The 72,089-nt window shown below is 34.2% G+C and overlaps 3 protein-coding genes and 1 long non-coding RNA gene across 4 annotated transcripts in view; 1 reads left to right on the forward strand and 3 right to left on the reverse strand.

Moving 5' to 3' along the window:
- Positions 1 to 9,932: 9,932 nt before the first annotated feature.
- Positions 9,933 to 10,521, reverse strand: LOC133814448 (uncharacterized). Its single transcript, XM_062247429.1, has 2 exons — positions 10,355 to 10,521; positions 9,933 to 10,293 (listed from the first exon to the last, which is right to left on the reverse strand). Exons 1-2 carry the CDS (start codon positions 10,412 to 10,414, stop codon positions 10,048 to 10,050), a joined length of 306 nt encoding a protein of 101 aa, XP_062103413.1. The 5' UTR covers positions 10,415 to 10,521; the 3' UTR covers positions 9,933 to 10,047.
- Positions 10,522 to 14,379: 3,858 nt separating this feature from the next.
- Positions 14,380 to 15,015, reverse strand: LOC133814513 (uncharacterized). The gene is made up of 2 exons (XR_009884792.1): positions 14,855 to 15,015; positions 14,380 to 14,740 (listed from the first exon to the last, which is right to left on the reverse strand). It is a non-coding gene; the product is annotated as an uncharacterized LOC133814513 (long non-coding RNA).
- Positions 15,016 to 24,134: 9,119 nt separating this feature from the next.
- On the reverse strand, positions 24,135 to 38,348 carry LOC133779726 (uncharacterized). The gene is made up of 6 exons (XM_062219660.1): positions 38,281 to 38,348; positions 38,115 to 38,172; positions 36,694 to 37,588; positions 33,961 to 34,018; positions 24,447 to 24,800; positions 24,135 to 24,212 (listed from the first exon to the last, which is right to left on the reverse strand). Exons 3-6 carry the CDS (start codon positions 37,578 to 37,580, stop codon positions 24,135 to 24,137), a joined length of 1,377 nt encoding a protein of 458 aa, XP_062075644.1. The 5' UTR covers positions 37,581 to 37,588; positions 38,115 to 38,172; positions 38,281 to 38,348.
- A 32,722-nt stretch (positions 38,349 to 71,070) lies between these two features.
- LOC133779784 (uncharacterized) overlaps positions 71,071 to 72,089 on the forward strand; it is a 2,596-nt gene continuing 1,577 nt past the window's right edge. Inside the window, exons 1-3 of the mRNA XM_062219714.1 lie at positions 71,071 to 71,108; positions 71,174 to 71,291; positions 71,407 to 71,508. Coding sequence (XP_062075698.1) covers positions 71,071 to 71,108; positions 71,174 to 71,291; positions 71,407 to 71,508 — 258 coding nt within the window. The remainder of the gene's footprint in view (positions 71,109 to 71,173; positions 71,292 to 71,406; positions 71,509 to 72,089) is intronic.

The following is a 72,089-nucleotide window of genomic DNA, read 5'->3' on the forward strand; positions in this document are numbered from 1 at the left end:
TCGTTTTTTCTTACAGTGTATATAGCAGTAATTCATATTGAAGAAAGCACAATAGGTACCATTTCGGCTAAAAATAAATATTAAAGTTTCCAAACATTCATGAAGAAGCGGTACAACAAAAATTAGTCTTAAATTGAGTGACATTATTATCAAATCAAGTCAAGTAGTTACCTACCTACATCCACTAATTGGCATTTAAGTCTATAAAGCTTTCCTATTATATAAGCATGCACAAAATATTGCATCTTTACAACTTTTTTCAGCAATAATATCGATAAGATTGCAAGAACTAACTCATCATTACTCAATTAATTACTTATAAAGTTTTTTGGAGTTTAGTTTCTATATATTCTGCTTCCTTCTTTTATGGATCTCTTACATATGCCATGTGTGTGTGTTTGTTTACCAATTATTAATTTCATTAAAATTACTGCAATAATAATTACTATTTATATATATATATATTAATGGAATTACATGGTGGGCATGAGTCATAAGTCCAAAGAAGAAAAGGAGAAACTTAAAATATAGAACATCAAAGACCACACCAAGATTCATTTTCTTTTCTTAGTGAGGTAAATGTACACTACAAAAAACAAGGCTTATACCGAGAACAAAAGTTGTCGGTAGAAGCTCGAATGTTCTTGGTACAACTTCTACTGAGAACAAGTTCTCGGTATAAGGTTCTCGGTACATCCTCGTCGGTAGAGGAAAACTTCTACTGAGGACATTGAATATGTTCTCGGTATAGGTTGTACCGAGGATAATTGTTCTTGGTATAGAGTTGGCAATATCGTTGGTGAAGCCTGTCCAATTTTGTCATCTGGATGGGCTATACCGAGGACACTGTCCTCGATATAGACTGAACCAAGATTTTTTTAATATGTGCAATGTTTATGGGTATGTAAAGACGTGCTCCCAGCCAGCTTTATAGGTTGTTTCGTTATCATCAAGAGAAGTCAAAGAACCACTCAATTGCTCCCAGCCTTTTCTTATATTATAATGTACAAATTATGGGTATGTAAAGACGTGCTCATAATTGAATAATTTATGCTAAAATTATTTTGCTCACTAAAAATGCTTATTAATTAAAAGAAAAACCACTAACATGAAAAATGTAATTTATATATTTATTTATTTATGAAAAGAGTTTAACTTTTTCTATAGCAATACACTAAAACTACGAAATTTTTGAGATTAGTGATCAATACATTCACTTAAATATTATATTCAAATTTTAGCTATATCGATCGATATTATACTTTTTTTTTCGATAGATTATATTTAATTCAAGGAAAAATTCTACTAATTAAAATTATATAAATATGTATATATATGTATAAAATTTTGATGTATTTTTTCATGAAAATTAGTATAGGAACTAAGAAGATCAGTGCTGTTATTAATTTACTAAAATAGAAAGCAGGAACATATATATAACAACAGGCATATATATATATAGGAACTCAAGACGATTATCCTTTCTCTGTTTCTCTTGATTATTCCGAAGAGAAAATGGATATATATTTATCTACTTGGCCCTTTAGTGCAGCATTAATATAATTAAGACGTGTTTGTTTATGGGATTTGGAAATGAGAATAAGGATTAAATATTTTTTACTTAACTAATATAATTCACAGGAATGAAATATGTGGCAGGGTTCACATCAATTTGTGATTAAAGAAAAGGATAAGAATGCCATTTCCATTATTTTTCAAATTATATATATATATATATTGTCAATTTTACTCGCACTAAGTAATTTTAAAAATTAAAATTAAATAAAATTAAAAAATTAAACATATTTCTTCTATATCAAAAGTATATAGATAAATAAATTTTTTTGTTTTAACGGTTTGTTTGGCTGACTTTAACGGAATATACATTTAAAATTAATATATATTTATTAATTATATTAATATAAATTCAAATTCAAATGTTATAAAATATAATAATTATAATATAGAATACAAAATTAGATATTTAATACTTATATTAATATAAATTTAAATATTATAAAATATTTTTATAACAATAATATATAATACATAATTTTATTTTTTATTAAAAAAATGATCATTTATATATTTAAAAAAATTATTATATTATATATATATTTGTAAAAATCAGGGCCTATACCGAGAACAAATGTCCTCGGTATAAGCCGAAATGTCCTCGGTATATCTTATACCGAGACAATGTCGTCGGTATAAAGTTGTCGGTACAGCCGCGTCGGTAAAACAAAACGTCTACCGACGACATTCAAAATGTTCTCGGTATACGTTTTACCGAGGATAATGTCCTCGGTAGAAAGTGACAAATGTCCTCGGTACAACAAACCTCAATTTCTCATCGTACTGGTATATACCGACATCTTGGTGGTATATACCGAGGACAATGTCCTCGGTACAGACTTGTCCCCAATTTTTTTTATATTTGTTATTCCCTTATTTATTTATTTATTTTGAATTAAATATAAGAAAATAGAATAAAATTAAAACACTTATATTAAAGATATAAAAAAAAACATAAGAGTGTATTCGTTGAATTAAAATAAAGACTTGTCTTAAACATGATAATGTAATAGTCAATTGTAATAAAATTCATACATAAGTCCTACTGAGTCGGTGCTCCAACATCAGGATCATCGGGTGGTGGTGGTGGGGCAGATTGAGATCCCGGGGTGATACAATGAGTCCGGACATGCTCCTCTAACTGTCGAAGACGCTCTCTCATCTCAGACAACTCTTCATCTCTAGTTTGTGAAGGACGAAAATCAAATGGAGTTCGGTCCCTTATGTTAAGGATACGTCCATATCCTTTCTGGTGGCCCCGTCGTTTTCCGAAGACATTTTGTACCAAAGATATGTCTTCATCTTCAGGCGCACTCGAAACTGGTGTGGAACTCTCAGTATCAGTTGCCTGTGTCTGCTGTGTGTCGCGGTATGCACGCAATTCCTCCTGTGATACAATGTATAATGTAATTAAAATTTTGAAACAATTAAAAATTTGAAAAATGTTTAAAAAAACTTAACGTACCTAAGTATTTTTTGCTGTCTCTGTCAATCAATTTGTGTGTGTCCTAATTCAGAGAGAGGCAAATGTAAGAGTCTTCAATGACTCACCCTCTCTAAACGGGTCTAAGGCTTCTTGTGATGAACACTAAAAAAATATAATATTATCACTATGTGATAATAACACTATTATATCTTTGGTAATAATTTCTTATTACCAAAGAAAAAAGCAAATATAATTAAATATGTTTTTTTAATGTCTTATGCTTTTTGAATTTAATTATGTTGTTTTATGATATCTAACTATAATATATTTCAGTGTAAATATTATTAAACTTATTTAAATTTGACATATTAATTTAGTATTTATTAAATTACATATTTTACTTATGCTTTATTGAATAGTTTGATTAATTTAAACAAAATTTCTAAAATTTGTTTAAAATTTATTTAACTACTTTAGGATTAATTTTTATTTTTATTAAAATTTAGTTGCATAATGTTAATGTTAATTTTTTTTATTCTTAATTTTAAAATATATTATTTATATAAAAAACATAAATTATTCAAAAATTGAAAAAAAAATATTAAAAAAAATACAGAAAAATTAAAAACAACTAACAAATAATATTAAAAACATATTTTTTTAATTTTAATTTTAATAATGATTAAAACTAACAAATATTAAATTTAATTTTTTTAATTTTAATTTTAATTTTAATTTTAATTTTAATTTTAATAATGGTTTTCTAATAATATATTTGTTAATTTTATTTAATCAGAACTAACACATATTATTTTTTTACATATTAATTTAGTATTTATTAAATTACATATTTTACTTATGCTTTATTGAATAGTTTGATTAATTTAAAAAAAAATTCTAAGATTTGTTTAAAATTTATTTAACTACTTTAGGATTTAATTATTACTTAAATTATTTAATTAATGTTTATTTTTATTAAAATTTAGTTGCATAATGTTAATGTTAATTTTTTTAATCTTAATTTTAAAATAAATGATTTTACTTATCAATTCACTATTTATTAAATTAGAAATTTTATTGAGTACTTCTACTAATATTCACAATATCTCTAAATTTTACAATTCTATAAAAAATTCGGCAGCATAACGACTATATTTTCATCTATCCTAAAATTTAAAATCCTGCAAATAACACATAAAAAATATCCAGACCCAGATCATGCAGAGAGCATTACAAATTCATTTTAAATGACTATATAATTTATAATTATTAGTCTAAATTTTATTAATTATTCAATTTTCTAACCAAAATATTAAAATTCTACTAAAAAATAACAACAACAAATTAATCATCAATATTCATAAAATCTGAATTTTTACTACTAACATAAGCAAAAAAATTAAAATTGACAACAACAACATACTAACATTACCACCAAAATTTTCAAATTAACACTCAAATATTTAATATGTTTACTAATATGTTTAATACACATAAAATTCACCAAACACAACATAGAATTTATTTAAAAAAAATACTAATTAATCATTTAACAATTTTCTAATTCCTAATATCATTTTTACTAATACTTATTTTGAAAACCTAAAAATAAATACATTCTATCTAATATAATTATTTCAGATTTTTATTAAAATTAATATTATATTATTTATATAAAAAAACATAAATTATTCAAAAATTGAAAAAAAAATTAAAAAAATTAAAAAAAACTTACCAATGCCTTCAATATCTTGCTAGCAATCCCTATAGTCCAACAAAAACCGAATACCCAACCTTCAAACAAAAATTAGAAAATATCATTATACAATTTCATAAATATATATATATATATAAAATGAATAAATAAACCATACCTTCAACAAATACACAGAAATTCCTTCACCCTTGGCAATTTTGGGGCTTAAAACCGAGCTTGTATGGAGGAAAACGACTATAATCGGCGGAGGGAGGCGGAGGTTTCGGAGAAAACCCAGAGAAACCAGAGAGGAAGGAGAAGGGGCTTCGCGGCTGAGTGTGATATTTATAAACCCTATACCGAGAACATGTTCTCGGTATAGGTCCTCGGTATAGCAACTAAACCTATTCAGAACCGCGAAAATGTCCCGCGCATATGAAATGTCTATACCGAGGACATGTTGTCGGTATAATGTTCTCGGTATTGAACCTTTTTTTTGTAGTGGCGTTGCACGTTGTTGTATATATACATGTGATTTTGTAATTTATATATATATAATATATTATTTATTTATATACAATAACATATTTAAATTAAGAAACTAATGACTTAATCATTAAGTTGATCAATTGAAGATCAATAAGAATTGCTAGTCATTAATTCTAATCATATATATAGTTACTTGCACATTATCTCTTTATTAACTAGTGAAACATCAAGCATGCAATGCTAATTACCAATTTTAAATGATGTAGCATCATTTAAATATAAAAATAAAAAATTGGAAATTCAATTTAGTAATTACTAATTTTAAATTTGAAATGAAGTGCCATGTAATTATATAGTAGATATGAATTAGACACTAAAATTTAGACAGAATTAGGATTCTCTATATAGTTCATGCTACAACATCAATTATATAAATATATATAATATTGTGTGCATGTATTTTATTATCATTAAATAGTGTGGACAAAGATTAAAGAAAATTAATGACAAGGACTGATCTCAATGGCGGCGGCGGATCCATTTAAAAAAGTATATATAGAGATGAAGTAGAAGCCCCAACTAAGCAAAAGTAAACTAATCTTAATTAATTAATGATAAAAAAAATACTAAATTTGTAGACTGAACCTTCTTACTTTCAATCGGTATGTTGTACGTAGGAAAATAAATAAAATAGTGCATTGCCAAAAGCCCAAAATGAAGATAAAAGGATTTTTTTTTCTCCCAAACAAACTTTTTTTATCTTCTTTCCAATAAATAGTAATTAGCTAGGGATATATATTTGCGGCAAAACTCAAGTTATTTGTAGTACATAAGTAACCCTTTTTTTTTCAACGAAACTTTTTTCTGTTTATGTTTTGGTTAATATGTTTATTATGTCGTTAAATCTGCATAACATCAAATTTACTTATAATTTGGATATTTTTACTGCAAATATTTCTTAAATTGAGTATTTTCACCATAAATATTATTTTAATTTAGTACTTTCACATATATGTTGCAAACAGACTTAACAATATATGAATAAGCAGTTGTACCAAAACATGAAAAGAAGACACTTTCATTATCAAAAAAATAACTTTGGTATTTAAACTATAAACGTAATAATATGAGTAATTTGAGCGTATAAATCCCTAATAATTATAATGACAACAAATAAATAATGGGCATTACCAAAACCCAAAATGAATATAAAACCTTCTTCACCTTCTAAAATTAGATGCATGTTTTTTCCAATTAAATTATTTTTGGAATTTCTCAAAATCCAAAATAAGATAACAAGCTTTTTCTTCTTCTTCCAAAATGAATTTTCTAGTAATTATTTTCAAATAAATAATAATAAATTTGTGCATTGCCCAAACTTTCCAAAGTAATGTTTCTTCTTTATAATAAAAACAAAAGTTTAAAATAAAAAAATTAGTGACATAAATATCTAATGTTTGCATATTGTTGTGAATATATACTTAATCATTTTTTTTGCGATAAGTAACACCGAATGTTTTCATCAAAATTCGATACTGTATGCTCCATTGGTTTTGTTAAGTATTGACTCGGCAAACATGTGTCGAGCTTTTTATTGAATTATCCCATAATTTAAAAAAAAATCATTTAAATTGATTTAGCCCATATATCATGTACTTGACACATGCCTTTTCAACGATGTATTTAGCATAACTTAGTATTGAGAATGTGTTTGCAATAAAAACTAAAACGTTAGGGACTAATTTTCCACACAAAAAAACATGTTATAGATGAAGTTTCCAAACAAATAATTGTTAGAGACCATCAATTCAAATAAAATATGAGTAATGACAAATGTATTCTTAATTTGCAAACTTAAATTACATACCTTAATGTGCAAGTAATATATAATATATAATTGTATTGTTAAGATTAATTATATATATTGGTGTGTAATTTGAGTGTACAAATTAAGAGTACATCTATAACTACTCATAAAATATAATATAACTTATTAATGGTTGGACCTTTACTTGTTAAAATTTATAAAACACTAAAGCAACATATATAAATATTAATATTTTAATACATATTCTTACATCCTAATTATATTGCTAAAAGTAGTTCAATATAAAATCTTAAATCATATTTTTATATATCGTTTGCTAAATCAACAAAGATGATGACCATGAGAGCGGAAGCACTAAACTGAGGCTACTGATGGAGATTGCACATAGGATTTAGATCTCCTATATAATATGTATCTCTATGAGAGAATAATATCTTTTCTTCTCTCTTATTTAATAGGATTGGAGACAAAATAAAATGACACATATATATAGGAGACCACAACCCTAATTTATAATTAATGATTTCTAATTTTGCCAATTATAAAATTAAAAATTCACTTTCATGTTTCCACATATTAAATCCATGACAATTTAATATCATATAATATATAATTAGTCACTTAATTTTGTATCATTATACACTGTACATATGTGCTCATAAAATAATAGTATATATTTTAATCCAACATTATTTGTAAAGAGATGGTTGTTCATCTTGTTTAATATTAATTTGTCCTTTATTAACTACCACATCTCTAGGCTCTAGCTATAGCTCTAGCTAGTACCACACTTATAAAAAAAATCGCTGTTCATTAAGATTGAGCACTAATATTGCCCTGAACCTTTTTGTGTTATTGGAAATAATATAAAAAATGTGAGCACTAATAATTTATTGTCCACCATTGCTGGTCATTTATAGCAGCGAACTTTAGCTCCTATTTTTATTTATTCTTAATCAAAGGTGACACAGGGAACCCTTGTTAGGATGGGAAATTCCTATGGAATCTCATTATTTCAGATTTAATATAAAAGGGATAAATTACATAAAAATTAAAATATTACATAATTTAAAATTCTAAATATTTCCCTGAATAATTTTTTTTTAAATTACTTTTAAACTTCAAAAATATATATAACATATAAAATATATAAAAATCAAATATGTGAGGATCCATGAGAGTTAATATCTCCATCTTTATTCCGTTCAACATTTAGAATTTGTCACATAAGTGTATATAATATTTTAGTGGAAAATATGTGTGCACTTATTATTACTCGTACCAAAATATAATTAAGGCTCGGTAGAAAATTGGAGATTTTTTCAAGAGTATTGGAGATTTTTTTTTTTTGAAAGGTAAGTATTGGAGAGTTTCTTCCACATATTCTGGAATATATGTACATATTTAAAGAACTAACAAAAGTAGCCAAGCAGCCATGCATGTGACTGTGAGTCTATATGTATAATATATATATTTTAAAATATAAAAAAAAGTAAGGATTCGATGGATCCACGGATGGGGTAAGGAAGATAAAATATATATTTTAAAATATAATAAAATAAGGACTGAGTGTACGTAGCATTTAAGGATCTCTCCCCACTAGTTTCTGTCTATTTAAATTCTATTATTTGAAGCAGTTATATATGGTTTTCTACTCTATATATTATATACTTAATCGACCATTCACTTAATTATTTTCTCCGTCGTCTGAAGCTTTCCATGTCATAACCATTTTTTTTAATGTTTCTTTACTATACATAAACACACACACAGACAGATATATATATTTATATATATATATAAATAATATTGGAGTACTATATATTAGTGCTCAAATGATCATGACTATATCCTACTTTTTGTGTCAGTTGTGTCAAAATCGATCACATACACACACATGCATGTATATCATATTATTATAAATCAGAGTATAAGACGACAGAGTTAACAAAATCAACTTATAAATATCATTCCATGTATTTTGTTGGTTCTATAAATATATTAATTAATTTGGAAGTACTCTTTTGCCCGGAACATTAATATAATTGATGAAAAAGATAAGTTGTTGATCGATGTTGAATTACTATATGTACCAATATTCATAGCAAAAAATGATTTCTCAGCAATAGCAATAGCTGTACAACTGTCAAACTAATATTTGTTTTCCAATCATTCAAGTTTATTTCCAAACTATTAACTTATATATAAGTCTCAAGTTAGTATCCCAAGAGTTTTAGAAAGAAAGATCATCTTGACAACTCTTGTCAAAAGTAAAGAAAAAATCGATAGGAGACATACACACATATATATATAATTTATAATAAAAATAAAACTTAAGGGTGAAATTGAAATAATTTTATCATATATGTTTGTGATATTTGATGATGGACAAAACGTTTTCGGAGATTTAAAAAAAAAAAGATTTTGGGTAAATTCTACGAGAACTAGTTAGGGGTAAAAGAAGTTTAATTTTGTGAGTTAGGAGGTCTTTCAAAAAAATGTAAAAAGTGAAAGGACAAAAGAATACTACTATCAAAAATAAGGGGGAAAATGTCCTAATTATTCTTTGAAAATTTAAGTGGTGGGTATAATTGCAAATTGTAATTTTATATTATCAAAGTGCACTACAAAAAACAAGGCCTATACCGAGAACAAATGTCCTCGGTATAAGCCAAAATGTCCTCGGTACACCCTATACCGAGACAATGTCGTCGGTAGAAAGTTATCGGTACAGCCGCGTCGGTAAAACAAAACTTCTACCGACGACATTATTTATTTATTTAATTTGAATTAAATATAAAAAAATGGAATAAAATTAAAACACTTATATTAAACATATAAATAAAAACATAAGAGTATGTTCGTTAAATCAAAATAAAGAGTTGTGTTAAATATGATAATGTAATAGTCAATTGTAATAAAATTCATACATAAGTCCTACTGAGTCGGTGCTCCAACATCGGGATCATCGGGTGGTGGTGGGGCAGATTGAGATCCCGGGGTGATACAATGAGTCCGGACATGCTCCTCTAACTATCGAAGACGCTCTCTCATCTCAGACAACTCTTCATCTCTAGTTTGTGAAGGACGAAAATCAAATGGAGTTCGGTCCCTTATGTTAAGGATACGTCCATATCCTTTCTGGTGGCCCCGTCGTTTTCCGAAGACAGTTTGTACCAAAGATATGTCTTCATCTTCAGGCGCACTCGAAACTGGTGTGGAACTCTCAGTATCAGTTGCCTGTGTCTGCTGTGTGTCGCGGTATGCACGCAATTCCTCCTGTGATACAATGTATAATGTAATTAAAATTTTGAAAAATATTTAAAAAAACTTAACGTACCCAAGTATTTTTGGCTGTCTCTGTCACCCACCCTGTGCCTGATTTATGGTGAGTATCCATCCAGCTATCCGGGATGGACTCAAGTTGCCCAGTCTCTAAATTGCGCTGTCACGTACATATATTTTTATAAAATTAATAATTAAACGTAAATAAGAAAAATAAACTAAAAAATAATTAATTAACTAATTTTTTTATAGCGCAGGGCTGGGATTGACTGAGAACCTCCATAGCTAAGCTCTTTCAGTTTCTTTCTATTTTCCTTGTTGACCACAGAACGTTTCTGCAAAAAGTTATCGTTAGTAATATATTTAATTAAGATAGTTAAGTTTAGCAAGAAATTAATACCGTAATTTCTGGGCGTCGGAAAAATTCAATTGCTTTTTGCCACTGCGTATCCGTGCAACCACCATAACGATTTTGTGGCCCATTAATCGTTAAATGCTCTTTAATATCGTACTTCCAGTCAGAATACTTTTTAGCACACGAAGTATCAATGCCACTCAAGATCCCAGGCATATGCCCTTCTCCATATCTAGTACGCCCAATATCAAACAAATCATCCTAATTTACAAACATTTATTAGTAAATATGATATATAACATAAAATGAGAATTAACATAAAAATACATAAACTACTTACTTCCAAATGTGCAAGTATTCTTTCTTTCGAGGCATTTGGTACTTTTGACCATTGAGGACAGTCCGGATCTGTGTACTGTCGAACAAGTAATCCGAGCTCTCTTGAGAAATTTGAGCTGTACTCTCCGATCTCTTTATATGTTCTCCCCTGCACATCCCACTCGAGAGGGAGAGGACGCCCCAACTGTTCCCTCTTTTCCCGCGTGTTCAATCCTTTATGGCGTCCACGTTTATTTGGAGGCTATTGTATGCAAATTCAATATTTTAAAATTAATATGGATTAATTGTTAAATTTTAAGGAGTATATCAATGTGTAAAGTATCACCTCGTTCACAATCAGCTGGGATATCTGACGGTCCACGTGGAGGATCGCATCCTCCACCATCACCCCCGTGAGATTGAGCAATAACATCAGCCATATCTGTCAAATTAAATATGTTTTTTTAATGTCTTATGCTCTTTGAGGTTAATTATGTTGTTTTATGATATCTAACTATAATATATTTCAGTGTAAATATTATTAAAATTATTTAAATTTGACATATTAATTTAGTATTTATTAAATTACATATTTTACTTATGCTTTATTGAATAGTTTTATTAATTTAAACAAAATTTCTAAGATTTGTTTAAAATTTATTTAATTACTTTAGGATTTAATTATTACTTAAATTATTTAATTAATGTTTATTTTTATTAAAATTTAGTTGCATAATGTTAATGTTAATTTTTTTTAATCTTAATTTTAAAATATATTATTTATATAAAAAAAAACATAAATTATTCAAAAATTGAAGAAAAAAAATTAAAAAAATACAGAAAAATTAAAAACAACTAACAAATATTATTAAAAAAATATTTTTTTAATTTTAATTTTAATAATGATTAAAACTAACAAATATTAAATTTAATTTTTTAATTTTAATTTTAATTTTAATAATGGTTTTCTAATAATATATTTTTTAATTTTATTTAATCAGAACTAACAGATATTAATTTTTTACATATTAATTTAGTATTTATTAAATTACATATTTTACTTATGCTTTATTGAATAGTTTTATTAATTTAAACAAAATTTCTAAGATTTGTTTAAAATTTATTTAATTACTTTAGGATTTAATTATTACTTAAATTATTTAATTAATGTTTATTTTTATTAAAATTTAGTTGCATAATGTTAATGTTAATTTTTTTTAATCTTAATTTTAAAATATATTATTTATAAAAAAAAAACATAAATTATTCAAAAATTGAAAAAAAAAATTAAAAAAATACAGAAAAATTAAAAACAACTAACAAATATTATTAAATTTTTTTTTTAATTTTAATTTTAATAATGATTAAAACTAACAAATATTAAATTTAATTTTTTAATTTTAATTTTAATTTTAATAATGGTTTTCTAATAATATATTTGTTAATTTTATTTAATCAAAACTAACAGATATTATTTTTTTACATATTAATTTAGTATTTATTAAATTACATATTTTACTTATGCTTTATTGAATAGTTTTATTAATTTAAACAAAATTTCTAAGATTTGTTTAAAATTTATTTATCTACTTTAGGATTTAATTATTACTTAAATTATTTAATTAATGTTTATTTTTATTAAAATTTAGTTGCATAATGTTAATGTTAATTTTTTTTAATCTTAATTTAAAATATATTATTTTACTTATCAATTCACTATTTATTAATTTAGAAATTTTATTGAGTACTTCTACTAATATTCACAATATCTCTAAATTTTACAATTCTATAAAAAATTCGGCAGCATAACGACTATATTTTCATCTATCCCAAAATTTAAAATCCTGCAAATAACACATAAAAAATATCCAGACCCAGATCATGCAGAGAACATTACAAATACATTTTAAACGACTATATAATTTATAATTATTAGTCTAAATTTTATTAATTATTCAATTTTCTAACCAAAATATTAAAATTCTACTAAAAATTAACAACAACAAATTAATCATCAATATTCATAAAATCTTAATTTTTACTACTAACATAACCAAAAAAATTAAAATTGACAACAACAATATACTAACATTACCACCAAAATTTTCAAATTAACACTCAAATATTTAATATGTTTACTAATATGTTTAATACACATAAAATTCACCAAAACAACATAGAATTTATTTTAAAAAAAATACTAATTAATCATATAACAATTTTCTAATTCCTAATATCATTTTTACTAATACTTATTTTGAAAACCTAAAAATAAATACATTCTATCTAATATAATAATTTCAGATTTTTATTAAAATTAATATTATATTATTTATATAATAAAACATAAATTATTCAAAAATTTAAAAAAATTTAAAAAAATACAGAAAAATTAAAAAAAACTTACCAATGCCTTCAATATCTTGCTAGCAATCTCTGTAGTCCAACAAAAACCGAATACCCAACCTTCAAACAAAAATTACAAAATATCATTATACAATTTCATAAATATATATATATATATAAAATGAATAAATAAACCATACCTTCAACAAATACACAGAAATTCCTTCACCCTTGGCAATTTTGGGGCTAAAAACCGAGCTTTTTGGGAGGAAAATGGCGATATTTGGCGGAGGGTTCGGAGAAAACCGAGAGAAACCAGAGAGGAAGGAGAAGGGGCTTCGCGGCTGAGGGAGATATTTATAAACCCTATACCGAGAACATGTTCTCGGTATAACAACTAAACATATTCAGATTCGTGAAAATGGCCCGCGCATATGAAATGTCTATACCGAGGACATATTGTCGGTATAATGTTCTCGGTATTGAACCTTTTTTTTGTAGTGAGTAAAAAGCAATTTTTCATTTGCAGTTAAGACAATTACATTTACAATTACTAAATATTTTAATCAAGGAATTTTTACTCACGACATTGAAATGATGATTTTCGTTTAATTATCTTTTATGAGACTATTTCTTTTTCTTCGTTTTAATTTGCTCTTATATTACTACATTTCATTACTATATATATTTGCAAGTGATGATGGTACATGTCATTCCATCTTTTTTTATTTTTTTATTTAATTTTTTTTTTTTAAAAATCTTTACATTTTGCTGACTTTCTTCTTTTAAAAATATAAATTAATACCCATCCTTCTTTTTTCTTTCTTAATAACTATCTTTTTAATTTGTTTTATACTTTCAACTTCTCATTTTGTTGTTTTATTTTTGCAATCAATTATATTTGTCCTTGACCAAATGATTTATTTGATGGTCTTATCCATCACTACATACAAGTACATTTCAACGTACGATCTTGAAATTTTTTCAACATATATATCTGCAAGTCTAAATCTTCGAAGAATATATATAATTGGTACGTACGTAAGCCACGATTGCAACAATAATACTTAATTTATTGATGATAATAACATTAATTCAAGTAGTCGCAATTATTATTATTATAACACATCAACTTATTACATTATATATATATAAATAGATATTATTTTTCAAAGTAGCAGTGATCGGAGCTAGACAGCTCATAATGAAGTACAGCTGAGTAGCATAATTAGCCAATCGTAGGGACTTTAACGACGATGCCACAGTCATCAACCCAAACCCTAACCCTCCCACAATCAATCTCCTGAGTCACCATAGTCCCATCCAGAATCACTATGGCCTTCACATTCTTGTTCTCCTTCTCTATCGTTTCCTTCGCTTCCTTTCCTTTCTTTCCCTTCAGCTCCGGCCATGAGTTCTTACCTGCAATTGTTATATATATAATAAATAAATTAAACTCATAATTAACTTGATTATTTTTAATGATTAACTGCACTAACTGTAGCTATATAATAATAATTAGGATGAATATATTACCTGCTGCTGGACATTCATCCATTATTTCTTCTTCTTTTTTCTTTTCTTTCTCTGTATACGTATACGTATATGTATATGTATATGTATGTTTTTTTGCTGGTGATATAAATTTTTGAGTGAGTTTTGGTTTGGAGAAAGAAGGTGTTTATATAGATAATAGATTTCAGGGTTGTTGTATCTATAGTAGCTTTTAAGTTTCAACAATCTCATAATATATAAAAAGGAGTACAAAAGCCACATTCTTTGACTTTGAACAGGTCCCTTTTGTTTAATTTCAATTGTGTGTCATATATTGCCGCCATATCCGATTTCATGACACGCAATCTTTGTAAGGATAAATTAAGAAATAAGAGAAGTTGTAATATTAATTGTGTGTTTTCATGATAAAATTGACTAAGGGTATGGGTATATACTTTAGGAAGAGCATTATTATTCTTTATTTCAGTTGAAATTAACATATATAAAAATATATATATTTATTTAAAGAAAATGTGACTTCTATAACCCCGGATGGATCAATCCCCTTAGATTGATTCACTTCTCTAGTCTACTTAACCACTTCCCACCAAATTTTAGCATCATTTTTCGGTGTATGTACAGCACAAGAAACCTTTTTCCTATCACTTGTTTCATAAACTCAAAAATGCCTTCTAAGGAACTCTCACTACAAAAAAGGAGAATTTTTCCGGCGCAAATTTGCGCCGGCAAAAACCATGGAGTTTTTGCCGACGCAATTTTGCGCCGGCAAAGAATCGCGTCGTATCTCCGTCGCTAATTTCACTTTTTTCGACGCAAATATAATGCGCCGGCAATGATCTTTTTTGGCGACGAAAAAATACGCCGGTAAAAAAATCTGTCACGATATTGTGGAAAACACTTTTAGCGGCGCAATAATGCGCCGGCAATAGTTTAATTTTTTAGTGGCGCATTTTTGCGCCGGTAAAGGTGTATATGTGAAGTTAAGATTGAAACTTTTTGCCGACGTAATTTTGCGCCGGTAAAAGTATTTTTAAAATAATAATTTTTATTAAATTACTAATATTATTTTCAATATATTAATATTAATTAATAATTTTCAATTTTAATATATTAATAATTATTTAATTTTTTAGTAATATTATTTAATTAGAAATAAAATTAAAATTAAAATTTTATAAATAAATAAATAAAAAATTACAACTATTAATATTTATTGTCTCTACCAAACATGAAAATATAAAAGTAATTTAGTAAAATAAATGTCTCATAAATTAAATTTTAAATAAATAGAAAAAAAGTTCTACAAATGAGTACTGGCCGCCTCATCATTCCCGCCCCTGTCAGCATCATCGTCCTCGTCTGAATCCTGGTCTGGTAAGTCAACAGTAAAACCAGGAGCCAATTGACCAACCTGCTTCAACAAAGCACTGAGCAGGAGATCTTGACGTCGTTGACGACTCTCAAGTTTAGTCGTATGCTTCTTTAGGTTCTGATTTTCTAGCATAATGTCCTGAATTTGCTGCAAAATGGTGTCCACTTCAGGTGGCAATTGCCCGGACATTTGAGAAGTTGACGAAGATGCTGCCCTCTTTGCGCCAATTGCCTTCAACCTAGGCAACCCCCCAAACCCTTTCTTATAACGCGAGCGGGGTCAAAGGACATCCGTGACAATATCCATATCAGGCGGGAAATGACCGTCGACATTATCGCCGACACAAGAAGCAGCAGATGATGCAGGGGCCGTACTCTGCGATGCTCGACGTTCAGTCATCTCATTCTGCACAATAAAAAGCACGTATTTCGAATTCCAATATAACATTATTTGAAAACCTAACTTATAAATTTTTAATATAACAACATATAAAATATAACTTTATTATCTATCTGCCAACATCCTATCATTAATGACTGCAGACCAGTGATTGAAAAAGAATGTAATTAATTTTGTTCCCGTATCAGGGAGCAAGTGGGCTAAAGTAAATTTGGTCATGAAAATCCATATCTGAATGAAAATCATGAAGATATTATTGATATATACGGTAGGTGCAGTTAGTTCTATTAATGGGGAATTTACGTCTCCAAACATATACATCAACTACATTTGCATGTTTTTCATTCAGATATGGATTTTCATGACCAAATTTACTTTAGCCCGCAAGCTCCCTGATACGGGGACAACATTAGTTACATTCTTTTTTTTATCTTAGTCCACAATCATTAATCATAAAAATATTGGCACATAGATTATAAAGATTTCATTGTTAAAAATTTAATTAATAATTAATAAATAATTACTAATTGACAACAACCAATTAATAATTAATATTTATTAATTATTTACTAAACTTTTTTAAAGTTAAATGATCATAAATTAGTTAAGGATATGCAACTTACATGTTTTGTCGCCGCTGCATCACTAATCCACTTATCATTCTTCTTGTGCAGGTGCTCGAATGTGTCGATCATGCTCAGGAGCTGGCCAGTAGATGGGTCCATCTAAAAAAGCAAATTATTTAAACATTGTGACATTTATAATATTTTCGTAAATGTAAGGATATAAGTTATTATAATTTACGTGATCATAAACATGGACAACGATGGATTTGGAACCGTGTCCTCCTGGTATGGTCATTTTAGCTCGAGCTTCTTTATTTTTCTTCGATATACGCTTCAAAAAGAAAACAGTACTCATTAATCTAAATTGTAATTTTATAACTAAAAATTAATGTAAAATCTACGGCATACCTGGTGAGAATCAGAAGCCCAAAAATCACACAAAATTGCCCAATTAGAAGAAGTAATCGACACAAAAGGTTTTGACTTCACTCTCTCATTGTCCACCTCTCCTCCAACATCTACCCAGTGTTTCTTCATCGTGTGGCACCAATCAGTCAGATGTTTTTGCATTTGTCTTACCATGGCATCGTTGATTACTGGATTGTCTTCTGGATAAATAAATTTTTCCTAAAATCACAATTAAAATTGGAATTTGTTAAAATATTATGAAGATAGACAAAATATTTAATAATGAGTTATTAAAGGTTTAAAGAATGCTTACAGATAGTCTCTTTCGAATAACTTCAATATCAGCTGGTTTTACTTGTTCCTAAGCTAGTGTAGTTGGGGGTACGGTGCTACGCAAATAACGAGCCATGGAATTGTTGAACCACTTGCCGTACTTTTGAATAGCTTTTCCAGTTTCTTTATCAAACTCTACTTTCAAATGACTAACTTTTTTTATGGCCAGCTCCTTCTCGATATTGGCACCGTAATAAGCTCCCCTGCCTCTCTTGGAGCCACCACCTGTGTCATTACTTGTTTCGGCCATTCTACATTAAAATATTCATTAATTAACTAATTCAAATTATGTATGTCTGTTGTTTTTTGTTATAAAATTAACATTTATTCATTATGGTATTTCCAAACCTACCCTATTCCGACCTAGTGGATCCCTTGGAGATAGTAAGGAGTCATGTACTTCTCCTCAGTTTTTTAAAATGTTTCTCAAACATTTTAAAAAAATGAGGAGCAGTACATGAATACATTATCTATCCCCAAGGCATCCACTAGGTGCATCACTATTGTTTTTTGTTATTGAATTAACATTTTATTACTTATTGTCTTTCCCAACCTACCCTATTCCGACCTAATAGATCCCTTGGAGATAGTAAGCAGACATGTGCGACTACCCATTTTTTCAATATATTTAATCAAATATATTCAAAAAATGAGTACCAGTACATGAATACATTGACTATCCCCAAGGCATCCACTAGGTGCATCACTATTGTTTTTTGTTATTGAATTAACATTTTATTACTCATTGTCTTTCCCAACCTACCCTATTCCGACCTAATAGATCCCTTGGAGATAGTAAGCAGACATGTGCGACTACCCATTTTTTCAACATATTTCATCAAATATATTGAAAAAATGAGTACCAATACATGAATACATTGACTATCCCCAAAGCATCCAATAGGTGTGTGTGTACCTATATCTGATACTATCATTAATTAATGATAATAAATAAAGTTTTCATTGAATTAAATAAAAAGTTACATACACTTGTTTAAATTACATATCACTGTCCTCATCATCACTAACTACAACATCATTACGAACATCACTATCACTATCACTATCAACTAGAACATTATCGTCATCCTCATCGTCTTCATACTCGGCCAACGTGTCGTCTTCAAATTCAACTTCATCATCGACAACAAATTCATCTGAACCTTCGCCAACCAAATCATCAACGTTGTGCACTTCAGTGGCATTGACATCAACCCGATCATACTGAAGATTATCAAAAATTGGAAGTTCTACCCACAACTGAAATGAAGAAGAATTAACTTCTTGCAATATTGGTATATCATTTGTGGTCTCAGTATCATCAACATCGGAATTTGAGAAATCCCATACATTCCTCGGAATGTATTCATTAACGAGCCTCCAATCATCCCCATTTTTCACATCTCGAAGATAATACACCAACTTCGCTTGAGATGCGAGAACGAAATGATCATCTTTATAACATTCTTTTTTCACATATACGCTCGTAAAATTGGATTCCACTTTAATTCTACTTGTATTGAACCATCTACACTTGAATAGGACAACACTGTAACCCATCAAGTAGGACAATTCAATTACTTCTTCCAAAACTCCATAGTAGTTCACTCCTTCCTCACTTGGCACCATTACACCGCAATTTTGTGTTTTAAGCTTCATATCACGACCACAAGTCACAAATTTCACACCATTCACTATCATCCCTGGATATGAATACACGGTGCCGCTTGATTTGTTTGTGAGAGCATACAATTCATTATTCACAGCAGTAGGTGTTGACTCATGCAAACCGTTCACCTATCAACATTAACATTGAAAGTTAGTTTTGGATTGACTAAGTGGGGTTTCAGAAAAGAATTGACTAATATACATACTCTTTCTTTGAACCACTGAGGAAAATCAGTTTCTTGTTGAACTTCAAGATTCAATCCCCCCCGTCTTCTTAATTCATCCATATGCTCACTACAAATGAACAAAAAAACTATGATTTTGGCATTTACTCGGTATATAAACCAAACATCATTATTGAAAAAATACTAGAAAACACTCCTAAGGTACTCCTTAATTTCGGCACAATTGTTCAAGATATACCACTCAGCCTTTTGCTTTAACTGCGGATTGAGGAGCATACTTGATTTCTTACCAAATGGACGACCAACAGTCTTATAAATAGAATATTCCCGATTTGGTTGGGATTCAACGCGATCGTCATTCCTCTCAGGTCGATTGAATCAAGTCTCAACCCCCCGCAGGTACATTGAGCAAAAGGTTAAAGCCTCGTTCACCACGTAAGCTTCTGCGATTGAACCTTCTGGACGTGCACGATTTCTTACATACTGTTTATAAACTCCCATCGAACGTTCAATGGGATACATCCACCTAAAGTGCACGGGACCGCCAAGAATTGCCTCTTTCGGAAGGTGCAAAACCAAATGCACCATAATGTCGAAAAATGCTGGAGGAAATATCATTTCCAACTTGCATAAAATGGTGATAATGTCTGTCTCCATCTTCTCAAGGTCTTTCACATTCACAGGATGTCTAATCAGCAAATTCTCTAATTGCTTCAACACATCATCACCGGAGTAATGTTTCGGTGGTGGCCTGAGTTCATTGTTACCATCGAATAGTGCTCGTTTGCTCCTCCATTCATGATCCATATCAAGAAATCTCCTATGGCCAATGTATGCAATTTTACTTCTAATCCCTACAGAGGGAGTTTCTTCATTGCATGTGGGACACGCCTTGTACCCTTTTGTGCTCCACCCAGACATCATAGCATAAGCTGGGTAGTTGTTAATGGTCCACAAGATTGCTGCACGCATATTGAACAAGGTACTATTGTATGCATCTCTTGTCTCGACACCATTCATCCATAACTCCTTCAACTCGTCAACCAAAGGTCTCATATAGACATCGATATCTTTTCCAGGTGAAGAAGGACCTGGAATAAGAATAGACAACATTAATGACTGTGGTTTCATGCACTTCCACGGCGGCAAGTTGTATGGGACAAGTATCACAGGCCACATGCTGTAAGAGTTGCTCATGTTTCCAAAAGGATTGAAACCATCTGTAGCCAACCCAAGCCTAACATTTCGAGGTTCGGCTGCGAAAGATGGGTACAGCTCATCAAGGTGCTTCCACGCCTTACTGTCAGCGGGGTGCCTCATCACACCATCATCCCTTGGCCTTTTAGAATAGTGCCATCTCATATCCTCTGCAGTATATCTGGAACTGTACAGCCTTTTCAATCTCGGTGTCAACGGAAAGTACCGCATGACCTTATGGGCCACTTTCTTCCCGTTCCCACGATTATCTTGCCAGCGACACTCACCACAAACCGGACAGAATTCCAAATTTGCATTCTCCTTCCAAAACAGTGCACAGTCATGCTTGCAAGCATCGATGGACTCATATCCCAATCCAATACTCCGCAACTTTGCCTTTGCCTCATAGTTAGACTTAGGTAAAATTGTTCCGTCAGGCATAGCGTCGACTAACAATTCCAGCAAACCATCAAAGTAATGATTGCTGCACTTGTTAATTACTTTGAGATGCATCAGCTTCACCAAGAAGTTCAACGCGGAATACTTTCGGCAACCCGGGTACAGTTCACTTGACATCTCCTTAAATAAATTGTCATACTTGTCGCGATGTTGAGGATCATCTTGGGGAGGATCATTGTAGTTTCCAGCGGGAACGTCATCTTCAGCGTAAACATCCTCCAGGATATCCGCTATCTCATTTCTATCATGATCTCGTACCACAGCTGGTGGCGACAGCAGCGCCTCTCCATGGTAATGCCACACTTTGTAGGACTGTACGATGCCATTGTTGAATAAATGCATCGAAATTGCATTTATAGGCTGGAACTTAACATTCCCACATTTCTTGCACGGACAGCGAACCAAACCCCGATCGTTCAACTGATTTTTGGCGATATCGAAGAACTCCTTAACACCATTTCTATACTCCAGAGACCAACGATTCCTCGCACTCATCCATTTCCTGTCGCTCACCATCTTTAAGCGAAATAATTAAGAAAATATTAATAATTGTCTTAAAATGAGGGAAATGATAGTCAAAGTATTTCATGACTGCTTGTCTCCCTAATTATCACTAACTGATAAAAATATCCTATCCCTGGCAAAAATAATTATTTATAGAGATATTTGCGGCTAAATTACTCAAACTTACAACTTACTAACACTTACATGACACGTGACACCACATGATTGGTACACATTATTATTATTATTTTAAATAATTTTTCATAAAAAAAATCATTTTATATTTTTATTTTTTTTTAAAAATCCAATTTATTGTTTTCCAATTTAAAGGTAACAAAAAATAATTTTTTTTTTCATTTTTTACAAAAAAAAAAAAAAATCAAATTTGCTGCTTTTAATCTATTATTTAGGATTAAGTAAAAAAAATATTTAATCTTAAATTATTGCTTAGATTTTAAACAAAATTACTTAATCTTTAATTGCAAACAAGTAGACAAAATGATAAATAGGAAGATTTTAATAATAATAATAATAAATTAAAAAATTTGATGATATTAACAATATAAAATTAAATTTAAAAAAACATGTATTTTTCATACTTAATCTTAAGTTGACAAAAATTTTGATTTTTTTTTAAAAAAATGTAAATTTTACTTTTTTGTTAAATTTAAAAATAAATTAAAAAATATTTTAAGAATAATAACAATGTAGATCAATCATGTACTGCCGCGTGTCCGTTGACTAGTCTACTTTAACATTTACTTATTTATTACTTTTAATTTAAAATTAATTTAATTATACATTAATCTCCATTTTGTAATTTTTTATTAAATTCTTCAATTTGTATTGGATTATTTACTTAATCAATAATAATTTTATTATATTTATATTTTATTAAATCATTTATATTTTTAACTTTTTCAATTACAAAACATCTAATATTAATGTTAAAATTAATTATTAATTATTATGATTGGTAATTTTATTTATTTAAATTATAGTTAAAAATTATTTTTCTGATGAATTTTTAATTATACTTAAATTTTTATTTAATTAATTATTAAACTTTTATTAATTTTACTAACTCCAACAAAATTTGGGCAGCATAACGACTATATTTCAAACTATCCCAAAAATTGAAAAACCTACAAATTAAACACATATATAACCAGAATATTCCCAGAGCAATATACAGAACATTCTCATAACATGCACAACATAAACCAAGATTAATAACATATATCAAATCTTTTTATATCAGTAATATCAAAACAATTTATTTAATAAATATTTATAAACAAATAATATTTAATATAAAAAATATAATATATATTTTTTTAATATACATAATCTAATCTATTTTTTAATATACATATTAAGCATTAAAATTAAAAAATATGCATACTCCAATCAAATTTTTTTAATAAATACTAAAATCGTATTTTATTTTTCATTATTAATCTCATTTTTATAAAACAACACATATTTATTTATTTTTTTAAAAGAAAAATATAACTATAATACCAAATATCACACACATACATTTATATTAATCAATTTTCTAAAAAAATTTAACATTAAATAAACATATATACACACACATTTACACATATACATAAACATATATATAAACACATTTACACATATACATAAACATATATCATATGCATATATATAAATATATATATATATTCAGATATATAAATATATACATATACTCGGATATAAAAACATATACATATACTGATATATATAAATATATAATATATATATAATCAGATATATATAAATATATATATATAACGAAATAAATATATATATAAACTAACATTTTTAGTCTTATTTTACCGAGAGGAGCTACACACCTGTTTATATTAGGGAGAGAATAACAAAAAAAAAAAAAAATACAATTACAAAACAAAATATAGAGAAAAAATCCAAAATTGTTAAAAATACCGAATACTAACCATGAGAGATAAGCTTCACTAACCTTGAAAGAGAAGCCACGGTGGGATTATGGCTCACGGTGGTCGGCGAGATTATCACAGAGGAGAGAGAGACAGAGAAGCTTTGTTTCGAAACTGTAAAACTGAAATGGGGAAGAAGGAGGCTCGGGCGGCTGGGTATATCGTTATAACTTTTGCCGGCGCGTTTCGTTGCGCCGGCAAAAGTGTTTAAGTAAACCCTAAAATAAAACGACGTCGTTTTAATTATCTCGACTTTTGCCGGCGCGTTTTTGCACTTTTTCCGGCGCAACTAAACGCGCCGGCAAAAGTATGCCCACCTACCTTATTTCAAACGTGTGAAAATTTACAAAAAACGTTGACTTTTGCCGGCGCGTTAGGTGAAATTCTCCGGCAAAAGTTTGTATGTTTTATTTTGAAAATCTGGCATTACTTTTGCCGGCGCAACCCCGAATTGCGCCGGGAAAAGTCACCTTTACCGCCATGAAATTGCGCCGGCAAAGGGTTTGATTTTTGCCGGCGCAATTCACGAATTGCGCCGGTGAAAGTGATTTTTGCCGGCGCAATTCCGGATTGCACCGGCAAAGAACTGGTTTCTTGTAGTGTCTTCCAGTCTTGTGCGTCAAGTGGGTCAGTGCTACCTTCAAATACTGGTGGGTGTTGTTTTCGAAAACGTCCATATAGTGGTTCCATGGGGTGCATTGCATGTGGGGCTTGTGGAGGTGGAGGTGGTGGTGTTGGAGTTGGAGTTTCAGGAGGTGGTGATGGTGCTTTTCTTTGTCGTTGTTCTGCTAACAATTTCTCAATTTTTTCATCTTGTCTATTCACTGCCGCTCGAAGTTCAGTCATTTCTTGTTCATATTTATTACTGCAAGAACCTTCAGTAGCCCCCATTGCATGTTCACGATCCATCTGTGTTATTATATATATCTTAAGAAAAATGCATATAACTTATGTCATTTAGCCAATAATGCACATGAGGTATGCAACCAGCACATAATAAACGCACACATAAAACTTATAGGTGAACTGAGCATTATCATTTCCTCATTGTGTACATATGAACGGTCTACAAGAACATTTTAACCGTAGCTCTGTTACCAACTTGTAATACCCTCACTTATTTTAGTTAAAACCATATCTGAGGTGTTACGTTTTAAAATTATATCATAATTACTTTCATCGGAGGTCTGGATTTTTTATTTTAAGAAAACTTATTTCACCTTATTTACATTATTGGTAGATGGGAGATCCACCACGACAAACTCCATCATCTTAGTTACAGAGACTGGATAGTTTCCCAAGGTCACAGGGAGTTCAATGGATCCCATACAGGCAATCCCTTCTCTTGAAAAACCATACAACGTGGTTGCACAGGCTTTTAGGTCGCGAAGCGCGAGTCCCATCTTTTCTAGAGTTGCTTTATAGAGGATATTCATCGAGTTTCCATTATCAATCAAGATTCGGTGTACCCTCTTGTTCGCGAGGTGGAGGGTTATGACCAAAGGGTCATTATGAGGAAATTGGACGTGTGATGCATCCTTTTCAGTAAAGGTTATAGGTTGAGTTTCAACCCTTTGTTGTTTTGGAGCTCTTAGTTCGGGTTCATAAGGGGAACCATCACCTATCTTAAGCTCATTTACATATCTCTTTTGGGCATTCTTGCCCGATCCTACGATACGGGGTCCCCCCGAGATGGTTATTACATCTTCTCCATCAATCGGAGGGAGTCACTCATCCTTCCGAGCTTGGGAGTTACTGTTTTTGGCAGGTGGTGCAGCCGCTGCCCTTTGGCTGGTGGAAGCCTAATTGGGGTTTCGATTTCTTACATATTGTTTGAAATAACCCCTCGAGATCAAACCTTCGATCTCGTCTTTTAACTGTCGACACCCATCAGTTGTATATCTGATATCTCGATGAAATCTACAGTATTTATTAGAATCTCTCTTTGTTTTTTGGTTCCTCATGGGGTTAGGTCGTCTGTATGGATCCTAGTTTTCATTAGCTAGGTAGATGTTCTCTCGAGACTTGTTGAGCTCGGTATACACTTTGTATACGGAGAAGTATCTTTTCCCTTTCTTCTTCTTTCCCCCATCTGCCTCGAGGTTATTCTTTTCGTTTTTTTCCTTTTAGAAGGGTTGTCCCCGAGGGGTTTCTGTAACGACCCAACTATTCTAAACTTGGACCATTAGAAACTACTATACTAATCTTAAGAAAACGTACATATGAAAACACCATCACTTTATTTAAAATTGTAAAGTAAAGGTTTTAATACATAAAAATCTCACTTAGGATATGGGATCCCATTGTTTTGAAAATAAAACAAAACATAGCTTAAATAAATTGGTTACATGATTAAGTGCGGAAAAATAATACATAGAAATCAGAACTAAAAGACTTAAAACTTCATCCTTGAATCGAACGCTCAATCCACCGTTTCCATCCTGCCTCAGTACACATCCCCAAGCTGCCAAGAACCTTTTCCACCGCCAAACTATTTTCCTGCACATATTAAACATAAAGGAATGAGCCTAATGCCCAACAAGGAAAATCTACTACAAGCATGAAACATGCACATACACATAGACTATAAACTATAAGCATTTATCTATAAAGACATACAACATACAAGACTATACTATTAATGGTCATTAAAACATGTAATAAACCATCTACGTCCCCTTTATAATATCTGAGGTAGGTTAGATCACATGGTAGATTTATGATAACCCATCTACGTCCCCTGTCTAATATCTGAGGTAGGGTAAATCATAACCTTGAAACATAAGAAAACATAACATAACATACTATAGCATAACATATCAACATAACATATAAGCATATAAAACTATCCTATTTTCCTTACCAATATATCGGGATGATGAGAACAAAGTCGGGATTTTGGAACTCCTAAATACCATAACGGAAAGGTGAGTATTTCTAAAAGAAGAAGATGAAGAGAATGAACTAAACCATTTGAGAAAGATACTTACCAACAAGAACCTCAAGTTCAAAGAACTTAGATGCCTAACCAAGAATAGAGAATACGAGTTAGGATTTGAGTAGAAAAACTAAGGAAACAATACAGAATGAACTAGAATTAGGAATACCTTGAATGCTTCTATGACCGAACTACACCTCGAACTGAAATATACTATAAACCTTACTTCCCAAGTGTTTATTAAGCTTATAATGATTAAGCTTATAACCCTAACCAAGTGTTTAACACTCTAAAGTACTCCTAGCAGCTTGTAGGCTCTGAACTCAGCTTGATGAATGAAGAAATGGCTGGGTACTAGGTCCTATTTATAGAGTTCAAGAATGAAAAGATCTTCATTTAACTTGAATAAAATAATGGCTTTTTAATTGAAAAATATTTGAATAATTGTTTAGCAGAGGCTGAAGACTCGGTCAGAAAGATACTAGACTTATCAAGAGGTTAAGGATTGAAATGAGCTCAGTTTCAAAATCATTCAAATTTTATGCCCTGGGGTCGATATATCGACCACTATAGGTGATATATCGCCTGGCTTCATATGCTTGAGGCTCGTCAAGGTCGTCGTGCGAAGCTACGTGTTTTTCGTATCCCCGTATGGCGATATATCTCCCCCTAAAGCTGCGATATATCGGCATACTCTGAAATATTATACACGTAATTACACTTTTTCAGCCTAATTTGAATTGAGTAAACAACTTTGACTAAGTCCTTTAACGATTTCAAAGGTGCTGGCAGACCCTAGGATGTTCAAATATTACTCTTAATAAACTTATTCCTCAAAAATACTTAATTCTCATTAAACATACACAAGACTAGTGTTAATATCTTATTGGGTCTATCTAAACCTTATAATATAATAAATATCACGTGTCATATTAATCAAACCTTAGGTTATAATTAATATTCTTAAACTATAGGTTAAACTTAGAAAATCTACAAGTGTTACTACAAGTGTCCAACTAAGTCCCGTTTTGAACCAAAATCCATAGTCATAAATATACTACAACTACTACTACTATCTAACTAGCTAAGTAAAGTTATTGGACTCTATAGTTTCGAAGTTGAGGGGTCTACCGAGGTCAAAGCAGAGTTTGGGTTCGACGTTGTAGTTATGGGCTGAGAGGTCATGTTAAGTGCTGACCTCGCCTCTTTAACATTGACAAATCTCTGGGCTCTTCGATTGAACTCGGTTAAAGACCTGACATGTTTCCTTTGTAAGTCTTCCCAGAGGGGACTTCTCGACATTACGCCCGCTCTAACTGCCATCAGGTGACCACTATTGTTGGCATCTCGAGCTCGAGGAATTTCTAAGTTAAACCTCACGAGGTAACTTTTTAGTGACTCGTTTTGTTGTTGTCGGACATTGGTCAAGGCTAAAGCTTCGGGCCTAATGCCAACCATAGCTTTAAATTATTTTCTAAAGTCCCTAGAAAATTGATCCCAAGACGCGATCAAATGCCTTTTGAACTTCTCAAACCAGTTTTTTGCTGGTCCTGTAAGTGTTGCTGGGAACAACATACATCTGAGCTCGTATCCCACATTGCTGCCTCGCATGATAGTGTTGAACATACTCAGATGGCTATATGGATCTGAGTTTTTGTCAAATGGCGGGACATGAGGTATTCTAAATTCCTGAGGAAACAGGGTGTTGGAGATATGCGGGGCAAATTGCTCGAGCTCCTCATCGAACTCTTCATCCTTCTCCCAGTTACGCTCGTTCTGTAAGAGCCTAAATGCTCTTTCCAATTGTTCAATCATGTCTTGGACTAAATCCACGGGAGATCTAGCCTGGACCTGAGGGGGCTGGTTATCGTTGATAAAAACTCCAGTTCCCTATCTCAGTGCAGGATTGTAAACCGACTATTTATGACCATTTAGATGGTCTCGTAGATCAGGGTTTGGGGGATTGTCACGTCCCCGATTGTGGTTTAAGTGTTCCCGCAGATTAGGGTGGTTTCCTCGATTCCCGGCATTCCTTGGTTCCGTGCTATAAATGCTCATGGACCTAGTGTAATCTTAGCTTTCACTTACATTACTCATCACTAAGTTGTTACGAGGTAGGTCCCCTGCTGGCCTCCTTGTCCCAGCAATTTTTTATTGTGACATTTTGCTTCTCGTAGATTGAGGAGCCTTGGGATCCTGGGCAGCCTCTCTTTCACTCCCCTGTCTGTGCCTAGCCCGTCGATTTCCATCTCGATGTGCAGGTCGTGGAACTTCCTGGACTAGCGAGGGGTGCCTTATTGGTGATGGTGGGTGTCTTATGGGAGACGGTGGCTGTCTCCCATTGTTGGGCCTAGATGGTCCTGAATTTTCCCGGTCAGGCTCCATGTAGCGTTCCGGAATTTTACTTAGTTAGCTGGATAGTAGTAGTTGTAGTATTTTAGATTTCGTGGATTTTGGTTCAAACCGAGACTTAGTTGGAAACTCCTAGCAATAGTCATGCATTTTATAAGTTTAACCTATAGTTTTAGAATATTAATTATAACATAATGTTTGATTAATATTGTTGGTCCTAAATATATTTCTTATTATAACCTAAGGTTTAGGTTGAGCCAATAGGAATATGACACTTTTCATAAGCATGATTATTAAGGAATTATTATTTTAATGATAAAATAAGGAAATATAAGACTTAGTCTTCACCATAAACTGTTAGGGTCATAGTTTGACTCAGTCAAAGTAGTTATCCAACCTTAATTATGCTGAAAAAGTGCAATTACGTGTTTAAAATAATCACGTATGCCGATATATCGCAGCATTAGAGCTGATATATCGCCTGACGATGAATACGGAAAACACGTTGACGTTGCACGATCATACGAACTGAGACTCGGGACTAGGGGGCAGCCGATATATCGCCACATAGGGGCGATATATCACCTAGTCTTCAGCCTCTGATTGACAAATATTCAAATATCTTCAATTAAATTCATAATTTTTATTCAAGCCAAAAATAAGATTTTTTATTCCTAGAACTCTATAAATATGACTTAGAACCCAGCCTGTAGAGTCCAAGAACTTTACTTAGCTAGTTAGATAGTAGTAGTAATAGTAATAGCTAGTAGTAGTTGTAGTTGTAGTATGTTTATGACTGTGGATTTTGGTTCAAGCCGATACTTAGTTGGAAACTCCTAACAATAGTTATGGATTTTATAAGTTTAACCTATAGTTTAAGAATATTAATTATAACATAAGGTTTGATTAATATTGCTGGTTATTAATATGATAATTATTATAACCTAAGGTTTAGATAGAGCCAATAGGATTATGACACTTGTCATATTACTACAACAAAATAGATGTTTTATGACTTTAATGGGGAGACATTGGAAGTCTACAATGTCTCCCACTTAGTGAGACGTTGTTGCTGGGGTCATTGTAGGTATATATCCCACGTCTCCCGTTGGGAGACGTGCCTCACTTCCCACGTCTCCCACTGGGAGAGGTGGAAAGTCAAATGTTGACTTTCCACCTCTCCCATTGGGAGACGTGGGAAGTCACTCACCTCTCCCAATGGGAGACGTGGGAAGTCCATAGGAGACATCCCACGTCTCCCATTGGGAGAGGTGAGTGATTTCCCACGTCTCCCAATGGGAGAGGTGGAAAGTCAAATGTTGACTTTCCACCTCTCCCATTGGGAGACGTGGGAAGTCTCCCACCTCTCCCATTGGGAGACATTGAAAGTCTCCCACCTCTCCTAATGGGAGACATTGAAAGTCTCCCACATTTAAAAAAAATAAATTAAATAAATTTATAATTAATAATATTAATTTAAATTGAATAATTAATATTAATTAATTTAATATTATTAATTTAATAATTAATTAATTATTAAATTAATATTAATTATTAATTAATTTAATATTTAATATTTTTAATTTAAATTAATATTATTTCAATTTAATTAATTATTAAATTAATTTAATAATTAATTAAATTGAAATAATATTAATTTAAATTTAAATTATTTTAATCTAAATTTAAATTAATTTAATAATCAATTAAATTGGAAGAAAAAAATATATTTGTTAGATATATACAAGAAATACAATATTTGTTAGAAATATTCAAAATTAACAAATATTGCATTGTGTATGAAGAAAGAGTTAAAAAATTAAAAAAAAAAACCTATCAACGAGGTCGGTAACTTTGGATTATCGGCAACATATATGTCGCCCATTCTTGTCGCAACTCATCAATTTGTGCCTCTGTATATGATGTGCTTGTTAGCTGCAAGAAATATAAAGTAAAATATATTAATTAATTATTTGATTACATTTATAGTTTCAAAAATAATTTGTAAATTTTAATTAATAATACCGTTCTCAAGTAATGCCCAGGACTCGCATGCTCAATCAAATCCTTCAACATCCTCATTAAGTAGTATCCACATGCCACATTGTCCGGTTGGTGTGGACACTAATTATTTAAAAATATGAGTAATTTATTATTAAATTGAAACTTTTTAAAAAATGCATACATATTATTCTACTTAATTATTATAAATGTTCAAAAATTTCTGCTAAAGTTACTTACCTGAGGTTGCTTAATGCGTAGAGTATCAGGGATCTCGACATCAGGAAGATTCATAGAGAAAAAAAGATTGAAAGCGCTGACGATCACTGATACAATCTCCTCACGGTTATTTAGCTCTGAATTCACCGGATCACAACAATAAACATGATATGCATATGGTGCCAAAATAAGCAACATCCAATGTTCACTGTATAAGAAAAACAAAAAAATTATAGCTCAAATGTTAAACAATGAAATTATTGATATGGGTCGGAAAAATGACAACATTTTAAACTTACCCATGGTTCCAAGGGACAAGCATAACTTGTTCTTTTGATTTTACGTCATTGCAACGTCTGAACAGATTCTGAACACGATCGTCGAATGAACTCCCTTGAGTGGCGACGATATTAGGATTGACAAATAAAAACTTATTTTGGCGACCTTGTTGTACCACATATCTGTAAATGAACCTAATACAAAAATATGAAAAATTGTTATATGAATGAATAAATCAAATTAGAAAATTAAATGAACAAACTTATTTGTCAGATATATACCTCATGTAGCTGACGAGTACTGCTTGTCCAATCTTCTCCTTTCGAGCAAACTGAAGTATGTCATCCTTAAATATATAACAGTGAGACATATCCTGATCAAAAACTTCAGACTCTATGCCTAGATTGACACACTCGCCATCATCCCAATGAGATACGATATTCTGTAATCGTTCCAATGGAGTTTGGGCCAATTGTGTTGGAGGAGTTTGTTGTCGTCTTCTTTCTCGAGGTTGTTGTGTTGATGGAGCTCTTGGTCGTTATGATCTGGTCCTACTTGTAGAGGGAGTCTGTATACAATTATATCAACAATTAAAAAAATTACAAACAAATATAGAATTGTAAAGATAATTATGTAAAAACATGGCATCACCTCATGAGTTACATCTTCAGATATAATGACAAAATCCTTAGGCCACGCTATTGGCGTCCCAATGGCCTGAGCAACTATGTACATGTCCAAATCAGGATATGCAAAAGGGAGAGGACATGTTGGCTTAAGAACACTCGTAATCATAACTTGGAAGTTGTTGCCTGCTTCTCTTTCAATGAGTGTACCTGATGCAACAATGTTTGAAACCGAACCAATTGCTAATTGGCATGCTCGGCCCTGCATAAGAAACATATTATATACAAATAATCATGTTGAAGCAGTAAATAAATTTATTTGGTTTCAGAATATTCAAGAAAGTTTAATTACCTCTTGCAAAAGCGGTTGTAGTGCAACAATGTGGTGTTCTGCTTGAGGCACTACTGGGTCCGGAGTATAGTAGGACGCCTGCGTTGGTGGCACTGGTGGGTCGGGCACATAGTATGATGATGGCGCTGGTGGGACTCCAACGTTAGATCCTGACCCACTCTGTTGGGCCAATAATTTTCTCAAGAGCTCATCTTGTTGTTGAAGGCGCTCTTCTAGGCGTTGTGCTTGTTGACGATGCTCTTCTTCTTGTTTTCGAAATCTTTCTTCAAATTCCTTTCTAATGTCGTCATTCGAAGAAGAGGCTTTTGATTTATTTTTCGTTGAGGTAGGTGTTGGAGTATTCCAATATACTGAGCGGGACACACCGTGTCCTCCAGCCCTAACACGTCCTCGAGGCTCAGGAGTGCCCAACGCCCTCGTCAGCACATCATCAGGGCCATCAGGTGCCCATTTACCCTCAGCTTGGAGTTGCCGGTAATGATCCTGTGAAACAATATTCACAGAAAGTTATATATATAAGCTAATAATTTGACATATCAACATTATTAAATATGAGCACTTACAATATTTTTTTGAATCTCAGAGGCCTCTCCAATTAGCTCTCCTTTTGCATTCCGACGACCCATGCTCCATAAATCTGCCCTATCAAGTTCAGTCAGACTTTTCCCACTTTGTTCCATTAACATCTCTTCAATACGCACATAGCCTCCTCTATAGAGGTTGTGATTGTATTTATTCAGTGCTCGATAATTTTGCATCTCCTCTCTCTTTCTTTGCCACTCGGGAGTTAATCTTGAGTTCACAAACGCTAACCATTCATCCGGAGTTATGACATTCTCAAATCCAAATGGCAAAGCTGGCGGGAACTCATTTGGGTATTTTTTCAAAGCGTCGTAAACGTGTACCCTAGTAAGATTAGTCTTCCAATTTCGGAAGTACTTTCCCGCATCCTTCAACATCTGTTGCTTTTGTTTGGGGTCCAAATCATAAGTTTTCTGCAAGTTTGAAAGTAATAAGAAGCATATTATCAAAATAATATATATTTTAAAAACATTAACTGAAATATAATTAATAAAAATATACCTTCATTGTGTCCCATATTTTATTTTTATCCACCACACTAACATCTTTCCAACTGTTAATGTTGATGGACACAGTTGCTCGAACAACTGATCCAAGCTGTGATGAAACATTACTTCTAGATCCACCCACTAGTTGACCATACTCATTGTATTCAACAGGAGTAAGATGTCCTTCACTCCTTTTTTTGGTGTTTCTAGACATCCATGTACGTCCTCTCACAGATTTATTTTCTTGCTCCACTGACTGAGAATTAGGGCGTTGCTCTCCCTCATCAGAACTACCACCAAAAGGATCAGCCTCCATCTGTGAAACATAAATATCATTATTATAACAATTTTGGACACTCATAATCAAAAGATGAAATACATTGTGATAACAACTAAGAATTTCACATATCATAAACATATGAAACCTATTAAATGGTACCTCAAGACCCATTATCATCAACCCACAATCCTTCACCATTTTCACGGAAACAAATACAATCATCATCAACTTCGTCATTATCTTCTATTGCGGTGAATGTGACAAGTTCTTCTCCGAGAGGTATATCATGTAAATCACCATCTTTAATGTTCCATTCTCTTGTTTGCGTTGGAAGAACAATTGACCATTGGTTGTCTGAAGGATCATTCACATAAAATACTTGTTTCGCTTGTGAAGCTAATATAAATCGATCAGATTTGTGCCCAATTCGATTTAGATTAACTAATGTGAAACCAAAATCTTCATATATTATGCCGCTGTCACTTTTCACCCAATCACAAAAGAAAACAGGTACTCGAGTTGTGATATAATCTAACTCCCAAATTTCATTAACTACTCCATAAAAAGTCATATCACATTCAACTGGATTTTTATCTTTTGCACTAGAGACTTGCACAGTTTTAGCAACAAGGCTAACACCACTGTTTTGTGTGTTTCTGTTGTTATCGCGCTCCCTAGTGTTAAATAGAGTACCGTTAATCATGTATGATGAAAACTTGATGACATTAACTGAAGGTCCTCGAGAAATCCACTTAACAATGTCTGAAACCTTATTTGATGTGTTTTGTAATTCTGACACAACCTATCAAATCAACATACCAAAAACAACAAAAAATGTCATCTTGTAATTAAGTACTAATTAATGACAACTTTCAATAATCAACACAATTTACCTTTTGTTCTATCCAACTACTAAAAGTTCGATAATGTTCGTCTTGTAACCATTTTGAGTTCCTTGACTTGGATGGAAATTTGGTCTTTATCCAATTAAAATGTTCCCTTCAATTATAAATATGTTGTTAAACAATTGAATATACGAAATTACACAACTTAAACTTAATGTATTATATGAGTATAACTCACTCGATATAAGGTTGAATTTCATTTATATTCTGCAACACAAGACGATGCGCTTCATCTAGAAGATCTCGACTTACTGTGCATACAACGCTACCACGACGACTCTGAATCTCAACATTTTCAACATCATTTAACCCAATTTTCTGTACACCAGTCATGTATTCAGAACAAAATTCAACTGCCTCTTCTGCAATATAACATTCGACGATGCATCCTTCCGGCCGACTTCTATTCCTAACATACCCCTTAAGAATCTTCATATATCGCTCAAATGGATACATCCATCTTAAATAAACTGGGCCACAATATCTTAGTTCTCTAACCAAGTGAACTGTCAAATGGATCATTATATCAAAAAATGCCGGCGGGAAATATTTCTCCAACTCACACAATTCCTCAACAATTTCATCTCTTAACTTAGGTAACTTTAGCGGATCAATCACCTTACAACACAGTGACTTGAAAAACAAGCATAACCTTGTGATTACATCTCGAACTCTCCTAGGCAACACAGATCGAATGGCCACTGGTAGCAAATGTTGCATTAGAATATGACAATCGTGAGATTTCATGCCAGTCAGAATACAACTTTTCATGTCTACCAATGGCCTTATATTTGAGGAATATCCGTCTGGAACTTTTATATTAAACAAACATCTGCTAATTTCCATTCTTTCCTCTTTAGTAAGAGTGTAAGCTGCAGGAGGTAAATATGTTCGTCTCTTATCTGGTTTTGGAGTCAATTCATCCCTTATACCCATTGCAACCAAGTCTTGTCTAGCCTTAATTTCATCCTTAGTTTTCCCAGGAATATTCAACAAAGTGCCAATCAAACTATCACATACATTTTTCTCTATGTGCATAACATCTAAATTATGACGTATAAGTAAGAAAGGCCAATATTCAAGTTCAAAGAAAACAGATTTCTTTTTATAACACCCTTTTGGCTCTTCCACAACCTTGGCCTTGCGACTACGTTTCATCTTTGTAGGTGTACGAACTTTGGGCTTCCCTAACTTGAACACAATTTTAGACATCTTCTCAAGTACTTGGATCCCATTCAATGGCTCAGGAGCCTCTTCAAACTCTTGTTTACCATTGAATGCCTTCTTCCAAGTCCGAAGTTTATGCGTATTAGGCAAGAACTTCCTATGTCCCATATAACATATTTTCCGAGAGTGTTTCAAGTATTCAGAACATGTTTTTTCTTGACAAACGGGGCAAGCTTTATATCCTTTCACACTAAACCCAGATAAATTTCCATAAGCAGGAAAGTCATTAATTGTCCACAATAAGACCGCTCTAAGATTAAATTCTTCCTGCCTATATGCATCATAAACCTTAACCCCTTCATCCCACAAAGTTTTCAAGTCATCTATAAGAGGAGCTAGATAGACGTCAATATCATTACCAGGTTGTTTAGGTCCTGATATCAACAAGGTCAAAATCGTAAACTTTCTCTTCATACACAACCATGGGGGTAGATTGTAAATAACAAGCATAACAGGCCAACAACTATACTTACTGCTAAGGGATGCGTGTGGATTAAACCCATCAGTCGAAAGACCTAGACAAATATTACGAGATTCATTTCCAAGAGAAGGCCACTTCAAATCAACTCTCTTCCAAGCAAGGGTGTCAGCTGGATGTCTTAATTTACCATCCTTTATTCTTTCATTAGCATGCCACGACAAACTTTTAGCATGTTCGACATTTCTAAACAATCGGATGAAACGAGGAATTGGCGGAAGGTACCACAAAACTTTGGCAGGTACTCCTTCCTTGACATCGTCACCATTTCTTTTCATTTGCCATCGTGACTCACCACAAGTAGGACACGATTTTGCGTCTGCAAAACTATTTCGATACAATATGCAATCATTAGGACATGCATGAATTTTTTCGTACTGCATGCCTAATGAGCATAATGTCTTCTTTGCCTCATAAAATGAAATTGGAATTTCATTAACTTCAGGCAATAACTCCTTCAAGAAACCAAATAACTCAGTAATGCTTTTATCACTCCAGCCATGTTTAGCTTTTATATTGTACAACCTAAGAAGCGCAGATAATTTTGTAAATCTTGTACAACCAGGGTAAATTGGTTTCTCGGCATCATTAAGGAGTGTCTCAAACTTATTTGGGTCTACTCCTGATCCATAATGTGCGTCGTCAATCATTTCATCTAATGGATCCCAGTTCTCCTCCACTATATTCCTCCTCACTCCTTTTGGTCTACTTGGCAGAGTTGGAGCAATCGGAGCTATCTCCCCATGGTAATACCAAATTCTGTAACTCTTGTCGATCCCATTGAAATATAAGTGTTCTTTAATCTTTTTAAGATCCATCTTTTTAACATTTCCACACTTAAGACATGGACAATAAGTAAAATTTGGGTCTTTCACATTTTCCGAACAAAACCTTAAGAACAAATCAACCCCGTTCCTAAATTCCGCAGATAACCTATTTGCTGACATCCACTGTTTATCCATATATTCTTCTATGTCTATGGAAAAGAAAAGAAACAACACTAAATAAGCACGTGATAAAGTTGTATGTCTATATAAAACTAATTTTTTATTATCCTAGATAAAATCGGGCAGCATTTCCCCTATAATAGTGACCTAACCATCTGCATGTGAATATCAAAACAAACAATTCAAACAACATACAATAAGTTTCTTCCTTATAGAATGTCTATATAAAACTAATTGTTTATTATCCTAGATAAAATCGGGCAGCATTTCCCCTATAATAGCGACCTAACCATCTGCATGTGAATAGCAAAACAAACAATTCAAACAACACACAATAAGTTTATTCCTTATAGCTCCGTAGCACACAGTAAAATTTATCAGAACCTACTTCACTAATACACAGAAGTTCTCAACCTTCCGTTATCACCGCAGCACACAATTTTAATCTCAGAACCTACTTCACTATGGATGAATATTTAAGATATTCAAACTCCTCTAACATTTGTTTAATAATATTAAAAGTAGAAGTAAGAGAATATATATATGTACCTCTTGCAATCTTTAATCCAAAAGCTAGCAAAGTTACTTCACTTAGTAATCAAATTCGCTATTAAATCCACAAAGCAATAAAATTAAATTAATAAATAATAAATAAAACATCACTAAATATCTAGCAATATATAACGTATTATTGTAATTTTAGAAACTTAATTACCTCAAATGTGTGATTGATATTGGAATTTTGATGCAAAATACTCTCTAAAATCTCACCACAAAAATCACACCTATGAAATTAAATTAATTAATATGTTAAACATTACTAAACAAATATCACTAAATATCTAATAATAGTAAATGATATTGGTAAACAAATAAAAAAAATCCCAATGTGCCGCTAATTATAACTTCAACAAAAAATCAATATAAAATTTCATAACCTAAAAACTTAATAATAAACAAAAACATAAAATTTTTAATATATTTCTATTTTATAAATTATTTAATAAATTTATTTTAACATAACTATATATATAACAAAATAGTTACAATTTAAAAAAAAATTCAAATATACAAAAATATATCTAAATTTCGAAATAAAAATTGATAAAAATTTAAAAAAATCATGAACATATATACTCTAATGAAATATATACAATGTGATAGGTTAAATTAAAAAAAAAACTAAAAAATCATAAATCCCTAAAAACTTCCATTGAAAAACCACAAAAACATACAATGTATATAAAAAAATGCATAAAAATGTAAAACTAACACAAAATCATGTATATTACTCATCCTAATGCAAAACCTATAATTTATTTGCAAAATAATTAACTAAAAATCAAGAAAATAAAAAAAAAAACTTACCTTAGAACCCTAAAAACGCAGCCCCAAATCGCCCAATTCTTCTCTCTGGTTTGCTCTCGGGTTCGTGTGAGGAAGAAGAAGGCTGGTAGTGATTTATAAGTGGGTACATCCAACGTCTCCCACTGGGAGACGTGCCACGTGTCCCACGTCTCCCACTGGGAGACGTTGGATGTACCCATAAATCACTACCAGCCTATTTCCAACGTCTTCCACTATTTTTAATGTCTTCCAATTGTAACCATTAATATGCACTTTCAATGTCTTACACCATTAGCCATTTAAAATCCCTTCTAATTTTTAATGTCTTACACCAATGGTGTAAGACATTGTAGGGAGTCATTGAAAGTAGAATTTGTTGTAGTGTATGCATGGTTATTAAGGAATTATTATTTTAATGATAAAATAAGAGAAATATAAGACTTAGTCTTCACCAAAATCTGATAAGAGCATGATATTTGTCACAATTTTATTTATTTGTGGATTAGATTGTAAATAGATTTTTCGTAACTTTAGGGTACTATAACTTCCGACCTGTTTTGATCCAGTTATGTTATGAATTTCGAAAAATAGTATTTCTAGAAAGTTGTAGATAATTTAATTATCTTTCTAATGGTATAAAGATAGTCTAAATTGGAGTTCTATAGCTCCAGATATGTTTATTTTACTGCAGAGGAGTTTAGAGTTACGAGATTTAGGGAGTTAGAAGTTAGGATTCTATTTGTTTTTATTATTTTAAAAATCAAGCTTTGAATCCTTAAATCTCTCTAAAAAAATTTGACCAATTCCTAAGACTTTGGCTGAAGGATATTCAAATATTTTCAGTTAAATTTATTATTTTTATTCAAAGCCAAAAAGAAGATTTTTATTCCTAGAACTCTATAAATAGGACCTAGCACCAAGCCTTTTCATTCATTCTTCAAGCATTGATCAGAACCTTCCATGTGCTAGTGAGACTATAGAGTGATAAACACTTGGATTGGGGTTATAAGCTTAATCATTATAAGCTTAATAAACACTTGGGAAGTAAGGTTATAGTGTATTTCGGTTTCGAGGTATAGTTCGGTCATAGAAGCATTCAAGGTATTCCCAATTCTAGTTCCTTTCTGTATTGATTCTTATAGTTCTTCTCTACTCAAATCATAACTCAGTCTTTTCTATTCTTGGTTAGGCATCTAAGTTCTTCGAACTTAAGGTTTTCGTTGGTAAGTATTGTTTCGATGGTGTAGTTTATTCTTTCCATCTCTTTTCTTTAGTATACTGACCTCTATATTATGGTTTTTAGGAGTGTTCCAAAATCCCGACTTTGTTCTCATCATCCCGGTATATTGGTAAGGAAAATAGGATAGGATTTTATATGTTATATGATATGTGATATGTTATCTTATGTTATGTTGTGATATGAAATGTCATATTTTATATTATTATGTATTTGATACAATATTTTGAGATTTAATAAAGTTATATTATTTCTTATGTATCTTTCCCAAAATAGTAGCTATGTATAGTAGATCTAATGGTCCAAGGTCATAGAAATAGTTGGGTCATTACACAGCCCTTTCACTTACTCTTCAGTTGTGATCAAACTCCAAGGTGCTAGTGAGATCATAAGGGTGATAAACACTTGGGTTGGGAAATAGCTGTTCTATTCTTAAACTTTATAAAACACTTTGGGAAGTGAGGTTAGTGCATTTCGGTATTGGGATAGACCAATCCATAAGGTCAATAAAGGTACCCTTATTCTTAAGTTCAATTCTGTTTGATTCCTTAGTTTCTTTAGTTTTTATTCAGGTTCTAAATTTTGTTATGGTTTTGTGGTTAGGTTCTTAAGTTCTTTGAACTTAAGGTATCTTTTTGGTAAGTTTCCTCTTGGTGGTTTAGTTCTATTCCTTTCATCTCTTTCCTTTAGAAATACTCACCATTTTTATTGCTGGTTTTAGGAATGTTCCAAGTCCCGCATCTGTTCTCAATTATCCCGGTGTTGGTAAGGAAAATTAGATAGTTTAGTATGATCTAGTTTATGTAATGTATGATATAGTTTATGTTTGTATGACCTAACATTTCAGGTACAACAAAGGGGTAAGTGTGTCTGGACCTAAGGTGTCCAATGATGTATGACGGACTATGTCCGGTAGGCTCAATTGCCAAAACTTTATGACAGACCTATGTCCGATGTATGACAGACTTTTGTCCGGGGCTTAATTGCCACCCCTGTATAAACACTTATCTTTTTATTATATCTGACTTGTTATTTTAGTTATGATTATGATATATGACCTATAGTTATCATTTATGACCTATGATTTATGATCTATGACTTATGACCTACGACCTACGACCTATGACTTATGACTTAGAATATGATTTATAATTTATGACTTAGATTATGATTTAGAATTATGACTTAAGTTATGATATGATCTAGAAGTTTGTGTTTGCATGACTTTTGTGAATTATGTTATGTTTGATTATATGACTAACCCTTGTTTGTATTTTCCTTACCGGGCTTAGAAGCTCACTCCTTATGATGTTGTTATTTCAGGAAATTGAGGATAGAAAGGCCGGTGGCGAGTGGGACCTAAGAGCTTCGTGATGTATTTGTTGGGGACCATATAGTCGAGCAAGATCAAGCGGGCCAAATTATTTATTTTTATTTTTAAGTTTATTTTAAAGTTTTATTTAAATGTTGCTCATTAACATGTTAAAGACAAGCATTTTATTTTTATAAAACCATGGATCCATGTATTTATTTTTAAGTTTTTATTAAAAGAGCAATATTTACGATTATGACCCAACGCTGTGTTCTCGGTAATCTATGAGAAATTAGGGCGTTACAGGTGGTATCAGAGCTATGGCTATATTGGTCCTGAACGTTCCCACGAAATACACACGATAGCTACAAAGGACGTACTAGTTACCAAGTAAGTATATACACTATTTTCCAAAGATGTTTGTAATGCTTTTCTTGTGTTATTTTCATAAAATAGCCCAATGGACAAAGGTTAAAGCTATAAGAAAAATTCCAAACCTTGAGTATGATGATGGATCCGATGTGAAGGATTAGACACATATAAGAACACATCGTTAAATTTTGTTATATTTTGTTTTAGAGTATTTTCACTAGTTGTTTTTTTAACATGTTATTTGCTTTTATTATTGTTTCATAGTTTAGTAAGTGTTAAGAAATTTTTGGATTCAATTGAAAGTGTAAAGTTTAAATTCCTCTCTTATGAGTTAGCCCATTTGTGAAGGCCCATTTGCTTTGCATTATTAGATTGGGTCCAATTTAAACGAATAACAATTAATAAAGCAAAGGTTCAAATTCTTGTCTTTTGGGTCCAAGTGGAAGTTAGGGGGCCTTAGTAGTGGATACGATATACTGAACCTAGCCCTCCTCCATGGAATATTCAATTGTTAAGGCCCATTTACCCAAGTTGGACTTAATTGTAATAGGGTAGTTTTTATAGATAGATGGACCTAATAGACAATTGTACAATAGGCTAAGTTGTATCCTCTACTTGTTTTGTTTGTCTTAGTTTTCTTTTTCATCTTTTCTCTTTTGGGGGAAAACAGAGAAGACACATGGAGCAGGAACCAAGAAGATCTGAAAGACTAAATGGCCAAGTTAGAGGCCAAGGCAGGGGCCGAGGTCGAGGAAGGGGGCGAGGAAGAAGAGTAGCCGCCACCCCTACCTATGAAGAATTTCTAGTAGCCCTAGGAGTGTCAGAGGCACACAATGTAGTGGAAGATCCGGTAGCTGCTGCTACTCAAGAAAATTTGGAAAGAGAAAATGCTCGCCTTAGGGCAGAGTTAAGGAGAAGGGAAGAAGAGTTCCAAATAAATTTAGGGCAACAACAATAAGTGGCGCAGCAAGTCGTTCCTCTAGCAAAATTACTACAGTTGGTAGAACCTCGCTCGCAGGCAGTTTATGATGGCTTTAGGAAGCAGCAACCATCGAACTTTGATGGCGGGTCAGACCCGATAGAAGCAGAAGAATGGATTTGATCAGTGGAGTCCATTCTAGAACATATGCGGTTGGGAAACAAAGATCGAGTCTCGTGTGCTTCAAGTTTGCTAAAGAAGGATGCCCGCATCTGGTGGGATATAGTGAAGCAAACTAAAAATGTGAACATTATGACATGGGACGAGTTTATCCAAGTGTTCAACAAGAAGTATTATTGTAATGCCCTGAAATCCCTAATGCGGTTTAATGGCTGAATTAGTAGGCCGGGAGGGCCATAATTGTTTAATTATGCCATTAAATGATAATATGCATGTTTATGAGAATTATATTATAATATGATGTTCAATGCATGGATATGGGTCCACATTTGATTGTTAGGGTGTGTTGGAAATTTGTCCCGTTGAGGGCATATTTGTGTATTTTTGGTGCATATTGTGATTTATGGATGAGATCCCATTATTACGAAGATATATTCGAGCTATTCGGCATGAGATTGTCTTATATTATAAATTAGTGGTTTCGTCATAACAGGGTCATTTATTAGGATATTGAGTAATGTGAATGTTTATTTGATGATAAATTGGGAGTTATTGAGATTATGAGGAAATTCTGGAAGTTTTGACTATCATGTCCTCGGGGGTGTTTTTGGGACCCCGAGCACTAGGTTTTATTTGAGGTTACTTAAGCTTGAAGTAGCTTGTCAGATAGAACCATACGTTAGAAAACACTTTTTCTCTTCCCGTTAGTTCCTTTTACCGTTCGAGGCAATTTCGAAGAAATCTTAAGTTCTAGTAGTCGGAATCAAGCGAGGATTGAGGCATAACGATCCTAGGAAATATTAGAAGCTTCTTGACCGAAGGATTTAATGGAAAACAACCCAATCAAAGGTAATCTAAGTTTTTAGTTTTTAGAGTTTCTAAGCTTAGAATTAGTTGTTATGAATCGTTGATTTTTTGATTCGTTTGAGCCTCGGGATTTGATGATTTTGGATGATCAGGATGTTTGGGAACTTTGATTTGTGGATTTGGAAGTGTTTAGATATGTTTTTGGAAGGTTTGGGATTGGAGAAATCGAGTTCTTGTCTGGTTCTGAGTGGGGGGCCGCGGCCCAAGCTCGAAGAAGCAGCTGGAGGTGTTTTAGGCGTGATGGGCGCCGCGGCCCTTGCTCTTGGTGTGGCTGGGGGTCGTAGATCAAGGTGCTAAGGCCGCAGCTCAGACAGGTTTTTGAGGCCGTTTGAGTGTTTTGACCTCGGGAACTTGGTTTTAGGCCTCGGGATCGTTCCTACTTCCCGGATTAGTGGGGTTCGATGTCCCGGAGGCAAGATTTTGGTTCAGGAACCTTTGTTATTCATTTTATTGATGGTGTCCCGTATTTGGTTATGACTACGTGACCATTAAAGGACTAAAAGTTAGTTCGTTCTCAACTGTCGTTCTTTTATTCATTCTCGCTCGAATCAGAGGTAAGAAAACTGCACCCCATATGTGACATGCATGGTTATTCATGAGGCACGTTGAATATGTAAATGTGGACATGGACTGATTATTTAATGCTTAGAAAATCTTGCTCACTTGTGCATGGCACTGACTAATTAGTCAGAATTGGAAAATGTTTCAGTATCAACTGTGAAGCTGTGACTCATTAGTCAAGCTCGGCAGTGGTACTGGGCACTGGTCACACAGTGCTGACTCACAAGTCAGGAATGGCCTTAGCGTGTTCAACGCAAGTTAACAAAGATTAGATTTAATCGACATCTACTTTAAATGACTTAGAAGAGCATTAATGCCGGACCGACCTCAAGTTCGATGAATACTATAAGCGCTTGTCTAGCCAAAGGCTAGTTACTTAGAGCCACAGTGACTATTTAGTCACATGGCTGTGGGTGCTGAGCCCCGTGTGACTTACCCAGCAGCCACTCATCTATTTAACCTAGTGACTACCCATTAGTCACTCATCTGTTTACGCTAGTGACTTACCCAGCAGTCACTCATCTGTTTAAGCTAGTGACTTGCTTGTCAGTCACTCATTATGGTTTACCAGAACCTCAAGTGATATTCACTCATCTGTTCAGAGCTATAAGCTTTGTGTGATTATAATAATAATCATTTGTTAATATTTATATGCATTACTGTGTTTTCTTGCTGGGCTTTGGCTCATGGGTGCAATGTGGTGCAGGTAAAGGGAAAGAAAAGCTCACCCAGTCTTGAGTGGAGAGCTTAGGTTGTAACGCCCTAGTTACCCCAGGACAGTTACTGTGAATGGTGAACCAGAAATTTGACCCGCTACCCGAGTCCTTTGGTTAAAAACGTGCTCTAAGTGTGATTAACAGGCTAAGGTGGAAAACCAATCAAAAGGAAATGATATATTTCATTAAGTATATAAACTGCTCATGAGCTAATCAAAACATTTACAAGTTGTTTATAGTACAAAAAGGTCACTACTATTTCAAATTTACAACCCCGCCGACCTAAGCGGCAAAAATAGGGTAAACCCCCTAGTTCCTCTGAGAACTCCTTGGCCGTGGTGGTCAAGCGGCCGCATATGTACACATCACCACCTAAGCTCTCCACTCAAGGGTGGGTGAGCTTTTCTTTCCCTTTACCTGCACCACATAGCACCCATGAACCAAGGCCCAGCAAGAAAACACAATATAGCATGATATAATATCAACAATGATCATAACAATCATTCAGGACTTTTAGTCCAAAACAGATAGGTGACAGTCGAAAAAGTCACTAAAGTGGGTACAACTCCCTTTAGCCATGTGACAATAGGATCACCAGGGCTTAACAGATAAGTGAGCCTTTCACTAGCTTAAACAGGATAGGTGCATGGTGATTAGTCACCAACATAACCTTCCTCATGACTCTAGAGTCATAACTATGGAACTCTGTTCCCTAGCCATGTGACAAGCAGTCACCTAGGCCTTTGGCCCTGGCTCTCAATAACTAGTCTTAGACTAGCCAAGTGCTTATAAGTTCATCGACCTTAGGGTCGGTCCAGGGTTAATGCCTTAGAGTCATTTAACGCTAATATCGATTAGATCTAATCTTCATTCGGCCCTGCGTTCAGGACGCTTATGCCGTTTTTGACTCTTAGGTCAGTGTCCTTGACTAGTGAGTACCATATACAAGTAAACAATATCTGCTAGCATTTAATATGCAATCCATGTCCACATTTATCAACCAACATGCCTCCATAACAATCATGCATGCCACATATACAGGGTGTAGTTTTCTTACCTCAAATTCGAGCTAGAATGATTAAAAGAACGACCCTTGAGAGCGATCAACCTTTAGTCCTTTAGCGGTTACCTAGTCATAACCAAATATAGGATACCATCAATAAAAAAATGATCAACATAGGTTTCCAAACCAATAACTAGCCTCCGGGACATCAATCTAAACTAATCCAAGTAGTAGGAACAATCCCGAGGCCTAAAACTAAGTTCCCAGGGTCAAAACACACAAACGGGCTCAACCCTGCTCAAGAGCTGCAGCCCTGGCACCTTGGGCCGCATCCCCCAGCCACCACTGAAGCATGGGTCACAGCGCCCAACATCAAGGGCTGCGGCGCCCTGCAAAGGCAATTTCCCTCACTTGCTTCTTCGAGCTAGGGTCGCGACACTCCAAGAACAGGGTCGCGGCCCCCAACCCAAAACATGCCCAAACTCGTTCTCCAACATCCCAAAGCCTCCAAAATCATGCCTAAACATTACCAAATCATCAAATCAAAGTTTCCAAGCTTCCCAATGGCCCAAAACCACAAAAACCCAAGGCTCAATCAAACCAAAAACTCAACAATTCACAAAATCCAATTCAAAGCTTAGAAACTCTAAAAACTCAAAACTTTAAACTTAGATTACCTTCGATTGAGTTGTTTCTCATCAAATCCTTTGGTCAAGAAGCTTCTAATCTCTCCTAGGATCGCTATGCCTCGATCCTCGCTTGATTCCGACTCCTAGAACTCAAGATATCTTCGGAAACACTTCGAATGGTGAAAATGAGCTAACGGGGAAGAACGAGAGGTTTTCTAACGTACGTTCTATCTAACAAGCTACTTCAAGCTTAAGTAACCTCAAATAAAACCTAGTGCTCAGGGTCCCGAAAACACCCCCGGGGACATTATAGTCAAAACTTCCAGAATTCCATCCCGATCTCAAATACTCCCAATTTATCATCAAATAAACATTCCTATTACCCAATAATTGACCCTGTTATGACAAAACCACTAATCCATTACATGGTACCGTCTCATGCCGAATAGCTCGAATATATCTCCATAATAATGGAATCTCATTCACAAATCACATTATGCACCTAAATACACAAATTTACCCTCAACGGGCCAAATTATCAAAACACCCTAATATTCAAATGTGGACCCACATGCATGCATATAACATCATATTATAATATAATTCACATAAACATGCATATTATCAATTAATGGCTTAATTAAGCAAGTATGGCCCTCCCGGCCTACTAATCCTGCCATTAAACCACATCGGAGAATTCGGGGCATTACATAGGTGGTGATGTGTACATATGCGGCCACTTAACCACCACGGCCAAGGAGTTCTCAGAGGAACTAGGGGGTTTACCCTATTTTTGCCGCTTAGGTCGATGGGTTGTAAATTTTAACAGTAATGACCTTTTTGAGTTGTAAATAACTTGTAAATATTTTTTGTGGGCCCATGAACAGTTTTATGTATTAAATAAAATATATCCTTTCCTTTTGATTGGTTGTCCACCTTAGCTTGTTAATAACACCTAGAAGCACGTTTTTAACCAAAGAACTCGGGTAACGAGTTAAATTTCTAGCTCACCGATCACCGTAACTGTTCTGGGGTAACCAGGGCATTACAACTTAGTATCAGAGCGTGCCAAGGTTAGGGTTCCTGTAGACTGGCTGGGCATGTACACACATCACTAAAGTCAAGCTCAACTCATGGTTTGGTAACTATTTATGTAGTTATATGTTTAACTGCTTAAATATAGTATAAATGTTTTACCTATATACATGAGACACCATGTTAAACATGTGCCCTGAATATTACATCTTCAGCCACTGTGTGCTAAATAGTACTAAAATTGTTGGAACATAGTCATCAGTATTGTTCATTGTGAATTATTATCTGATACATGTTAAATGCTAAATGCTATAATCATGTATCCAAATGTATATTTGTGTGACTGTGGAATATGATAATTGTCTGCTTATTCTTGGACCGTAAGGCGGCAAGAGATTTAGTTATTACTACCTGACTGGCCGCATTGATCATTGTTTCAGCAAGGTATCAATAATAAGAATGAATTCAGGGAAGACAGATATGCAAGAAGGCCAGAGTGATCAAGGCCAGAATAATAACTATCAGGGTCAAGAAAATGACCAAGGATAGATTCCACAGCCAGCTCCTATAAACTGGCAGCAGTTGTTTAATGATCTGCAGGCAACAATGTTGAGACAAGGGGGAGAACTTCGTCTCCTGAGACAACAGCAGCACCTGCAGTGGCCAGTGTATCAGAGGCACCTCCTGTGTCGGTGCCAGCAGCTAGGTAGTTGCCTGAGGTTGGAAATAAATGGGAGTCTCTCTATGAAAGGTTCAAGAAGCAGCAACCTCCAGTTTTTAAGGGCAGTGCAGATCCTGCCAAGGTAGAGCAGTGGATGAGTATGATTACCACCATCCTGGATTTCATGAGGGTGACTGGTAATGAGAGGGTGGCTTGTGCCACTTATATGTTTCGGGAGGATGCCCGAATTTGGTGGGAGGTTGTTACCCAGACCAGAAATGTTAATGCCCTAAGTTGGGAAGTGTTTCAGACTTTGTTCAACGAGAAATATTATACTGATACCATCAGGGTGGCAAAGGATGAGGAGTTCATTAGGCTACTTCAGAGAGGTTTGTCAGTCACTGAGTATGCCTTGAAATTTGATTGTTTGGCAAAATTTTCCATGGAGCTGGTTCCCACTGATGGGACTAGGAGGGAGAGATTTCTTCAGGGGCTACATCCCAAATTAGCCCGTGATGTACGTATTACCACTGTGGATGGGGTTACTACCTATGCACAGGTGATTGAGAAGGCACTCACAGCTTAGAGTGCAGAGAACAAGATCTGGCGAGACAGTGCAGCCAGAGAGGAGTTCAGGAGGACAGGTCCTCCATTTCTGGTAGGGGGTGTAGGCCCCAGTGATCAGAAGAGGAAGGTTTCTGACACCTTCCCAGTTCCAGGTCCTGATAGGCGGCCCTGTGGTATTTCAATGGGTCGTCCAAGTGGTAATGAAGCCTCGTTCTGAATTCCCTAGATGCAAGAGGTGTCATTTGGGAGAGTGTAGGGCAAAGGCCTGCTACTTGTGTGGAACATCAGGTCATTTTAAAAAGGAATGCCCTAAGGCAAGAAAGGAAGAACCCAGAAAAGCAGACAGCTCGGCCCCAGCTCGAGTGTTCGCATTGACATAAGCAGAAGCTGAGGCTTCTCCCTCAGTTGTTCCAGGTCAACTTCTTAGTGCTGGAACCCCTTATAATGTATTGATTGATTCTGGTGCTACAAATTCTTTTGTTGCTAGTAGTATTATTGATAGATTGTGTAGACCCTGTGATATTTATGCCGTGGGGTTTGGAAATTTGTTACCCACTGGAGAGTTAGTGGTATCCAAGAGATGAGTCAGATCTTTGCCAGTGACAGTGGAGGGCAGAGAGCTATCAGTGGATTTGATAGAGTTAGTTATGACTGACTTTGACATGATATTGGGTATGGATTGGTTAGCGAAGTATGGGGCAACCATTGATTGCAGAAGGAAGATGGTTACCTTTGAGCCTAAAGGTGAGGATCCTTTTGTGTTTGTTGGTACTGTGCATGGATCTTGCATACCTATGATTTCTGTTTTGAGGGCTAGGGATCTTTTGCAAGGAGGTTGCATTGGATTCTTGGCTAGTGTGGTTGATACCACTCAGGTCGTGCCAGTGAGACCAAAAGAGATCAAATTAGTTTGTGAATTCCTGGATGTATTTCCAGAAGATTTGCCAGGGTTGCCACAGCACAGAGAAATTTAATTTGTGAAAGAACTGGCATCAGGGACGGAGCCAGTGCCTAGAGCACCTTACAGAATGGCCCAGCTGAGTTGAAAGAATTAGAGGTACAGTTGCAAGAACTGTTAGATTTGGGTTTTATCAGACCTAGTTTCTCACCTAGGGGTGCGCAGTTCTGTTTGTGAAAAAGAAGGATGGTTCTCTGAGGATGTGCATTGATTACAGAGAACTAAATAAGTTGACAATTAAGAACAAGTATCCTTTGCCAAGGATAGATGATCTGTTTGATCAGTTGCAAGGTAAGACGGTATTCTCAAAGATCGACCTTCGTTTTGGTTATCATCAGTTTAGGGTCAAGGAGGGAGACATACCGAAGACTGCTTTTTGTACCAGGTATGGGCATTATGAGGTTTTAGTTATGTCGTTTAGATTGACTAATGCCATTGCTGCTTTTCTGGATATGATGAATAGAGTGTTCAAGGATTATCTGGATCAATTTGTGATCGTCTTCATCGATGATATCCAGGTTTATTCTCTGTCTGAGTCAGAGCATGAGCAGCATCTGAGGTTGGTTCTACAGAGACTGAGGGAACACAGATTGTTCGCAAAGTTCAATAAATGTGAGTTCTGGTTATCTCAGGTATCCTTTCTTGGGCACATTGTTAGTAAGGAGGGGATTATGGTAGATCCAGTGAAGATTGAAGCGGTCAAAGATTGGCCAAGGCCAAAGAATTATTCTGAGGTTAGAAGTTTCCTTGGATTGGCAGGTTATTATAGACGTTTCGTGGAAGGGTTCTCAAAGATTGCTACTGCATTGACTGAGCTGACACGCAAGAATCAGAAATTTGTGTGATCAGATAAATGCGATAACAGCTTCCAGGAATTGAAGCAGAGATTGATTACAGCTTCGATTCTGAGTCTCCGATTGATTACAACTTGGTATCAGAGTGTGCCAAGGTTAAGGTTCCTGCAGACTGGCTGGGCATGTACACACATCACTGAAGTCGAGATCGACTCATGGTTTGGTAACTATTTATGTAGTTATATGTATAACTGCTTAAATATAGTATATATGCTTTACCTGTATGCATGAGACACCATGTTAAACATGTGCCCTGAAATATTATATCCTCAGCAAATGTGTCTAATTAGCACTAAGATTGCTGGAACATACTTATTAGTATGGTTGATTGTGAATTATTATGTGATACATGCTAAGTGCTAAACGCTATAAACATGTATCTGCTTGTATAATTGTATGACTGTGGAATGTGATAATTGTCTGCTTGTTCTTGGATCGTAAGGCGGCAAGAGGTTTAGTTATTACTACCTGACTGGCCGTATTGATCAATGTTTCAGCAAGGTATAACAGATAAGAATGAATCCAGGGCAGACAGATACTTCAGCTGGCCAAAGTGATCAATGCCAGAATAATAATAGTCAGGGTTAGGAAAATGACCAGTCACAGATTCCACAGCCAGCTCCTGTAAATTGGCAGCAGATAATCAGTGATTTGTAGGCAACAGTGTTGAGACAGGGGGAAGAGCTTCATCTCCTGAGACAACAGCAAGCGCCTGCAATGGCCAGTGTATCAGAGGCACCTCCTGTGTCGGTGCCAGCAGCAGAGCATCTGCCTAAGGTTGGAAATAAATGGGAGCCTCTTTATGAAATGTTTAGGAAGCAGCAACCTCCAATATTTGAGGGCAGTGCAGATCCTGCCAAGGCGGAACAATGGTTGAGTATGATTACCACTATCCTTGATTTCATGAGGGTATCTGGTAATGAGAGGGCGGCCTGTGCCACTTATATGTTTCGGGAGGATGCCCGGATTTGGTGGGAGGTTATTACCCAGACCAAGAAAGTAAATGCCCTGAGTTGGGAAGAGTTTCAGACTCTGTTCAACGAGAAATATTATAATGATTCTATCAGGGCGGTGAAAGCTGAGGAGTTCATTAGGCTACTTCAGGGAAATTTGTCAGTCACTGCGTATGCCTTGAAATTTGATCGTTTGGCGAAATTTTCCATGGAGCTGGTGCTCACTGGTGGGACCAGAAGAGAGAGATTTTTGCAGGGGCTACAGCCCAGGTTAGCCCGTGCTGTACGTATCACCACTGTGGCTGGGGTTACTACCTATGCACAGGTGGTTGAGAAGGCACTCATAGCTGAGAGTGCAGAGAACAGGATCTGGCGGGACAGTGCAGCCAGAAAGGATTTCAGGAGGACAGGTCCTCCATTTGTGGGTTCTGGTAGGGGTGTAGGCCCCAGTGAGCAGAAGAGGAAGGTTCCTGACACCTTCCCAGTTCTAGGTCCTGATAGGCGGCCCCGTGGTATTTCAATGGGTCGTCTAGGGGGTAGTGAAGCCTGGAAGTCTTATCTTGAGTGCCCTAGATGCAAGAGGCATCATTTGGGAGAGTGTAGGGCAAGGGCCTGCTTCTCATGTGGAGTAGTGGGCCATTTTAAAAAGGATTGCCCTAAGATCAGAAAAGAAGAACCCAGGAAAGTGGAAAGCTCGGCCCCAGCTTGAGTGTTCGCATTGACTCAAGCAGAAGCTAAGGCTTCTCCCTCAGTTGTTACAGGTCAGCTTCTTAGTGCTGGAACCCCTTATAATGTATTGATTGATTCTGGTGCTACACATTCTTTTGTTGCTAGTAATATTATTGATAGATTGTGTAAACCCTGTGATTTTTATGCTATGGGGTTTGGAACTATGTTACCCACTGGAGAGTTAGTGGTATCCAGGAGATGGGTCAGATCTTTGCCAGTGACAGTTGAGGGCAGAGAGTTATCAGTGGATTTGATAGAGTTGGTTATGACTGACTTCGATATGATATTGTGTATGGATTGGTTGGAAAAGTAAGGGGCAACCATTGATTGCAGAAGGAAGATGGTCACCTTTGAGCCTGAAGGTGAGGATCCTTTTGTGTTTGTTGGTATTGTGCATGGACCTCGCATACCTATGATTTCTGTATTGAGGGCTAGGGATTTATTGCAAGGAGGTTGCATTGGATTCGTAGCCAGTGTGGTTGATACCACCCAGGTCGTGCCAGTGAGACCAGAAGATACAATACTTGTTTGTGAATTCCTGGACGTGTTTCCAAAAGATTTGCCAGGGTTAGAGTTCGTGATAGAACTGGCACCAGGGACGGAGCCAGTGTCTAGAACACCTTATAGAATGGCCCCAGCTGAGTTGAAAGAATTAAAAGTACAGTTGCAAGAGTTGTTGGATTTGGGTTTTATTAGACCTAGCTTCTCACCTTGGGGTGCGCTAGTTCTGTTTGTGAAGAAGAAGGATGGTTCTCTGAGGATGTGTATTGATTACAGGGAACTGAATAAGCTGACAATTAAGAACAAGTATCCTTTGCCAAGGATAGATGATCTGTTCGATCAGTTGCAAGGTAAGAAGGTATTCTCAAAGATCGACCTTCGTTCTAGTTATCATCAGTTGAGGGTCAAGGAAGGAGACATACCGAAGACTGCTTTTCATACCAGGTATGGGCATTATGAGTTCTTAGTCATGTCTTTTGGATTGACTAATGCCCCTGCTGCTTTTATGGATCTGATGAACAGAGTGTTCAAGGATTATCTGGACCAGTTTGTGATCGTCTTCATCGATGATATTCTGGTATATTCTCAGTCTGAGTCAGAGCATGAGCAACATCTGAGGATGGTTCTACAGAGACTGAGGGAACACAGATTGTTTGCCAAGTTCAAGAAATGTGAGTTCTGGTTATCTCAAGTATTCTTTCTTGGGCATATTGTTAGTAAGGAAGGGATTAAATTAGATCCAGCGAAGATTGAAGCGGTCTGAGATTGGCCAAGGCCAAAGAATGCTTCTGAGGTTAGAAGTTTCCTTGGATTGGCAGGTTATTATAGATGTTTTGTGGAAGGGTTCTCAAAAATTGCTACTGCATTGACTGAGCTAACACGCAAGAGCCAGAAATTTGTGTGGTCAGATAAATGAGAGAACAACTTCCAGGAACTGAAGCAGATATTGATTACAGCTCTGATTCTGAGTCTTCCGACAGATCAGGAGAAGTTTGTGATTTACTGTGATGCTTCTCATCAGGGTTTGGGCTGTGTTCTGATGCAATCAGAGAAGGTAATTGCCTATGCTTCTCGTCAGTTGAAGGAGTATGAAAAGAGATATCCCACTCATGATCTAGAGTTTGCGGCTATGGTCTTTTCTCTAAAGATATGGAGGCATTATCTTTATGGAGAGAAGTATGAGATCTATACAGACCACAAGAGCCTGGAATACTTCTTCACCCAGAAAGACCTGAATATGAGACAAAGGTGTTGGCTGGAGTTGGTAAAAGATTATGATTGTGAGATTTTGTATCATCCAGGAAAAGCCAACGTGGTAGCTGATGCTTTAAGCCGGAAGGGTCCGGGACAGATTTATGGTGCAAGGCTGATAGCTAGAGAGTTAGCTGATGACATGACCAGGGCTGGTATAGAGTTGCTGGTGGGCCAGTTGGCCAATATTTCGCTACAGTCTACACTGTTAGAGAGAATCAAGGAAGGTTAGTTGGGTGATCAACAACTGATCAATATTAGAGAGGATGTTTGGCTGGAGCATCCAGAGATTATACAGTGTCTGATTTAGACTTATTGAGATATAATGGGCGGATATGTGTTCTGTTAGACACTGCTTTGAGGCGAGAGATTCTGGATGAATCTCATACTACACCTTATTCTTTGCATCCAGGCACAACGAAGATGTATCAGGATGTGAGATCGTTGTATTGGTGGCCGGGGATGAAGAGAGATGTAGTAGAGTATGTGACTAAGTGCTTGACATGTCAACAGGTCAAGGCTGAGCATCAGAGGCCGGTGGGGTTTCTGCAACCTTTGGATATCCCAGAGTGGAAGTGGGAAGACATCATGATGGATTTTGTAGTGGGCTTACCTAGGACTGTTGGTCAGCATGATTCTATTTGGGTGATAGTGGATCACTACACCACGTCAGCTCACTTCTTGCCAGTGAGGACTACTTATACAGTTGATCAGTATGCAAATCTCTATGTGAGAGAGATCGTGCGCCTCCATGGAGTACCAAGGTCGATTGTGTCAGATCGGGATCCCACTTTTGCTTCCAAGTTTTGGGGGAGTTTATAGAAGGCCATGGGTACACAATTGAAGTTCAGTAATGCTTATCATCCTCAGACAAATGGGCAATCTGAGAGGAAGATCCAAATATTAGAGGACATGCTACGAGCATGTGTGCTGGACTTTGGTGGATCTTGGAGTAAGTATCTACCCTTGATAGAGTTCTCAAACAGCAACAGTTATCAATCTACCATTGGAGCTGCACCTTATGAGATGTTGTATGGTAGGAAATGCATATCTCTCATTCATTGGGATGAGACAGGTGAAAGGAGATACTTGGGTCCTGAGGCAGTTCAGAGGACCAGTGAAGCCATTGAGAAGATTAGAGCTCGGTTGCTCGGTTCTCAAAGTAGGCAGAAGAGCTATGCAGATCCCAAGCGCAGGAACGTTGAGTTCCAAGTGGGAGACTATGTCTTCCTTAGAGTCTCGCCATGGAAAGGGGTGAGAAGGTTTGGGAAGAAGGGCAAGTTGAGCCCTAGATTTGTAGGTCCATTTGAGATCCTGAAGATGGTTGGTCAAGTGGCTTACAAGTTGGCCTTGCCACAGACGTTGTCAACCCTGCATAATGTGTTTCATGTTTCAGCTCTTCGGAGGTATGTATCTGATGTGACTCATAGTTTGAGCTATGGAGATCTGGAGCTTAAGGCAGATCTCTCCTTTGAGGAGCAACCATTCCAGATACTTGACAGAAAGGATAAGGTCCTCAAGAATAAGATGATACCTTTGGTTAAGGTATTGTGGAGGAACAACAAGGTCGAGGAAGCGACCTGGGAGCTGGAATCAGATATGCAGAGTCAGTATCCCGAGCTATCCAGGTAAATTTCGAGGACTAAATTCCTGTAAGGAGGGGATAGTTGTAATGCCCTGAAATCCCTAATGTGGTTTAATGGCTGGATTAGTAGGCCGAGAGGGTCATAATTATTTAATTATGCCATTAAATGATAATATTCATGTTTCTGTGAACTATATAATAATATGATGTTAAATTCATGCATATGGGTCCACATTTGATTGTTAGGGTTTGTTGGTAATTTGGCCCGTTGAGGGCATATTTGTATATTTTGGTGCATATTGTGATTTATGGATGATATCCCATTATTACGGAGATATATTCGAGCTATTCGGCATGAGACGGTCTTATATTATAAATTATCGGTTTCCTCATAACGGGGTCATTTATTGGGATATTGAGTAATGGGAATGTTTATTTGATGATAAATTGGGAGTTATTGAGATTATGAGGAAATTCTGGAAGTTTTGACTATCATGTCCCCGTGGGTGTTTTTGGGACCCCAAGCACTAGGTTTTATTTGATGTTACTTAAGCTTGAAGTAGCTTGTCAAATAGAATCGTATGTTAGAAAACACTTTTTCTCTTCCCGTTAGTTCCTTTTACCTTTCGAGGCAATTTCGAAGAAATCTTACGTTATAGGAATCAGAATCAAGCGAGGATCGAGGCATAGCGATCCTAGGAAAGATTAGAAGCTTCTTGACCGAAGGATTTAATGGAAAATAACCCAATCAAAGGTAATCTAAGTTTTAAGTTTTGAGCTTTTAGAGTTTCTAAGCTTAGAATTAGCTTTTGTGAATCGTTGAGTTTTTGATTCGTTTGAGCCTCGGGATTTGATGATTTTGGATCATTAGGATGTTTGGGAACTTTGATTTGTGGATTTGGAAGTGTTTAGGTATGTTTTTGGAAGGTTTGGGATGGGAGAAATAGAGTTCTTGGCTGTATCTGGGTGGGGGGCCACGACCCTGTTCTTAGGCGCCACGACCCAAGCTCGAAGAAGCAGCTGGAGGTGTTTTGGGTGTGCTGGGTGACGCGGCCCTTGCTCCTGGTGTGGCTAGGGGTCGCGGCTCATGGTGCTAGGGCCGCGGCTCAGACAGGGTTTTGAGGCCGTTTGAGTGTTTTGACCTCGGGAACTTAGTTTTAGGCCTCGGGATCATTCCTACAACCCGTATTAGTGGGGTTCAATGTCCCGGACGCTAGATTTTGGTTCGGGAACCTTTGTTATTCATTTTATTAATGGTGTCCTGTATTTGGTTATGACTAGGTGATAACTCTACAAAACATAGTTATTTTACCACTTTTTATGTGCTAATTGTTGCTTAATTCTTGAGTTTTTAATTGATTTATTAAGTTTTTAAGTAATTTTGCATTTATTAGTATTATTGTAATTTCTATATTTTTATATGTTTTTATAGATATTTTATTGTTTTATGTTGTGATTTAATTATTTGAAATTAGTGTTGTTAGTTTGAATGCTAAAAATATGATTTTATTGAAAATAAATGTTATGTAAATTAAATTTTAATTAATATTTTCATGGAAGTCATATGGTATATTTTATTAGTGAAAATATTTAATTTTAATTTATTTTATAATCATTTTCTAGGAAACAATGTTGCATTGGTGTTTGAAAAGCCAAGAAAAATGGCATTTTTAAAATGCCATAACAAGCCCATGCTCCAGCCAGCCCCTTGGGCCCACACCAGGCCCATGCCCAGAAGCCACCCCAGCTGCTCCACTTCTGAAGCCCACGCCCAGCATTTGCGCAGCTGCCACCCCGTGCCTCCAATACAGTCCCTGCCTCCCACGCCTGGCTCCTTCAGCAAACCAACAGGTGCTTCCCAGCAACAGCCGTCACTCCAGCCCAGGCCCATGAGCCGCCTGCCCCAACTGCCAGCAACAAGGCCCACGCCCAGCCTAACCCAGCCACCAAACTAGCCCCTTTGTTTGTCTTGAGCCCAACAAATGCCACAATGTACTCTTGTCCCCTATGTTCAAAAATGCCACTTTTTACTCCACTTTCTACACATTTTACCCCAAAACATCATTATTACACCTTATAATTTACCCCTATTATCCATATTATAATTAATTAAATTAATTTAATCAATTTAATTAATTTAAATTGATTATTTTAATATACTCATTTTGGCTATAAATAGAGAGTTTTGAAGACCATTTAGGGTGTCCATTTTTAGAGGAGGTTACCATACCAAAAATTCTACACATTTCAAAACCTCTCTATTCTCTTCATCTTCTTTTTCTTTTTGGTTATTTTCTATGTATTTTTAGAGGCAAATTTTGGGGGTTTCTCCTCCAAATTTTCCTATTTATGTTTGTAATTTTTAGTTTGTATTTGCTATTTTAGTTATGAGTTTCTAATTTTTTTTTAAGATTATTAAGGTGATGATGAAACAATTTGTAACTAGATAGTATTTATTTTGTATGTTGATTTCCCATTTTGTGCAACAAAGTTTATGGAATTTTCTTCTTCAAATATCTTCTTTCATCTTAAATATCATGTATTTTGGATTGTTAGCACATATTCACACTTTGTTCTTCATTAGTGCAAAAACATAATATTCTTTGTGTAAGATGTGTCATTAAATTGTACACATCCATGCCTAGAACAAAAATATTATGTTTTGCCTTATAAATAATGTTCATTGATCTATTTGTTATTTCATTAGGTTGATTTACATTAAATGTTTTGAAATTATAACTTTTTGAAAAGTGAAGAAAAATCCTATTTTTTTAGAAGTAATTTGTGCTTAAAATTATAAATCTATTTTGAAAATGATAGTTTGATTTATTTTAACTATCACTAAAACATGGGAATCAATGTACTTATAAATATTATTGAACTTATCTTTTGTGGATTCTAATCCTTAATAATCTTATTTTACCATCTTGGTTACAATTATTAATTTAGTAATATATATTGTCTTTAATTTCAATATTATTGTTTTTTATTTTTTTTTAATTATTAAAAAATCTCTTCAATCTTTGGAGCTAGGTTATAATTTATTACTTTTGATTTAAAATATTTTTCTTTTTTATTTTAGACAACTCCTTTGGGTTCGATCTCGTGCTTGCACGAACACTATTCTATAAATACGATTCGTGCGCTTGTGAGTATAAATATTTAAAACATACTCGTTTTGGGTCCATCACTAGGTGACCGCTAAAGGACTAAAAGTTAGATCGTTCTCAACGGTCGTTCTCTTATTCATTCTCGCTCGAATCAGAGGTAAGAAAATTGCACCCCCATATGTGACATGCATGGTTATTCATGAGGCACATTGAATGTGTAAATATGGACATGGACTGATTATTGAATGCTTAGAAAATCTTGCTCACTTGTGCATGGCACTGACTAATTAGTCAGAATTGGCAAAGGTGTCAGTATCAACTGTGAAGCTGTGACTCATTAGTCAAGTTCGGCAGTGGTACTGGGCACTTGTCACATAGTGCTGACTCATAAGTCAGGAATGGCCTTAGCGTGTTCAACACAAGCCAACAAAGATTAGATCTAATCGACATCTGCATTAAATGACTCAAAAAAGCATTAATGTCGGACCGACCTTAAGTTCGATGAATACTATAAGCGCTTGTCTAGCCAAAGGCTAGTTACTTAGAGCCACAGTGACTTTTTAGTCACATGGCTGTGGGTGCTGAGCCTCATGTGACTTACCCAGCAGGCACTCATCTGTTTAAGCTAGTGACTACCCATCAGTCACTCATCTGTTTAAGCTAGTGACTTACCCAGCAGTTACTCATCTGTTTAAGCTAGTGACTTGCTTGTCAATCACTCATTATGGTTTACCAGAACCTTAAGTGATATTCACTCATCTGTTTAGAGCTATAAGCTCTGTGTGATTATAATAATAGTCATTTGTTAATATTCATATGCATTACTGTGTTTTCTTGCTGGGCTTTGGCTCATGGGTGTTATTCGGTGCAGGTAAAGGGAAAGAAAAGCTCACCCAGCCTTGAGTGGAGAGCTTAGGTGGTGTTGTGTACATATGCGGCCGCTTGACCACCATAGCCAAGGAGTTCTCAAAGGAACTAGGAGGTTTACCCTATTTTTGCCGCTTAGGTCGGCGGGTTGTAAATTTAAACAGTAATGACCTTTTTGAGTTGTAAATAACTTGTAAATGTTTTTTATGGGCCCATGAACAGTTTATGTATTAAATAAAATATATTCTTTCCTTTTGATTGGTTTTCCACCTTAGCTTGTTAATAATACCTAGAAGCACGTTTTTAACCAAAGAACTCAGGTAACGAGTTAAATTTTCGGTTCACCGATCACTGTAACTGTTCTAGGGTGACCAGGGCGTTACAATTACAGTCCTGTGATTCTAGCTACAAGGGTGGATGAATTTGTCGCGCTTACTCAAGGGAATTCGTGTGTGACAGATTATGTCAGGAAGTTTGATAGGCTGGCTAAGTTCGCGGTGGACATGGTACCCACTAAGACGCTAAGAATTCAAAGATTCGTGAAGGGACTGAAACCTATGATAGCCCGTGATGTGAAGCTGATTCGGGGAATAACCACTTATGCAGAAACTTTAGAGGTAGCCTTGGAAGCTGAGCAGTTGAAGAAAGGATCTGGAAGGAAGGTGCGGCCAGAAGGGACGCCAAAAGGAATAACAATGACCAGAACGACCACAAACGAAAACATGACAGTGGTAAAAATCATAAGGCCGATAAAAAAAATTAGACTGCGTTAGAAAGTAACGGGAATAAAAAGCCCTACGTGGAATGTCCCCAGTGCCCTATCTGCAAGAGGAAGCATTTAGGAGAATGCAGATATAAGGCGAAAGGTTGTTTCAACTGCGGAGAAGAAGGACACATTAAAAAGGATTGCCCAAAGTTGAAGGATCAAATGAAAGATGACAAGCTCGTGCTAGCCAGAGTTTTTGCTCTTACTAGAGGTGAAGCGGAAACTTGTAATACTGTGGTAATAGGTCAGGTCACTATCTCTGGTAAATTATGCAATGTGTTATTCGATTCAGGAGCTACAAATTCTTTTGTTTCTATGAATATGATCGATAGCTTAGATAGACCATGCGAACTTTTTAGAGATAAGTTTGTCACGGAGTTACCCTCGGGGGAAAGAATGCTATTTAGTAGAGGGGTGCGTAGTGTTGTAGTTAGAATCGAAGGAAAAGAATTACCAGTATATTTGATCGAGTTAGACCTTAAGGATTATGATGTAATTTTAGGCCTGGATTGGTCAGCAAAACATGGGGCAACAATAGATTGTAAGGGTAAGAAAGTTAACTTTCAACTAGAAGGCGGAGAGCAGTTTACTTTCAAAGGAGAAGTTTCTCGAACTCGCATACCGATAGTCTCAGCTCTCAAAGCTCAGCGATTAATCAATAGTGGTTGTCAGGCTTTTCTAGCTACTGTGGTGGACAAGTCACGAGAGACACAGCTTGAACCAAAGGATGTACATATTGTATGTGAATTTCCCGAGGTGTTTCCAGAAGATCTACTGGGATTGCCTCCGAGTAGGGAAATTGAGTTTGAAATAGAATTGGCGCTTGAGACGGCACCAATCTCGAAAGCTCCCTGTAACGCCCTGGTTACCCCAGAACAGTTACGGTGAACGGTGAACCGGAAATTTGACCTGCTACCCGAGTCCCTTGGTTAAAACATGATCTAAGTGTCATTAACAGGTTAAGATGTAAAAGCAGTAAAAAGAAAAGGGCACTTTTCATTAAGTAAATAAACTGCTCATGAGCCTTTTTAAAATTTTTACAAGTAGTTCATGTTACAAAAGAGTTGCTACAGTTCCAAATATACAATCCCCGCCGGCCTAAGCGGCAAAAATAGGGTAAACCCCTAGTCCCCCTGAGAACTCCTTGACCGTGGCGATCAAGCGGCCCTGTATGTACATCACACCGCCCAAGCTCTCCACTCAAGGCTGGCCAAGCTTTTCCTTTCCTTTACCTGCACCACATAGCACCCATGAGCCAAGGCCCAGCAAGAAAACATGATAAAACATGATATAATATCAACAACGATCACAATAACCATTCAGGACTATCAGTCCAACAAATAGGTGAAAATAGCCAAAAGTCACAATAATGAGCATCGCTCCCTCTAGCCATGTGACGATAGGGTCACCAGGGCTTAACTGAGAAATGAATCTTTCATAAGTTGTTTAGGACAGGTGTATGGTGATTAGTCACCAACATAACCTTCATCATGACTCTGGAGTCGAAACTATGCACAACGTCCCTTAGCCATGTGACAAACAGTCACCGGGGTCATATACCTTGGCTATATTCATCTGGTTGTAAGCCAGGCAAGCGCTTATAAGTTCCTCGACCCTAGGGTCGGTCTGGTATTAATGGTATAGAGCCATTCAATGCATGATTCTCGACTTTAGAGTCGGTCCCTGACTAGTCAGTGTCTCAAACAGGTAAACAACGTTCAACAGCATTTAATATGCAATCCATGTCCACATATATCAACCAACATGCCTCAAGTATCAAACCACGCATGTCATATACCTATACAGGGTGCAACTGTACTCAAACACCGTTTTCTTACCTCTGGTTCGAGTGAGAATAATTATATGAACGACCCCTGAGAACGATCAACCTTTAAATTCCTCGACGGTCACCTGGTCATAACCAAAATATAGGATTCATCAATAAAAATGATAACTGAGGGTTCCCAAACCAAATCCCAGCCCCCCGAGACCTCTAATACTACCCAACCGGGTACTAGGTCCAACCCCGAGGCTTATGGTTTGAATCCCTAAGCTAAAAACCACTTTTTAGCAAGTTTGGCCACTTGCTGCCTTAGCGAGACTGTCCCTGACTTGCGGGTCTCATGACGACCGTGCTAATCTCGAGCATATGCCTTACGATTCTGAGTTTCGAGATCAACGTTCCCATTGTCGAAATCTGGGTGTAACATGTTTAATATGATATTATTCTAATACATGAGTTTAAGTTTAATTAAATTTTATTTAAGTTATAAAATGTATGATTTTATTATTTTTAAATAAATATCATTGTAAAATATCTAAAAAATATCATATTTTAATTTTTTTAATAATTTATTCATTTTATTTATTATTTTTAAATAATTATTATTGTAAAATACAACAAAATATCATATTTTAATTTTTTTAATTATTTATTTTATTTAAGTTTAAGTGATGTTTATAATCCACCATTAAATATAATAATATTTTGTTAAATATAAGAATATTCTGTTAAAGTTAACATTATACAAATAAAAAATTATTAAAACAAAAAAATTTCATTATCTACACACTTTTTATATAGAAGAGATATATTTGTCGGTACTTACGTAAGTCAGTACGACTGCAATAATAATAATAATACTTAATTAAATGATGATGATAATAACATTAATTCAAGTAGGAATTATTATTATTGTAACACATTAACTTATAACATAAATATATGTTATTTTTTAAAGTAGTGACATAATGAAGTATTGCTAGGTAGCTTAATAATTAGCCAATGGTTGGGACTCTAGTGACAATGCCACAGTGATCAACCCAAACTCTAACCCTCTCGCAGTTGATCTCCTGAGTCACAATAGATCCTTTTAGAACTCTCATCAATTATATGAGTTTCAAATTTAAATGTAATTATTTAATTACATATAATTGATAGCAGTTTGGTTATATTGATAAAATGTTATTCTTCAAATTTAAGTCTAGGGTACCAAATATGTAAATTTCAAATTACATAGTACAAAATGAGCAATATTGAAAACATATGATACATATTCTGTATTTCGATAAAACACAAGGTACTAAATAGTCATATTCCCTATATAATAAGACAATATAATATAACCGAAAAAAACTAATCAATATTTTAAGATAAAAAAGTTTCAACAAATAAATTTTGGAGGTAACCAAAATCTATATGAAATAATATGCTCTAAAAATAAACTTTTTTTTTTTTGAAAAAGTAACAAATTGGTAACTAATCTCAATTATAAGTAACCAAAATGTTACTTTTGAAAACCTAGAAAAATGGGAAATTTGGGATTTCAGGAATGTTTCCAATTCATGTATATGATTTTTTAAATCCGATTTTTTGATGATGTGGAAATGTACTTTTGTAAATAAAATTTTGTATGTGATTTTTGTAATTATTTTATGTTATATATATAATTGTAAATATTTCTATAACTATAGACAAATATTACACCTACCACTGTAAATTTCAATTTTTTTTTTAATAATATGGAATTTTACAAAAATACGAATAACAATTTGTTACGGTTCTGTAATCGTCTGTTACAATTTTCTATTTAGTCTGTAAATGTTATTCACAAAATTGTAACATATGGTTACAAACTTATAAATTTTAATTACAAATTTGTAAACTTTGGTTACAAAAAAACGGTATTGTTACAAATTTGTAAACTTTGTTTACAAAAAAAAAAAAAAAATATGTATTTATGATTATGCCACTTCTTATTTTTGTAATTTTTTACAGATTCTGTATTTTTAATATTTTTTTAAGACCTTAGGTATTTTTGTAAATTTCCCTTGAAATTATGGGACCTCGGAAATAAATATGTTATTTATTTTGATATATAAAAATGACAATTCTCTAAAATGTATATAAAAATGATAATTTTGAAGATTGGGACTTTATTCCTCTCGGAGAATTATTATTATTGTTGTAACACATCAACTTATTACATAAATATATGTTATTTTTTAAAGTAGTGACATAATGAAGTATTGCTAGGTAGCTTAATAATTAGCCAATGGCAGGGACTCTAGTGACGATGCCACACTTATCAACCCAAACCCTAACCCTCTCACAGTTGATCTCTTGAGTCACAATAGATCCTTCCAGGACCAGTGTGGCCTTCACATTCTTGTTCTCCTTCTCTATCGTTTCCTTTGCTTCTTCTCCTTTCTTTCCCTTCAGCTCCGGCCATGAGCTCTTACCTTCAAAATTTATATATATATATATATATTAGCATTAATAAATAAATTAAGCCTATAATTAACTTGATTTTAAAAAATATATATAGAAATAAAATGCTGGTTGAGATGCGTGCATGTTTAATTTAATGATTAACTAACTAGCTATATAATAAGGACTAATTACCAGTTGCAGGGCATATATCCTCCATTTCTTCCTCCTCTTTTTTCTCTTCGATCTCTTGCTCTAGCTCTGTGTGGTGTATATATGTATGTTTTGTTTCGGTGGTGATATAAATTTTTGAGTGAGTTTTGGGTTAGAGAAAGAAGGTGTTTATATAGATAATACATTAAAGGAGTCAAAAGCCACGTTATTTGACTTTGAACAGTTCCGTGTGTTTAATTTCAATTGTGTCATATATTGCCGCCTTATCCGATTTCACGACACGCAACCTTATAAGGATTATCAAGAAATAATAAGATAAAATTGACTAAAGTTATATATGGGTATATACTCTGGAAAGATTTTATAGATGAGCATTTAATCTTTATTTCATCATAGTTGAAATTAACATATATATATATATTTGTTGATTAGTATAAGCTGAAACCATTGCAATTTCCCCGGAAAATTAGCTTAGATCAGGTCGGCACAATTGATTATTTGACCAATTTTAAAATAAATAGCCAAGTGATATTTTTCAATAAGGAATACTAATAATTTGAGGCCTTGGCTCTCAACTAGGGGCATTAGCTAATAGCTACGCATTTGCCCAATATATTGCCTAGAGTTTTGATGCAACACGGCATATATATGCCTTGAGACAGTTAAAGTGTTACGAGAAGAATTACCTGATGCACAACTTGGAATTGGCAACAGTTGTGTTTGTGTTGAAAATTTAGAGGCATTACCTATATGGAACTTATTGTGACATCTACACTAATCTTAAAAGTCTGAAATATCTCTTCACTCAAAACGTGCTAAATATAAGGCAGCGTTGATTATTAGAGTTATTTAATGACTACGATTGTGACATTCTATACCACCCTGGAAAAGCTAACACTGCAAGAAATGGAGCTTTTGCTGGCGCGTTTTGGAATTGCGCCGACAAAAGAAACTTTTACCGGCGTATTTCACGAATTGCGCCTGCAAAAAATCTTTCTATTACCAGCGAAAATTTACGCCGGCTAAAGTGGGTTTTCCCAGCGCAATTACGAAATGCGCCGGCAAAAGTTTGCACACTTTTTATGGCCTACTTTTTGCCGGCGCACTAGGCATTATTGCACCGGCAAAAGTAATTTTTATACAAACCTTCACTTGACGGTGGTATTTTTGCCAGCGCATTATGATGTTGTGCCGGCAAAAGTCTTCTAAACACGCCGGTAAAAGTCATAAACGCACCGGTAAAAGATAAAATTGCGTTGGTAAAAGTATTAAGAAATTTAAATACACAATTCTTTTTAATTTTTATAAGTGACTATAGCTTTATATAGTATGATTCATTAATTAATAATTATTTAACATCTAATTAAGAGTATAAAGTTATTAGATTGATCTAAGATCAACGATAATACTAATTAACTTTGTAATTATGAACTAAGATTGTTGTGATCATTGTCGATTATGCTTATCTAACCATACGATTATCATTTATTTTTAAAAATTGCTATCATAGGTCTAATAAACTATTGCATTACACATAAATTTACGAATATATACATTCTTGGTCTTACTCAACATTGTTAGTGTTACCGATTATTTGATCGAGTATTGTTATTTTGTTAATATATATTTGTACGTTTCATTATTGATAATTGCTTGAAACGTTAAATAATTATTCATTTTTTTGAGAAATAAATAAATAGTCGATAATACCACTGATCTTTTATTATCATTAACAAGAATTAATAGTATTTTTATTGAATGTGTAAATAGATAAACTCTTGTATGCATTGGACAGGTCTTTTGAGTCTGTACTCTCATCATTTGCTCCCCCTGTAAAGTAATTTGGCAGTTAGAGGGCAATATGTTTAATGTGGATTGTTTATAAATGTTGCAGGGGCGTTCTCTCTACTACATATCAAAGGCCTCACTACAACATTTTTGATCAAATATTACAATCAAATATGACAGAATTTAAAAAGCGTTATTAATGCTATGGGTAAATAATAAGAAAGACATACACAATTTTGGAGACAAATGGCGGCAACTGAAATAATAGGCGCCAATTAAAATACACGCCTTTTTTTGGTTTTATTATCTAACCCAACCTTTCTCATCCCGTCTCTCTCTCACTTCTCAATCCCTAACTCTTTTCTCAGTCTCTCATTACCTCTCTCACTTCTCCACTCTATTCTCAGTCAACTCTATCTCCTTCACTTCTCTATTCTCAGTCTCACTTCTCTATCTCCTTCACATCTAACCTCTTGGATCTGTTTTCAAGTTTTACCATTTCTCATGTAGGTGGCTGGCGCAAGAGGCTGGACAGCGACGGAAACGAGGCTCAACGGTGCGTGGGCTCGACGATATTTCTCTCTCTCCCTGCTTTTGACGGTTATGCTCTTATTTTGAGTGGATTTACTAGCTTTCACCCATTACTTCTGTTTTTTTGCCTCAAATTTTAGCTACAAATCTTTCTTCTAAGGGAAATTTTGGACCTTATTTGCTTTAATGTGCTCTATTTTTTAGTTTTGTTTTTTTATTTGTGAGACACTAAAATTTTTTATTTGGGGATACTGAAGCCCTTAAGTATTGTTATAGCTCCATTAATCATATGGATTTTGTTGATTTGGGGATACTGAAACTAATAAACACTCCTGGTTTAGTTTCTTATTTTTTCTATTTTTGTTTCATTCCACTCACAGGTTCTCGTTGGATTTATGTATTATTAAGAATAAGACTTCTAATTAATTCATTTCTCTTTTGCTAGATAATCTTGGAGAAGATTGCGCTGTCTTTGAGAATTTGTTTGAGTTTTGATACTCATTTACAGTCCATTATGATGATTCAACTTTTGAATGAGCATGAATCTTTGAATTATTGTGTGCTCCCTGCCTGTCAATTACTACCAGTAAAATCATAGGGTATCAAAAAAATTTTTGTAGCTGTCACACTCGCTTAGAACTCTAATCGAATCTTCATAGTTTAACATGGCAGGGTGATGACGGTTAGTTTTCACAAGTTTGGAGACAAGTTTTTTCCTGGAACCAGTGATGTCAAGGTCATTATTCTATGGGTTAATGTGTCATGTATTTGTATTCGTAAGATAGTTTACAATGAAGAATTTTTACTTTAATCTCAATTACTTTTCCCTTCGGGATTAGCATGTATATTCTTAAAAAAAAAATTGCCTTGTATTTACTGCCTGCAAACATGTTTTCGTACATGCTTCTGCAGTTTTTTCTTCCCATAAAACATGCAGTTACATATTTCTTGGAAGTCTATTATGTTACTCATCAATTAAAATGTTTTTCTGTAATGACCAATCTTCAAGACTAGCTCAATGTTGGCAACTTTGGCTTGAAAGGAATGTTCAAACTTTTCAGGGTGTCAAAAGAGAATTGATGCACCAAACATTTCAGCAGTTTTTCTTTTTCTGATTGACTAAGAGACTGGAATTTTTGGATGTAATCATTGTAGTTTCACTATTATTTCTATAACCAAAGATGACCTCTTAACATCTATTATAAATATTACAACTTTAATGAGTGCTTATGTTTCAACAATTTAGTTCATGAAGACAGGCACAACCCAACTTTCCCTTGCCTTTTTATTTCTCTCTTTTTGCTATTCTAGTTGTCAATTATATTTGTTTCTTCTTTTCTTTGTTGCACATTAAAGTATATGATGTTGCATTTTGAAAACTTGGCACCCCCTTTGTACTGTTGTCATCAGTTTATGTTTGCAGGCTTTGCTCATATTATGTCTGGATACGAAAGACATATTGCTTCATAATTTCCCTTTCCATTGTTATTGAAATATCTAAAGCTCTTCAAAATAACAATGAGTTACAGACTATTCATCTTCCAATAATTTACATGGTGTGGAATGCTAGCACTATTTGGTTGTCTAATCTTCTATTTACATGAAATTGGTCCCAAAAATCTGTTACATGGCTTTTATTTTTTTACTTTTAATGGGGCTGAAAGGTAATTCATATTTACTATACAACTTATCGTTAGAACCAATTGCTTTCTATTGCCATTGACAGATATGTATACTACATTTATTTCAACCCTGATTTGATTGTTGAATCGTACTACTTGAATGTAAACTTGTTTGTATGCTAAGAACACCACATGCAACGAAAATATTATGCTTTAAGGGGTTAGATGTATTGTTTTTTCCCCCATTTCTTTTCTTTATTATGTCTATTTTGTATTACTTTATTGCTTAATTTCCTGAGAAATGATTGCATTTGATATGGTCTACAAGTTTTCAGTGTTGGTCCTGAGGATGCTGCAGTTGTTGGTAATAATCAACTGTCAGAAGAAGAGAAAACTACTCTTCAGGTAATATTTGTATTAGTTGATGTTTGTTTTTCTTCAAAGATAGAAGTGCCTTGGATCAATCAGCGTGGTCTGTCTTGACATTAGATATGATTATCATAGTGCCCAGTATATTGTGACAGTTCAATATCTAAAAACTAAACTTTTCTGTACTCAATTGTGAAGCACTACATACGATTTAAGAGTCATAAAATTTTCCTCTGTTTCTAAATTATCAGATAGAATAGAATTTTAAAACCACAATTCATGGTCTTTTGGATAGCTGACTAGGAGAGTTAGGAACTAGCAAATACAACCATTACTTTGTGGTGTTTACCTCATTGGAGGGATTGTTGATAGAATAGAAGTTAAATAACTTGTTGCACTTCCATTTAGAGCGAAGCAGATAAGAGAGAATTTAAAGACTGACCTTTTGATAGTAGAAAAAATAATTGTGGCTAAAATCTTTTCTTCTCTCTCTGATATTATTAATTAGAACAACTAATGAAGTTAAATAAATTGAGAGCCCTTTAAATATTTTGGTAGTAGGTTGAGAAAGTTGGAGTGAACAACAGTACTAGGTTGAGAATGTTGGAGTGAATATAAATATAAACTTAATGATATATAATGCACTAGAGTGGATTTAAATTAGAGATACATATCAAAATCACTATATTATTGATTAATTTGACATCATTAGTTATTTATAAGACTGAAAATATTTCATTATAATATTATACCCTTTCTTTTCTTTGACTCTCTGATCATTTTTTTTTTTTTTGGTGCACTATACTCATTCCCTTTTGTGTATACATTGGGATTTGACTTCCTTTGGCATCCTCTTAAATTTTGCAAATAGTAAAACTAAAATCTGTAACACTTTTCGTTCCCTGTTAAGTATAACTAATTTTAATATTGTTGTTGTTTCTGATAACTCCTTTGATCCTTGCAGTATGCAATGTTTTTTCTTTCTTATATGACTGGCAAATCAAGTCTTATATTCATTTTATGCTTTTATTTGCTGCTGAGCTGGTTTATACTTCACATATTTCTTGTTGATCCTAATGGACCATCAATCATGTTGTGTATTTTGGAGGAATCATCCCGAAAGTGGTAAAGAGCTACCCAACATGCTAATTATTTTACTTCTGATTCATGGCAGACTCAACTGAGAGGATACGAAGCAACACTGAGCAATTCCCCAAGAGATCCAACTGCTCTTGAGGTGAGTCAGAAACTGTTTAATGCCATATTATGTTCTTTTGTGAGTCTCTCTTTCTTTCAAAGGAAAAAGATTTTTAGTGTGAGAAAATCTAAAGAAAAGAAAAAGGAGAACAAGGTTAATTAGGTGTTCTCTAAGAAGACTGTAGTATTTTAAGTTCTGAAAGCGATAGAACTTGTCTAATAAGCTATTGTGTTGATTATTTTATTTCATTCTAGCTTGGCTTTAAAAAAAGAAAAAGTCATCTGATTAAATCACTTGGTATTATCTGGTGAGGCTTAAATGTAAAATGAACCCTTGTTAGCTTCTTATTTCAAACCAAAAATGTTGAGCTGATTCTATGTCTTATAGGTTTTTGTGAAAAATATTAAGCTTTTTACCGCTAATTTCTAGTTGGCCAGATGTAGAATCACTCCTAATCCTATCTTATTCTATCTATTGGACATAATAATGACTGGAAGTGTTGTTGATTATTCTCTTTTAATAAAAATATAGTCTGGAGGAAAAAGATAAAGAAAGCTGAAGAAGTGTTTAAATTTTAAATATTACATAAAAAATGAGAAAAATTAAAGATGCTGCTAGCTGCAACATCATCTGATGAAAATTGACGGAAACAGTGTTTTGAGTGGGGTTAGGTGCCAAAGGGTTTTCTTGATTTGACTTTTTTTTGGTAAACCATCTATATTCCTGTTGTTTGTAGCATCCATGCTATATTTATTTCGGGTTTTATTTCGGGTTATTTGCAGAGAGCTGCTGTAACCTTGGCTGAGTTAGGAGAATATACCCGAGTGGTCTCTTTGCTTGAGAACTTGACAAAGGTTTGTTTCTGTACTTCCTGAAGAGTAATGTACTTGGACGATGCTGGCCAAAGGAAGGGTTCAGTAAAAACTTTTGATCTAAGCTTGCTTGTATTCGTGTTATTGTATTACACAGGAGAAGCCAAGTGACCCTGATGTTTTTCGTTTGCTTGGAGAAGTTAAGCATAAACTAAAGGATTATGAGGGAAGCGCTAACGCATATGAAAGTGCTGCAAAGGTGTTTTTTCAGTTTATGCAAGACATTTTACTACTCATATTTTGCTTAGTCCGCTGATAATTTTCTTGACACCAAGAGTTGGTTTGTCAGCATTTAATACCAGTAATCAATAATAATAGGTTGTTGTATAGCTTATATGATTAATTTCTATTATTTTCATTCTACAACAAAATGTGATATGATTTAATGAATCATATGGAAAAAAAATATCTGACCACCCCCACCCACACATAAGGGATTGGCCTAGGTTGGTTATACCAAAGGCTATTTTGTGGTAATTCCCTATCTAATTAAACTTGAATAACTGTTGGAATAATTTTACTTAAAAATCAGTTTTTTTTTTCCATATTACTATTTACGGTTTACATTTTATCTTCCATTTAGTTTTCAGTTATCTCTAAGCATTATGAACAAGAAACATTATTAACGTGATGCTCCCTCAAAATGTAATGAAAAGAGATTGAAGAACATAAAATGCAGATATTAATTTCTCAAAATTCCATTAGGATTTATTTTAATAGTTGATAAATATAACATGATCATATTACTGATTTGGATTTAATAATGTCGTTTATTGACAT

This window comes from Humulus lupulus, chromosome 1 (assembly GCF_963169125.1).
Source record: "Humulus lupulus chromosome 1, drHumLupu1.1, whole genome shotgun sequence".
Classification (NCBI taxonomy): domain Eukaryota; kingdom Viridiplantae; phylum Streptophyta; class Magnoliopsida; order Rosales; family Cannabaceae; genus Humulus; species Humulus lupulus.

Excerpts from the sequence above, each read along its gene's own strand:
- LOC133814448 (XM_062247429.1), bottom strand. The coding sequence starts at position 10,414 with ATGGATACTCACCATAAATCAGGCACAGGGTGGGTGACAGAGACAGCC. Across the intron at positions 10,294-10,354 it reads AGACAGCCAAAAATACTTGG|GAGGAATTGCGTGCATACCG; the intron begins GTACGTTAAGTT and ends ATTGTATCACAG.
- LOC133779726 (XM_062219660.1), bottom strand. The coding sequence starts at position 37,580 with ATGGATAAACAGTGGATGTCAGCAAATAGGTTATCTGCGGAATTTAGG. Across the intron at positions 34,019-36,693 it reads AAGAGAGTTGATTTGAAGTG|TTCTGATGAGGGAGAGCAAC; the intron begins GCCTTCTCTTGG and ends TTTTGGTGGTAG. Across the intron at positions 24,213-24,446 it reads TGCAATCCGGAATTGCGCCG|GTAGGTGGGCATACTTTTGC; the intron begins GCAAAAATCACT and ends GTTTGAAATAAG.